This window comes from Centruroides vittatus, unplaced genomic scaffold, assembly GCF_030686945.1.
Source record: "Centruroides vittatus isolate TY-2023 unplaced genomic scaffold, ASM3068694v2 scaffold_3192, whole genome shotgun sequence".
Taxonomy (NCBI): Eukaryota; Metazoa; Arthropoda; class Arachnida; order Scorpiones; family Buthidae; genus Centruroides; species Centruroides vittatus.
Genome location: NW_027122700.1, coordinates 151,263 through 212,210, shown reverse-complemented (window position 1 = coordinate 212,210; position 60,948 = coordinate 151,263). Strand labels below are relative to the sequence as shown.

At 33.8% G+C, this 60,948-nt stretch overlaps 1 protein-coding gene, 1 long non-coding RNA gene and 4 other non-coding genes across 6 annotated transcripts; 5 read left to right on the top strand and 1 right to left on the bottom strand.

Moving 5' to 3' along the window:
• Nucleotides 1-8,841: 8,841 nt before the first annotated feature.
• Nucleotides 8,842-9,355, top strand: LOC136988143 (uncharacterized). Its single transcript, XR_010882723.1, has 3 exons — nt 8,842-8,965; nt 9,057-9,111; nt 9,251-9,355. It is a non-coding gene; the product is annotated as an uncharacterized lncRNA (long non-coding RNA).
• A 3,500-nt stretch (nt 9,356-12,855) lies between these two features.
• Nucleotides 12,856-16,597, top strand: LOC136988142 (pancreatic lipase-related protein 3-like). The gene is made up of 6 exons (XM_067285970.1): nt 12,856-12,937; nt 14,168-14,277; nt 14,428-14,496; nt 14,564-14,672; nt 14,737-14,853; nt 16,575-16,597. Exons 1-6 carry the CDS (start codon nt 12,856-12,858, stop codon nt 16,595-16,597), a joined length of 510 nt encoding a protein of 169 aa, XP_067142071.1.
• Nucleotides 16,598-33,394: 16,797 nt separating this feature from the next.
• TRNAL-UAA (transfer RNA leucine (anticodon UAA)) lies at nt 33,395-33,478 on the bottom strand. Its single transcript has one exon. It is a non-coding gene; the product is annotated as a tRNA-Leu (tRNA).
• Nucleotides 33,479-51,926: 18,448 nt separating this feature from the next.
• On the top strand, nt 51,927-52,010 carry TRNAL-UAA (transfer RNA leucine (anticodon UAA)). Its single transcript has one exon. It is a non-coding gene; the product is annotated as a tRNA-Leu (tRNA).
• Nucleotides 52,011-55,042: 3,032 nt separating this feature from the next.
• Nucleotides 55,043-55,126, top strand: TRNAL-UAA (transfer RNA leucine (anticodon UAA)). Its single transcript has one exon. It is a non-coding gene; the product is annotated as a tRNA-Leu (tRNA).
• Nucleotides 55,127-58,158: 3,032 nt separating this feature from the next.
• Nucleotides 58,159-58,242, top strand: TRNAL-UAA (transfer RNA leucine (anticodon UAA)). Its single transcript has one exon. It is a non-coding gene; the product is annotated as a tRNA-Leu (tRNA).
• Nucleotides 58,243-60,948: the final 2,706 nt, after the last annotated feature.

Here is a 60,948-nt window from a genome sequence, read left to right as displayed (position 1 = left end):
TATTTTATAGTATATTTTATAGTAATTTAATCCAGTTTTCATTGATTTTTATGCTTAGATTAGTATTTATGCAGGTCTTATTTTTATTTTTAATGATTTCTACACTTTCTTTGAATTTTCTGTTGTATGTCTTCTTTTCTCTATGTAAAATGCTTGTTTTAGTATCATCGATTTTACAGTTATTTAACACACAATGGTCATGGAATACTGAGTTTAGTCTGTTGTACTTTAAATCGGCTATATGTTCTTTCACTCTTATTTTGAGTTTTCGTTTTGTTTCTCCTATATAGAAGTTGGTATTTTTGCAAGTGCATGGTATCTTGTAAACTATGTTTTTCATATCTTCTTTTTTTATTGTCTGTTTCTTTTTTCTTTGTTTCGCTTTAAGTCTAGATAACAGGTTTACGTATTTTGGGGCAAGTTTTATATTATTTTTCCTCATATCTATGTCGATTTCTTCATAAAGGTTCCTAATGTATGGGAAGCTGGTATATTTTGGTTTCGATTCGGTTTTTTTATCTTTTATTTTTGTTTGGTTATTAGTAATTTTATTTTCCCATTTATGAATCAGTCTGGTTGGGTACCCGTCTAGGGCAAACTTTTTCTTCAATTCGATGATGTGTTTGGGTTTATTAGTTTCTTTACTAGTTCTATTCTGTATTTTTCGGTATTCCATGTTAAAGATGTTTTGTTTTATATACAATGGTATATTTGAAGTATATTTTATTGTGGTGTTGATTGAACATGGTTTTTTAAAAGGTTCAAAATCTAATTCGTTTTCGTTTCTTGTTATCATGACGTCTAAGTATCGTATACTATTATCGGCCACGTTTTCTTCCTCTATTTTAAATTGGATATCCTTATCTATATTGTTTATTATATGTTTTATCATGTTAGGCTTTACTTCTGCATCATTATATATAATTAGGACATCATCTACGTATCTTTTATAATATTTTATACCTGTTATATTATTAATTTCTTTGTCAACGTCGATCATTATTATTTCAGCTAGTTTCGGGCCTATGACGGACCCCATACTAATACCATTATTCTGTGTGTAGTATTCTTCATCTATCTCGAAATAATTACTCATATATGCAAATTCTATTAATTCTATGATATGTGATTCTACTTCTAATTTTTTAAGTTTATCTTCGATTAATTCCCATTTTATCGACGGGTACATATCAATCACATCCAGACTAGCCATTTTTGATGTTTTTTCTATTTTAACGTTTTTTAGACTGTCCAAAAGTTCCTCTGTATTTTTGATAGAGTGCTTCGAATTTTGATATTTCTTAAGTTTTTGTTTAAGGAATTTTTCCAGATTATATAAGGTAGCGAATTTAAAATCGACTATGGGTCTTACTTTTTCTCCCATTTTGTGGGTTTTAAGTTTCACATTCAGTTTAGGTGTTCTATCATTATCTTGATTAAGGATGAACTCTCGTTCTGCTCTTGTAATTTTGTTAAGTTTTTGCAGTTTTATAACTCTCTTTTTTAGTTCTTCATATAGGGTTTCTTTCGGATTGATTGGTAGTTTTCGGAACTTTTTGCCTTCCACTATTTCTAGCTGTTTTGACTTAACCCATTTTTGGGTTACTATAATAATTTGTTTACTTTTATCGGCTCTAATGAGGTCTAGCTGATTATCACTTAAGAATTTTTGCAATGTTTCTATCTCGTCTTTGTATTTATAGTAATTTTTATCTGTTATAGTTGTTTTATTATGTTTTTTTACAGTATATTTTTTTAATTTTATTACTTAAGGTCGTTTTCAGAATTCTTGATTCTGTATCTTCGAGTTCATTGCACATACGATCCAAATTAGGTATTATATCCAATACTTCCCAAGTGTTAGGGCCGTTAAAGTCTAGTCCTTTTCTTATTGTTTCTAGATAGAACTGTTATATTAATATTAAACTAAAAGCTTAGAGTCGATCGTTTTGTCAAACTTCTAATATTTTTAATGTTGTTAATTATTGACGTTTATATACTGTACGTTTGTACAGTACGTGAAAAGAGATATGCATATAAGAAAATAATTAGAATTAATTTCCTTAAGCTAACATTTTTATGTAAACACACGGATTAATTTTATTGCATTATAATAATTAATGAAGAAAAATTAAAAACTTAATTACGAATTAAATTCTCCGTTTACTCTCCTGGTTCTGTTATGTATAACAGGAGGAAGGTGTGGCGATTGGTCAAAAAATGACCTAACGAAAATTAATGAAGAGTTTACTTATTATTAACATTGACAATTTTTTTATTTATTTATAGAACTCATCTACACACTCAAAATATTTTGCTATTTTATAATACTTAATAATATAAAAGGTTTTGTATAATCGCCGATCAATCACGTCAAAGCGCCCACTACGGATTTCATTACTCGATAACGAAATCCTCGTTCGAGATTATCATAGGAGGAGTTCGAATCACCTCTGATAATCTTGCGACTCCGTTTCGAGGTTACAGGGAACAAGTGTCCACGTCGAACGTAGGGTAGAAAAAAATTTTCCCGTCGCCGTGTAGAATGTAGGGAAAAAGAATTTCCCCATCGCAGTCTAGAATTTCCCCGTCGCCGACTTCGCTACTACTACAGGTAACATTAACCGAAGAGCCGCCATCTTGGACTACCTAGGTGCATTTTAACCGAAATTTTTCCTTGTGAGAACTAGTTTAATAGAAAGACACAAAATCTCACGTAGTGTCTTTCTAATAAGTTTATATTAGAAAGCATTTTGTTGTTTTAGGGGCGGATGGACGAGGTGTTTAATCGTCTACTGTTCCGGGTGTAATGAATTAATGTGAGCACTCACCACGGAATTTTCATGGCCTAGGAGCCCCAAATGCGACATTGCCCCATTGCGACATTGTCCTCGCACATTGTGAGCCTGGCCGAACACATGACAGATATGAAATATAGTATAACTTTCTTACTGCTCAAAGGGTAGAAAGACGATCAAAAATCATATTTTAAGAACTATAATTGATGATTTAATAAAATCATTTACACGCTTGAAAACAGATCATACGTGATTTGATACATTTCAATTTCAATGAAAATTTATTAAACAACGAAAGTTACATTCTAAGAAATGTTTGTTTAACTTCTCAATATTAAATGAAATAGAATTTACACGAGTAGACACGAGGATTTAAATAGCCCATTTTTAAAATCTTTTTAAAATCATAATTACATAAGGATAGCATGACAGTCGTATGCCGTGGATCAAGGTTACATGGCAATTAACTGAGGCGCCACTCTTACTTTTTATTGTATGTAAAACATCGTTTATTACTTTTTTGTACCATCTCTACGATAAATGCTACAAACAAGTGTAGCACGATGAGCCTAAATGTTTTTGTTATGGCTGTAAATTAATAAATAAAAATACACCCATACTGGCGTTAAAAGTACATCATACTGTTTATAAGAATTTGTTATAGCGAAAAGAGACAAATTAATAAAGTAAGTAATGTTCTGCTAGAAAACACGTAATAAAGACCTGTGACCTTTAAAATTAACTAATTAATAATTCATTCATTAATTTGCATATATAAGTTAATTGCACTACAGTAAAAGGACAGAACCTCAGTTAACGAACATGGAAGAGTTTGGCCTTCATTCACGGCAGACGGCTGTCGTGCTATCCTTACGTAATATTACTTTTACAGTTAGATTCTAAAAAAGAGGATGAGCTATAATCTTCTTATAAAACCTTTTACAGAAGCGACTGGAACTTAATTGATGCAAAATATTGATATACTGAAATAGAAATAGTGGAATAACAGCCCAGGGAACATGCCGTAACATCTATCCAGCTATGTCCCTGGCTGGAGACGAAGGTGGGAGGGGAGTTTGGATTGTTAACAACAAGAAGCCCATTGCGGGCAAAGAAGTCTTCCCATCTTCGGCCACGATGGTCTAGGTTGTCGACTCCCCAAGTGGGGGAGTGATCGTTAGTGTCTCCTGCAAGTATGTAGAAGGTATCGTTGAAGGTGTCCATGCAGTTTTGTAGTGAAGACAGATAATCGTTGATGTCATTATTCATCGGACAGTAAAAGTTGATTAGGATGAGCCTGTTGTCGTTGACAATGATCTCAGAGCAGCAGGTGCACTGAGAGCTAATGTTGTTGTGGTGCAGAAGGGACAAGTTGTCATTGGGGGCGATAGAGGCCGCCCAGGGATACTCTGAGGTACCACTAAGGATGGTGCAAGTGGTTGGGAGACAAGCTGGGCAGTTACGCACACAGTAGGGCTCCTGGCAGAAGATGAAGTTGCAGTCATTGATCATGGAGCTGAAGATTAAGGTGAGAGCAATATTTCTTCCGGTATTGTATTGCAAGAGACTAATACTTTTATTACTGAGTTGGTCCATATTCGGTACTGTTAATTACGTTGTTTTTGATACGAGTATAAACCTGACATGTGCTGTCACGTGCGTTGTGTTCAGAGTTAGCTGCTTTCTCATTGGAGCAATTACAGCATTTAGCTGGCTTGTCTGTATGTTTGCAGTCTTTGTAGGAGTGTTCGCCAGAGCAGTGACTACATGTTGGCACTGTCTGGCTACAGGACTTAGTCGAATGGCCAAATCTGCAGCACCTGTAGCACTGCAGTACCGGACAGAAGTCTGAGACCCTGCATTTGGACCATTCCACAGAGATCTTCCCCAGAATCAGAAGCCTTTTCCGCAGGTTGGGCGAGACCTGCACAGCCCAGTTGATAAAGTCTTTCCCTTTCTTGCCCATAGTAAATTTTACTCTGAAGGCCTCGTTGAATTCGTTTTCAGAATATGTTTCGCTCGGGAACTCGATCTGCCGATAGATAAGTAGAGGTAGCACCTCCCGGATCACTTGAACAGGAACTGAATAAAAACCACGTGAAACAAACGCTTCTTTGGCTTTTTAATAGTTATTTGTGGAATTTCTTCGGAGATATGTTTCTCAGGCCGGTCGGCATCGCTGGTGTTTCTTATCTCGATTGCAATTCCCCCACCACCGATGTTGCAGATTCTGTCAACCCCAATCCGGAGCCTAAATGGCTTGATCTTCTCAAAAAGGAGTCTCCTGCGCTTATTACAGCTCGCTTCCTCTCCTTTGTTGTACAGAAGGAGGACCTCCTTACCGGTTTTTGGTCTTTTAGTGTTACCAGAGGATTCAACTATTTTTCCTGATTTAAGCGCCGTACTGTAGGATCTGTCGACGCTGTTCACACAGGGGCCTTGTGTGCAGATCTCTTCAATTTTAGCCTTCGTGATAAGTTGATTTTTCAGTATTTCTTGAATGGGGCCTTCTTCCAGGAGCTTCCCCAATTTACCGGAGAGGCCCTCCATCTGAGATAATGGTGCCTCAAGATCCATTCGATTAACAAGATAGTCTATGTTGTCACCTATTTTATCATTGGTCACTGTGATCCTGTCCAATTTATTGTTGATTTCGTTGAGTTGGATGTTTAGATGTTTGACGTCGCTGGCACTTTGCTGTTTGTCATCATTGGTGGTAGAAGACCGTGGGCTGTGGCTAGAAGCACTGTCCTTTATTTTTCCCATGATAGCAGGGAGGTCTTTGTGGACAAGTTTATTAAGTTTGCCGGTAAAACCCTCAATCTCTGTTCTAGTTATGAAACAAGTGGTGGGAGGGTGCAAGATGGGCATTGGAATAGTGGCTTCAGCATTCAGATTTTTATTGTTTTTCTTGACTGGTGTCCCTCTCCCCAATGTGGGGTCATGGGTCCCAGACAGAACAAACTGTTGCTTTTTCCCAGAGCAAACAGGTTTTACGTTGGGTTTACAGCAATCTCCTATGGTGCTGGCTGCGAGGTCTATTATCTTCTGGATCTGGTCATTTATAAAGTTTTTATTCTGAGTGGAGCACGATCTTTTCCCCTTCTTCTCAGCGCAAAAGCCCTTAACTTCATTGGCGATGCGATATGCCTTTTCCAAAAATTCAGATAGAGCTTTGTTCTCCATGGTGAACAGAAGAGATAACAGTATATGTGAAAAGTGTAATCAACCAACCATGAGAGGGTAGTGTACTGCGTATTGTGTGAGAAAAGATGCCTGGTGGCCAAAAGACTCTGTCCAAGATGGAGTAATCCAGCTAAGACAGAGGGGAAAGCAAAGTTGGTTGGTTGCCAAAATAACAGGAATAGGTAATAAGAAATGCCCTTTATCCTCCAAAATACTATTCTAATAATGATTAAATAAACGAATGTTTAAATTCGTGATGTAATTTTGATCGTTCGCCTTTCGCGCCGTCATCAACTATCGTCCTGCCTCACAACTCCCCTTTGCTCGACACTCTCCCTCGTACACCTCCTCTCCCCCGCAACCTCTCGTAATTTATTATCCTAACGGTTTTGAAATGTAACACGTCTAGACCCCATCTAGATGTGTTGGTGTAAAATAATTATACGCCAATAATATTTAAAACTAACCATTATAATGTCCTATAACATAATAACCTGACAGTAAACACTAAAGAATAAAGATACAACCGTCCTAAAGTTAAAATGTACCAATTAATCCCTATTGCAAAAACCCAAACCCTTATAATTCGATTAATATTAAACCAATTGCTACCCTCTTTTAGGACCTTATTGACTAAGCTAACTTCTAACAAACTCCCTTGTGCCGCCTCAGAGATTAAGCCCCTCCGCTAGACCCGATCGAATTTTACGAAATTAAAAATTAATTATCTATTCCCCGATTAGCATACAGTAACAATATATATATATCAATCGAACCAGGATTCAGAGTAGATTCCAATAGTATCCTCGAAAATGTAATGCGGTTAATACTTCCGGCACAATCACAAAAATTCCACAGAACACAATTTCACACATCTTCCCTACCGATGAATAGGGCCAGCTGTGCACACGATCTTCGGCGCGGACATACCAGGAAGAGCCTAACCCAGCTGCCGTCTCTCCAGCGTCCACCTCACAACTCCTTACTGATCGCGGATAATACGTCGACTAGATCCACGATCGTCTTCCCCACCATCGCATCAACAAAATCCAAAAACATTGAGTTATCGTCACGATGTATTGTACTTAAAATTGTAATTATTGATAGAATTGTACACTCTCTCGGTCCAAGTAGATATAAAGTACGGTATATCTAGATATGTATTGTCTCATCAAGCAGATAATTGTAGTTGTATGTAGATTTAGTAGCTTCTACGTATAGCTTACTTTAGTTTATTAAACCTTTATCGATAACTAACATGTCAAACTGTTTTCGCTCGGAAAATCGTCACCCTGTCGATGTTAGAAAATATCCTTCTACTAAATTCTAATCCGATAACAGCCATCCAGTGACAATTGAACAGAATTTGCCGTCCTGACGTCGAAATAGAATTTAGAGCTTTACTCTTCAACCCCCGGCTTCTCACAAAATTAACTTAATTTAAAATTCACAATTAAATCTCGACGAAACGTACATAAAAATAACAGAAAACATTCTTTACTTTTTAAATCTTAAAACAATCCATTTAATCAAATAGCTCCCTACGGGTGCCTAATGGATAGAATCGTTGGAACCGTTATACGATATTTTGGTGTGTAGCATCCACCAGCAAAACAGTGCGAGTTTTGTGCTCTGTAATCTGACTGCTTTACACTATTCAGATATTTTCGCATTGAAAGCTGTTCCGTATTCCACGATACAGCGCTTCCATTAGGAATATGCATATACGAATTTATATTCGTATATACAATCTTATCGTTATTTTTCACATGTATAGAATTTTGTAATAAAATACAAATGGTTTCACAAACTTTACATTGAAGGTAAGCACACCTCGTGCTTCAATGCTATAAAGACGCCCTCTCAGTAGAGATGTACCCGCCGCCCTCCTATAGCCATATTATAGCCACGACAAACATGTAAATAAAAAAAACTCAAACTTAATTAAAGACAAATTGTTAAAACAATTTTTATTATTTGTTTTCTCCTTTCTTTGGAGAAGGCCAAAACTCCTTGGTCCCTCTCGGATATGCCACTGATACAGTATTTCACTACGACTAGCAATATGTAGAAAGAAATCTTAACTGAAAAATTTATTCCTCGCTTCACAACTGGGCGCATAAGGCATATTTAACACTCTTTATTGAGGAATATCTCGCACACCGAATCTTACTTTATTCCTGGTTAGAGTGATGTTAAAGGTGCCCAGTGTCTTCCTATGCACTCACTTGTGAAGTAAAGAATGATTAAAAGAAGGCACGACTTCGGAATAAGACAAGAAGTATTTTCCATCTTCTGTATCTTCTACTCAGTCAAAATAACTTTATTGATTTAATGATAAAAAAAACAATGTATGTGAAATTAAAATGTAATTTTATAGTTTCTCTTTGTGTTCCTCGTACAATGTTTACCACACACTTCCATAGAAACTTAATTAATTAATGTTATATGTGAAATCTTACGAATGCTCTTGCAATACTTAATAATATAACAAAACAGAAATGAAACGAATAATTAATTTTGTTTTATAAATAAATTTATTTAAAACGATTTAATTTAAACTGTGGACAAACTAAAATCAATTACTTGTGTGCCTATGCACTTATCTACCATAATGTTGTTAAAACTCTTCTCTCTGTGTATAATTCCTAATAATAATGACTTCGTTTCTTAAATAAATCACATTAAATACAACACCGTTTATTATAATTAATATCCCTTATTTTTGATTAATGACAATGCAAGAAAAATGCGAAAACAATGATATTATTTCGTAAAAATTTCTTCAAACAAGTTCATTTTCATACTAGAAATAAATTTCAGATATTTAGTCACGTGATTTCATAACAAAGAACTACAACAATTGCTAACAATACGCCGCATTTGACAATATTCTATTGTTTAAATAGCTTGGCGAAAATTATGCGCTGTGTTCGAAAGTTCGTTTTGCGAATGTGGAGTGAGAGAGAGAAGAGAAAAAAGTAAATTCCGTCGTTAATTACGTTTATAATAACGATTTATTGTCGGAACGTAGTTTAATATCAATTACGAAATAATCAAATTTCTTTACAGGAGAGACGAAGAGGCTGAACCAAATGGTCAGCAGGATAAAAATGATCCCATAAATGTAAGTCGTTACTCTCTCCATACAAAAATCAAACACATTTCTTACTAAAATTCAGTTGATAACGATTTTTTATGTTTTTATAAATATTCTTCCGATAATGCCACAAGCAACAACAGTTTTTGTCTTTCGCTTTTCTTAGATTGACGATAAGTTTCTGGAAACGAAGTGTCACCCTTTTAAGAAAGAGGAGTCGCAATTCCAAGAAACGAAACCCAAGAAGAAGGGAAAATTTACAGAATTCTGCAGAAATGCATTCTGCAAATTCTTTTGTTGCATGTCACACGACATTTGCGATTCTCAGGTAACACGTCGTTCTTTCTGTCGCCCTTCAATTATCAAATTATACAATTGAAAAACTTCATCACTCTAGAAACGTGAATCGGGAAATAATCCGGAAAAAAATTCCGAACTTGAATTTGACAAATATAATCAAACCGTTATCGAGGATTTTGAATTCAGAGAAATCGGAAAAGGCAGTTTCGGAACCGTTCATTTGGCTCTATCTAAAACTTCCAATGAACGAGTGGCCATAAAAGCGATAGAGAAGAAGCGCTCTTGTCTTCAACAAGTACGTTCTTAGCGTTATTTCCGATATTCTTCGTTTTCTCGTGGCGAAAAAATAAATAAACTTGATCCGATTTAATAATGGACCATTTTATGATTTTAGCACAAAATACTTATTTTACGTTTTAAAATCACCTTATTTAAAATGTTATTATTTATTAACCCTTTAAAAAGTGATTGATGTCGCACGAAGAGAACAGAAATCGTTGTTCTATAAACATTAATTAGAAATGTCTAGAGAATATTCTTCATTTATATTTAGTGTATATTAAAAAGAATTTCTTTATTTACAGAGGCGCGAAATAAAGAGAGAAGAAGCAGCGTGGGCATCCTCATCCAGCCATCCCCATGTTGTTACTTTATTTGGTTGCTTCAAAACAAATACGAGGTAAATAAATTTGAACCCTTTCCATTCGAATTATTGCTAATGCATTATGGTTGTATGGACTAATAACTGTCTATTTTAGTTTCTGTTTCGTCTCCGACTACGTGGACGGACAGGACTTGACTAATTATTTAGAAAGTAATGGCTGCCTTGGAGAAATCCAAGCCAAAGTGATCGCTTCGCAAGTGGCTTCGGCCATTATGTTTATTCATAATAAAGGTAAGTTTATAAATCTCATTTCGTCAACTAATGGCAGTGTATGATAAAATTTGTTTCTCTCTTCGACAGGAATAATTCATAGAGACATAAGCTGCAGTAACATCATGCTTGACAAGACCAAAGGAGCTCAATTAATCGATTTCGGTCTCTGCACAGTAAGTAGTGTGTACAGCAATAGCCTAATTTTCGTTAAACTAGATAAATCTTATTGGCTGATTTTCTTTCTGTCAGTTCGAACCAAACCCGACCGAATTTTGCGGCACTTTGTTCTATCTATGTCCAGAAATTCTTCGGGGAAGGCCATATGGTAAGGTGTTCTGTTCCAATTTAATAAGCTCATTTTGTTTGCACTCGTGTAATCAATATATTATTTTTAGACGCTTACTGCGATTGGTGGTCATTTGGCACCGTATTATACGAAATGTTAATCGGAAAGACCCCACTGGACATTTACTTAGACAAAATGCAGGTTGACATCAATTCATTTTCTCTTATCGACATGATTAACAGTAAGCGAGTATAACTTGGAATTTATCCACAATAAAAGAACAATGATAAATATAAAAATGCCTTTTCAGTTGCCCAAAACATGGACTTAGTGTATCCGAGTCATTTGCTACTGTCGACCGATGCAAAACTCATAATCGACGATTTGTTACAGAGAGTAAGTTTATACTTCATTTTACTTAACTCGTTGAGTTTCGTCGTGTGACGTAGTCCTCGTTTACAATACTTATCATTACGCCTCGAGCATTGAATATTACATCGGCCTTTTTACCATGTGTTATGAGAGAATTTCATCAATTTTTATAGTTAACGAGAGAAACGTTCGTTTGTTTATTAACACTAATTATGCTTAACGCATTTTCTACGATAAGTTGTGAATGTATTCGCGATTATTTAATGACGTTGAATAACTTTTTGCTATTGACTTATTACTGCTTATTTTAATGCATTTACTCAGAGATAAAAATATTTCTCGAGTAAAATTACCACAGCTAATTATTCTTTTTGATCATTTTAGGACCCGAATAATCGTCTTTCGGAAACAGACGTCAGTACACACGTGTATTTTGATGGAGTCCCGTGGCCAGAATTGGTCCATTCTTGACTGATCAATGAACATATTCAAAAGCAATTTGTTATTTGATTTTGTTAGTTTTACTTATAAATAATTTACAATTAATTTCATGTTTAATTGGTCTAAACTGATCATTGTAAATAAAGTTTAATTTAATTCGATTGTTTCTTGTAGTTTGTGTGTTGAATTTTTTTCGTTAAGCAAGTATATTAGAAATAATTATGTCGTATTTGTAACGGTTGAATATGTACAAGTAAGGATAAAGTATACAAGAATACGTTATTAAAACTGGCTGACGGTAATTTAGACAGTCAAATTATTTGGAAGAATACAAATTATATATATATTTTTCTCTCTCTCTCTCTCTCTGTTGTTTTAGTTCTTACTGACAATTAAAAAAATACACAAAACTTCACTGACATACACTAATTTTTATTGGACGCTTTTCCTGTATAGAAAAGAAATGTAAATTAGTTTATGAAACGTCTTTTCGCGGCGATACCACAAATTAAAACAAGTGGTTTGTTAAAAAACGGAATTATAAAAAAAAATTCAATCTTTTATTCATTTAAGTAAAATTAATGTAAAATCATTAGGTATGTAAGAGCTCATTCATCGACGTAAAAGTGTATAAGTACAGTACATACGAGGGATTACGACTGAAAAATACATACTGTATTTACGTATATGACCTTGATATTGGTACGTTTCGATTAAGGTTTTTTAAACAAAGAATGGCTCAGTTCTTACCGCGAAACATTTAGAAATAGTTTTTAAATCGTTTTTATAAGAAATTCCGCGGAAATTTTGTATGGATTTTTAACAACTTTTAGAAATTTTCCTGTCGATTGTTTCAGAGAATCTTGTAAATGACGTCTTGATTTTTAATTTTAGTATATGTCAAGTGTAAAATAGAGCATATCAACTTATTGATTTATTTATTATAGGAACTTTTCCTTCCACGAATCTAGTTAACTTTGGATTATGGAGAATTTAATATTTTATATTTCACCTGTCGAATTTTGTGTTTGATAATGTTACGAGCTGTGGGGCTCGGGATATAAATTGACAGTCCAGATTCCGAAATTTACACTTCTTAGGTACACTAACAACAAATTAAGCTTTTAAATATCTCGTCAAAAGAACGAAAACAGAGTTTTCCACCGTTTTCTCTCTTCGAATCGTTCTTCTCCCAACTTTCGAAAAAACGTTCTATCTTCTTTCTTTTTCAAAATCGTTCTTTTTTCTTTTTTTACTCTCCATACCATGGCGCTCGTCTTTATTTTTGGAGCCGCGCGACAATAACATTAATGAATCATTCTTTAGAAATTTAAACTAGGACATTTTCACTTTAAATTAATAAATTAGAGACACTATTTCGATGTAGAGAAATTCAATGTACTTGTCTACATCGTGACGTGGAAAAAATAAGCGAAAAAGTGTTTCATTCTACACATTGAGATCGTAAAATAATGGTAAAACTAATTAGTCAAAGATGAAAGTCGCCAGAATTTTATTCTGTTTGCTTATTGTTAAATGGCCTCACTCCGGAGGAACACCGGGATTTCAAGTTACCGGTTTGTTTATTATTTATCGCTTACTCTTTTAAATATTAATTTAAATTATTTTGATAAATATATGTTAAAATAGCTGAAATAAATATAGAAATATTGAGTTATTCTATTATATTTTTTATTGTTCTCCATAAGGTGTCAAGGATTTAGAGTTATAAAGATTACTTACCCGCATTGTTCCTTTAATTATTTTAATATAATTATGTACTGAATTATTTAAAATGCTTACTTTTAATTGGTGATTTTTATGTTGTATGTGTGTTAAATGGCTATTCTCAAGAGGATCTTTAGGATGGACAATAAGATATATGTTTACTTTACGGTATTGTTTAATATTAGATCAAAAATACTTTATTAATCATCACGGTGATGATTCGAAGGATTAAGTACTCGCTGTTATAAAGCTATAAATTCCCATTGTAGTCTGTCCGTGTGATGGCTGTCTGTCCTTCCGTAGTCTCTAGACCGGATATGGAAATCTTAAGATCAAGAGCCCGATTAACCATAGTTGAACTTCTGATGCAAACCGGAAATGATGTTATTTTAATTCAAAAATAATCTACGAAAAGAGATATATGTGTAATAAGGCTCTGTTTCTAACAGCAAAGTTTGATTTACAGGGGCAAAACATCACTAATTTGAGGTGATGGGCGTATATTTTAAATTAGATAAATTTTAAAAAATTATTAAAAATTGCAGCCCGGCATTGTGACGATGTCACAATAAGTAATTGGTGTTGAATGATTATAAGAAATTTGGATCAATGCATTATTGAAGCACTCTTTTGTTTAACTTTTTTGTATCGTCCCCAAATCTTGAAATTGAAACTTCATCCATTCCTAAATCTTTCAGGAAATTTAAGCTCAATGAGAACGCTGTTTAATGATTTTTTAAGGGGTTAATCCTGCATACCATCTTCCCTATCCCGAAAAAGTAGAATTTAAGCATGTGTGCGAATAAATGTACTGTATTGATTATATGGCAGAATGTCACCCTCACTAAATCTCGGAAAAAACAGCAATAAAAGAAATTTTTATAAATAACCAGAAGATTTATATTTTTATAGTCTCTATTCAGAAAAGAGTTCGATGTCTGAAGAACTTGGGATGCTTTGGAATAAAACCTTTTTTCGCCAAACCTGAAAGACGTCCGATCAGCTACTTACCCAACAGCAGAGAGTTTATCAGAACCAAATTCTTTCTCTATATCCATCTAGATCCTTGGTTTAACGAGCTTTTGATTCTCGATCAAACATGAAACGTTCGAAATTTAACTCCGAATTGCCAACTAAAGTTATAGTTCATGGGTATGTGAATAGTATGCTTCTCATCACTGCGATGAAGGTAAGTTAGTTTCTAGCGTAATTGAATGTGAGTTTTTTCTGTTCAGTTTAACAGGTGACGTTCTTTCAGAGGTTGACACGCCAATTGTTTTCTGTCGGAGATTATAACGTGATTGTTGTGGATTGGTTTATAGGAAGCACCTTCTCATAGTACACCCAAGAAGTGGCTAATGCAAGAGTAGTAGGAGCAGAAATTGCATTTCTCATGGAACGTCTTCAGGTAATACAGTATTTTGACACACCGGCTATAAAAAAAATTGCTCTATTAAGAATGTTCTGTCTTGCAGCTCGTTAAGAGGGCTAAATTACAGAGTTTTCATCTGATCGGTCACAGTTTAGGAGCACACGCTTGTGGATATGCGGGCAAACGACTGAGCAGTCTCGGAAGGATAACGGGTAATTCGAATGTGATTCAGCCAAATATTCCATTAAATGTTAACAATTGGTTTGATATCTTCAGCTTTGGATCCGGCAGGTCCTTATTTTCGTAACGTTTCAAGTAAAGTTCGATTGGATGCTGAGGATGCAACTTTTGTCGATATAATTTATACGAATGCAGCTGAATCAATATTTAAAAGTAAGTGTTTTAAATAGAAGTGTTTCCTGAATACATTTTAAAGAAAAATTTAAAATATGAGCATATTTTAGAATCTTTCCGAGTAAAGTTCATGCACATTCTTTTATAGTAAATGTGACATATTTATTCAAAGGTCTGGATTTCACACTATAAATAGGTTGGCAATGACGTTTATATAGCTCAACACAAAAAGACATATATTTGTAACTTCGTAGATCAAGCATGAAGTACAGAAGGACTATAATTAACTGTTTTTTTCCGGTTACTTGATAACATGTGATTAGGCAGACAAGGTTAGGAGCCTGAAGATGGATTGGAAAATTACCAATCCGAAATGCAACGTCAAATAGACGAAATACAGTAAAGTGAAGTGTTTTAATCTTGGTGTCTGTTAATTGAGGATAATTAAGAAAGACCTGATAATTACCACTAGTCTCACTATTAGAAGAAGAAAACTTTGTTTACTTATTACTTTTTATATTTTTAATTATTATCGAATGGCAAAAAGCTTAATTTTGAAGGTATTGATGAGTTAAAAAAATTTTAAATGTTAATATCATGTCCGACCTCTCTCGAGATATGACTTATGACACCCCTCTAGCTCTCCACTCTTTTAATATTAATGAGCTATAATGCTATTAAAAAATAATAAGCACCATTGATACTATTAAATTAGTAAGGAGCATTAATGCTCTTTATATACAAGCTATCATACCAAATTTCGTTTCTTATACAGGCCAACACACACATACATGGAATTTTCCGATTTTTAAAATGCATTTAACTTATCACTACAGAATGTTTTGTCTCCTTTATAAACATTTAAATAAAATTTTAAATAAAGAAATGTCTTGTTCTATACTATCAAAATAAAATAAAACTAAGTAGGGTCATTATGACTTGCACCATCTCATTTGAAAGTTAAAGCTCTTCGTATCCTTTGCACACATTTACTCAAAACGAGTTAGAATAATTTAGTTCATTGCCTTTACACAACACAAACGGCACGTCTTTTGACTACAAAGAAAATGGCGGACGTGAATTCAGTTTTCTGTCAACATGGCATCGCTACAACCAGTCTATGTAGTATATTCGAGCTCGTTGGTACAAACAATGTTATTTTTAGTGTTTCCACCGTCTATAGGTAATGTAGAAAATGACTAAGAAAATAAACGTGTGTGAGCTACGAGAAACTGTGTTTATTCTTTCTTCGAGTTTGAAGATGTGAGAAAACCATTATTACAGTCCATAAACAGTAAGACCGTCGACATACACTTTGTACTAAAATCATTTTAAAATAAATTGAAAGAAACGAGATGAAAAAAGAATCGTTGAATATTCGGAGTTCAATCTCCAAGCTTATAAACAAAAATCTGTACATTTATTTAAAAAAAGTTCATCAAAAAAATAAGATGAAACGACCCAGTTTTTAAGAAAAATAGTAATTATAAAGAAATTTGTGATATATGTGATAAATGATTTTGGATTTTGTATAATTTCAGAAGATATAAAATCGCAACACACAAGAGTAAATAAGATATTTTAGAAAACGAGAGCAATGCTACAAATTGAAAATAAAGAATTCTATGTCTTGAAAACACTTGTAAATAAACTCGCTCTTCGTAACTTATTAATGGCTTGTCTTACTTCTGAACCTAAATTAAAACTGACTTTCACCAAAAAACGTTTAATAAATTAATTTACATTTCTTTTTTATACAGGAAAAGCGTCCAATAAAAATTAGTGTATGTCAGTGAAGTTTTGTGTATTTTTTTAATTGACAGTAAGAACTAAAACAACAGAGAGAGAGAGAGAGAGAAAAAAATATATATAATTTGTATTCTTCCAAATAATTTGACTGTCTAAATTACCGTCAGCCAGTTTTAATAACGTATTCTTGTATACTTTATCCTTACTTGTACATATTCAACCGTTACAAATACGACATAATTATTTCTAATATACTTGCTTAACGAAAAAAATTCAACAGACGAACTACAAGTAACAATCGAATTAAATTAAACTTTATTTACAATGATCAGTTTAGACCAATTAAACATGAAATTAATTGTAAATTATTTATAAGTAAAACTAACAAAATCAAATAACAAATTGCTTTTGAATATGTTCATTGATCAGTCAAGAATGGACCAATTCTGGCCACGGGACTCCATCAAAATACACGTGTGTACCGACGTCTGTTTCCGAAAGACGATTATTCGGGTCCTAAAATGATCAAAAAGAATAATTAGCTGTGGTAATTTTACTCGAGAAATATTTTTATCTCTGAGTAAATGCATTAAAATAAGCAGTAATAAGTCAATAGCAAAAAGTTATTCAACGTGATTAAATAATCGCGAATACATTCACAACTTATCGTAGAAAATGCGTTAAGCATAATTAGTGTTAATAAACAAACGAACGTTTCTCTCGTTAACTATAAAAATTGATGAAATTCTCTCATAACACATGGTAAAAAGGCCGATGTAATATTCAATGCTCGAGGCGTAATGATAAGTATTGTAAACGAGGACTACGTCACACGACGAAACTCAATGAGTTAAGTAAAATGAAGTATAAACTTACTCTCTGTAACAAATCGTCGATTATGAGTTTTGCATCGGTCGACAGTAGCAAATGACTGGGATACACTAAGTCCATGTTTTGGGCAACTGAAAAGGCATTTTTATATTTATCATTGTTCTTTTATTGTGGATAAATTCCAAGTTATACTCGCTTACTGTTAATCATGTCGATAAGAGAAAATGAATTGATGTCAACCTGCATTTTGTCTAAGTAAATGTCCAGTGGGGTCTTTCCGATTAACATTTCGTATAATACGGTGCCAAATGACCACCAATCGCAGTAAGCGTCTAAAAATAATATATTGATTACACGAGTGCAAACAAAATGAGCTTATTAAATTGGAACAGAACACCTTACCATATGGCCTTCCCCGAAGAATTTCTGGACATAGATAGAACAAAGTGCCGCAAAATTCGGTCGGGTTTGGTTCGAACTGACAGAAAGAAAATCAGCCAATAAGATTTATCTAGTTTAACGAAAATTAGGCTATTGCTGTACACACTACTTACTGTGCAGAGACCGAAATCGATTAATTGGGCTCCTTTGGTCTTGTCAAGCACGATGTTACTGCAGCTTATGTCTCTATGAATTATTCCTGTCGAAGAGAGAAACAAACTTTATCATACACTGCCATTAGTTGACGAAATGAGATTTATAAAGTTACCTTTATTATGAATAAACATAATGGCCGAAGCCACTTGCGAAGCGATCACTTTGGCTTGGATTTCTCCAAGGCGGCCATTACTTTCTAAATAATTAGTCAAGTCCTGTCCGTCCACGTAGTCGGAGACGAAACAGAAACTAAAATAGACAGTTATTAGTCCATACAACCATAATGCATTAGCAATAATTCAAATGGAAAGGGTTCAAATTTATTTACCTCGTATTTGTTTTGAAGCAACCAAATAAAGTAACGACATGGGGATGGCTGGATGAGGATGCCCACGCTGCTTCTTCTCTCTTTATTTCGCGCCTCTGTAAATAAAGAAATTCTTTTTAATATACACTAAATACAAATGAAGAATATTCTCTAGACATTTCTAATTAATGTTTATAGAACAACGATTTCTGTTCTCTTCGTGCGACATCAATCACTTTTTAAAGGGTTAATAAATAATAACATTTTAAATAAGGTGATTTTAAAACGTAAAATAAGTATTTTGTGCTAAAATCATAAAATGGTCCATTATTAAATCGGATCAAGTTTATTTATTTTTTCGCCACGAGAAAACGAAGAATATCGGAAATAACGCTAAGAACTTCTCTATCGCTTTTATGGCCACTCGTTCATTGGAAGTTTTAGATAGAGCCAAATGAACGGTTCCGAAACTGCCTTTTCCGATTTCTCTGAATTCAAAATCCTCGATAACGGTTTGATTATATTTGTCAAATTCAAGTTCGGAATTTTTTTCCGGATTATTTCCCGATTCACGTTTCTAGAGTGATGAAGTTTTTCAATTGTATAATTTGATAATTGAAGGGCGACAGAAAGAACGACGTGTTACCTGAGAATCGCAAATGTCGTGTGACATGCAACAAAAGAATTTGCAGAATGCATTTCTGCAGAATTCTGTAAATTTTCCCTTCTTCTTGGGTTTCGTTTCTTGGAATTGCGACTCCTCTTTCTTAAAAGGGTGACACTTCGTTTCCAGAAACTTATCGTCAATCTAAGAAAAGCGAAAGACAAAAACTGTTGTTGCTTGTGGCATTATCGGAAGAATATTTATAAAAACATAAAACATCGTTATCAACTGAATTTTAGTAAGAAATGTGTTTGATTTTTGTATGGAGAGAGTAACGACTTACATTTATGGGATCATTTTTATCCTCCTGACCATTTGGTTCAGCCTCGTCGTCTCTCCTGTAAAGAAATTTGATTATTTCGTAATTGATATTAAACTACGTTCCGACAATAAATCGTAATTATAAATGTAATTAACGACGGAATTTACTTTTTTCTCTTCTCTCTCTCACTCCACATTCGCAAAACGAACTTTCGAACACAGCGCATAATTTTCGCCAAGCTATTTAAACAATAGAATATTGTCAAATGCGGCGTATTGTTAGCAATTGTTGTAGTTCTTTGTTATGAAATCACGTGACTAAATATCTGAAATTTATTTCTAGTATGAAAATGAACTTTTTTGAAGAAATTTTTACGAAATAATATCATTGTTTTCGCATTTTTCTTGCATTGTCATTAATCAAAAATAAGGGATATTAATTATAATAAACGGTGTTGTATTTAATGTTATTTATTTAAGAAACGAAGTCATTATTATTAGGAATTATACACAGAGAGAAGAGTTTTAACAACATTATGGTAGATAAGTGCATAGGCACACAAGTAATTGATTTTAGTTTGTCCACAGTTTAAATTAAATCGTTTTAAATAAATTTATTTATAAAACAAAATTAATTATTCGTTTCATTTCTGTTTTGTTATATTATTAAGTATTGCAAGAGCATTCGTAAGATTTCACATATAACATTAATTAAGTTTCTATGGAAGTGTCTGGTAAACATTGTACGAGGAACACAAAGAGAAACTATAAAATGACATTTTAATTTCACATACATTGTTTTTTTTATCATTAAATCAATAAAGTTATTTTGACTGAGTAGAAGATACAGAAGATGGAAAATACTTCTTGTCTTATTCCGAAGTCGTGCCTTCTTTTAATCATTCTTTACTTCACAAGTGAGTGCATAGGAAGACACTGGGCACCTTTAACATCACTCTAACCAGGAATAAAGTAAGATTCGGTGTGCGAGATATTCCTCAATAAAGAGTGGTGTTAAATATGCCTTATGCGCCCAGTTGTGAAGCGAGGAATAAATTTTTCAGTTAAGATTTCTTTCTACATATTGCTAGTCGTAGTGAAATACTGTATCAGTGGCATATCCGAGAGGGACCAAGGAGTTTTGGCCTTCTCCAAAGAAAGGAGAAAACAAATAATAAAAATTGTTTTAACAATTTGTCTTTAATTAAGTTTGAGTTTTTTTTATTTACATGTTTGTCGTGGCTATAATATGGCTATAGGAGGGCGGCGGGTACATCTCTACTGAGAGGGCGTCTTTATAGCATTGAAGCACGAGGTGTGCTTACCTTCAATGTAAAGTTTGTGAAACCATTTGTATTTTATTACAAAATTCTATACATGTGAAAAATAACGATAAGATTGTATATACGAATATAAATTCGTATATGCATATTCCTAATGGAAGCGCTGTATCGTGGAATACGGAACAGCTTTCAATGCGAAAATATCTGAATAGTGTAAAGCAGTCAGATTACAGAGCACAAAACTCGCACTGTTTTGCTGGTGGATGCTACACACCAAAATATCGTATAACGGTTCCAACGATTCTATCCATTAGGCACCCGTAGGGAGCTATTTGATTAAATGGATTGTTTTAAGATTTAAAAAGTAAAGAATGTTTTCTGTTATTTTTATGTACGTTTCGTCGAGATTTAATTGTGAATTTTAAATTAAGTTAATTTTGTGAGAAGCCGGGGGTTGAAGACTAAAGCTCTAAATTCTATTTCGACGTCAGGACGGCAAATTCTGTTCAATTGTCACTGGATGGCTGTTATCGGATTAGAATTTAGTAGAAGGATATTTTCTAACATCGACAGGGTGACGATTTTCCGAGCGAAAACAGTTTGACATGTTAGTTATCGATAAAGGTTTAATAAACTAAAGTAAGCTATACGTAGAAGCTACTAAATCTACATACAACTACAATTATCTGCTTGATGAGACAATACATATCTAGATATACCGTACTTTATATCTACTTGGACCGAGAGAGTGTACAATTCTATCAATAATTACAATTTTAAGTACAATACATCGTGACGATAACTCAATGTTTTTGGATTTTGTTGATGCGATGGTGGGGAAGACGATCGTGGATCTAGTCGACGTATTATCCGCGATCAGTAAGGAGTTGTGAGGTGGACGCTGGAGAGACGGCAGCTGGGTTAGGCTCTTCCTGGTATGTCCGCGCCGAAGATCGTGTGCACGGCTGGCCCTATTCATCGGTAGGGAAGATGTGTCAAATTGTGTTCTGTGGAATTTTTGTGATTGTGCCGGAAGTATTAACCGCATTACATTTTCGAGGATACTATTGGAATCTACTCTGAATCCTGGTTCGATTGATATATATATATTGTTACTGTATGCTAATCGGGGAATAGATAATTAATTTTTAATTTCGTAAAATTCGATCGGGTCTAGCGGAGGGGCTTAATCTCTGAGGCGGCACAAGGGAGTTTGTTAGAAGTTAGCTTAGTCAATAAGGTCCTAAAAGAGGGTAGCAATTGGTTTAATATTAATCGAATTATAAGGGTTTGGGTTTTTGCAATAGGGATTAATTGGTACATTTTAACTTTAGGACGGTTGTATCTTTATTCTTTAGTGTTTACTGTCAGGTTATTATGTTATAGGACATTATAATGGTTAGTTTTAAATATTATTGGCGTATAATTATTTTACACCAACACATCTAGATGGGGTCTAGACGTGTTACATTTCAAAACCGTTAGGATAATAAATTACGAGAGGTTGCAGGGGAGAGGAGGTGTACGAGGGAGAGTGTCGAGCAAAGGGGAGTTGTGAGGCAGGACGATAGTTCATGACGGCGCGAAAGGCGAACGATCAAAATTACATCACGAATTTAAACATTCGTTTATTTAATCATTATTAGAATAGTATTTTGGAGGATAAAGGGCATTTCTTATTACCTATTCCTGTTATTTTGGCAACCAACCAACTTTGCTTTCCCCTCTGTCTTAGCTGGATTACTCCATCTTGGACAGAGTCTTTTGGCCACCAGGCATCTTTTCTCACACAATACGCAGTACACTACCCTCTCATGGTTGGTTGATTACACTTTTCACATATACTGTTATCTCTTCTGTTCACCATGGAGAACAAAGCTCTATCTGAATTTTTGGAAAAGGCATATCGCATCGCCAATGAAGTTAAGGGCTTTTGCGCTGAGAAGAAGGGGAAAAGATCATGCTCCACTCAAAATAAAAACTTTATAAATGACCAGATCCAGAAGATAATAGACCTCGCAGCCAGCACCATAGGAGATTGCTGTAAACCCAACGTAAAACCTGTTTGCTCTGGGAAAAAGCAACAGTTTGTTCTGTCTGGGACCCATGACCCCACATTGGGGAGAGGGACACCAGTCAAGAAAAACAATAAAAATCTGAATGCTGAAGCCACTATTCCAATGCCCATCTTGCACCCTCCCACCACTTGTTTCATAACTAGAACAGAGATTGAGGGTTTTACCGGCAAACTTAATAAACTTGTCCACAAAGACCTCCCTGCTATCATGGGAAAAATAAAGGACAGTGCTTCTAGCCACAGCCCACGGTCTTCTACCACCAATGATGACAAACAGCAAAGTGCCAGCGACGTCAAACATTTAAACATCCAACTCAACGAAATCAACAATAAATTGGACAGGATCACAGTGACCAATGATAAAATAGGTGACAACATAGACTATCTTGTTAATCGAATGGATCTTGAGGCACCATTATCTCAGATGGAGGGCCTCTCCGGTAAATTGGGGAAGCTCCTGGAAGAAGGCCCCATTCAAGAAATACTGAAAAATCAACTTATCACGAAGGCTAAAATTGAAGAGATCTGCACACAAGGCCCCTGTGTGAACAGCGTCGACAGATCCTACAGTACGGCGCTTAAATCAGGAAAAATAGTTGAATCCTCTGGTAACACTAAAAGACCAAAAACCGGTAAGGAGGTCCTCCTTCTGTACAACAAAGGAGAGGAAGCGAGCTGTAATAAGCGCAGGAGACTTTTTTTTGAGAAGATCAAGCCATTTAGGCTCCGGATTGGGGTTGACAGAATCTGCAACATTGGTGGTGGGGGAATTGCAATCGAGATAAGAAACACCAGCGATGCCGACCGGCCTGAGAAACATATCTCCGAAGAAATTCCACAAATAACTATTAAAAAGCCAAAGAAGCGTTTGTTTCACGTGGTTTTTATTCAGTTCCTGTTCAAGTGATCCGGGAGATGCTACCTCTACTTATCTATCGGCAGATCGAGTTCCCGAGCGAAACATATTCTGAAAACGAATTCAACGAGGCCTTCAGAGTAAAATTTACTATGGGCAAGAAAGGGAAAGACTTTATCAACTGGGCTGTGCAGGTCTCGCCCAACCTGCGGAAAAGGCTTCTGATTCTGGGGAAGATCTCTGTGGAATGGTCCAAATGCAGGGTCTCAGACTTCTGTCCGGTACTGCAGTGCTACAGGTGCTGCAGATTTGGCCATTCGACTAAGTCCTGTAGCCAGACAGTGCCAACATGTAGTCACTGCTCTGGCGAACACTCCTACAAAGACTGCAAACATACAGACAAGCCAGCTAAATGCTGTAATTGCTCCAATGAGAAAGCAGCTAACTCTGAACACAACGCACGTGTCAGCACATGTCAGGTTTATACTCGTATCAAAAACAACGTAATTAACAGTACCGAATATAAACCAACTCAGTAATAAAAGTATTAGTCTCTTGCAATACAATACCGGAAGAAGTATTGCTCTCACCTTAATCTTCAGCTCCATGATCAATGACTGCAACTTCATCTTCTGCCAGGAGCCCTACTGTGTGCGTAACTGCCCAGCTTGTCTCCCAACCACTTGCACCATCCTTAGTGGTACCTCAGAGTATCCCTGGGCGGCCTCTATCGCTCCCAATGACAACTTGTCCCTTCTGCACCACAACAACATTAGCTCTCAGTGCACCTGCTGCTCTGAGATCATTGTCAACGACAACAGGCTCATCCTAATCAACTTTTACTGTCCGATGAATAATGACATCAACGATTATCTGTCTTCACTACAAAACTGCATGGACACCTTCAACAATGCCTTCTACATAATAAAACCAGTGTTCGATTATGGCGACATAGTCAAGATAGAAAGATCAATCATAAAGTCTGTCATAAAGAAAAAAGGTAAACAGATGTATTTATTATCTAAAAAAATTAAATTAATGAAGAAAACTGATAACAGTAAAAATGACAATAACAAAAATAGTGATAATAAGAATACTAATGATCAGTATAAAGTAAAAAAGAGTATTAAACTAACACAAAAATTTGATTACCCCTCAACAGCAGATAAGGAAGAATGGCTAAATAAATTAATTATAAATTTGACAAACGTTGATGTTCCGAATGATTACTTACGACTATTGTCGTATGGAGATAATATGAACTTCCCCATTTTTTCAAAGTCAATTGAAGTTGTAGCAGAAATTGAGAGTGCTATTCGGCGAATCTCGGGAAAATCAAAAGAAAAAGAACAGTTGAGAATACACTTAAGTAAAGATCTTCAAAAGTTCAAAGGTAAAGGTGCATATAACCAATATATAGTAGACAAAAAAGCAATTAATATAACTAATAAGATGAATAGATTAACGAAATACTTTAAACATAAACAATTATCTATCATAAAAGCAGATAAATCTCATGCACTCATAATTATTACGAATTCAGATCTACAATCAAAGAAAAAAGAAATAGTATCTACTGATGAATATGAACAACTGCATAATAACCCAACCGAAGATATCAAAAAAGGATTAATGAAGTTGATGAAGAAATATAAAAAAGAATTTGCAAATCAAGAATATAAAAAGATAATAGATTTTAACAAGATACGTATACCGCAACTTAATATCAGACTTAAAACCCATAAAATAGGAAATGTTTATAGACCTCTTGTGGATTTTAAATATTCTATATTGTATAATTTAGAACATTATATAAAAAATTATTTACAATGTATACCAGATTCTAGCTACAGTATAAAAAATACAGACCAACTAATTTCGCATTTGTTATATGGTCAAAATAAGGAATCCTTTAGACTTATGAGTCTAGATGTAAAATCAATGTACCCATCAATTAAGTGGAACTTTATTTTAGAATGTTTAAGTAATTATAGTTTACCTAATTACGTTTTAGAATTTATACAATTTGCTTTTAAAAATAACTATTTTTCGGTTTCTACAGACTTTTATCGACAAAAAGATGGGATAGCAATGGGGTCCGTTATAGGCCCGAAGATTGCAGATATATGCATGACATCATTAGATCAAAAGATTTTCCAGTTCCAAGGTATTTCCTTCTACGCCAGGTATGTAGACGACATATTAATCCTATATGATTCCAATATTACCACAGCCCAAAACATCGAAACTTATGCGAACAGTTTAAACAATGATATTAGATTCACCTACGAAGAAGAGAAAAATAATGAAATTAACTATTTAGATGTTACAATCACACGAAACGAAAAAACACTACTGTTTCGTAAGTATACAAAAATCTGTAATAATAATAAAGTAATCAACTATAAATCATACTGTCCTTTAGGTATAAAGAGAAACGTTTTTATAATGGAACTAAGAAAAATCCTCAACAGAACGACATTGCAGAAGTATATAGAACTTGAAACTGAAAATCTGTTTAAAAAATATCTGCTTAACGATTACCCTCAACAAGTAATACGTAAGTGGTATAATTGTTATACAATAAGTAGATATAATGTAAAAGAAGAAAAAAGTAAAAACCTATACATTAAAATACCATATATTAAAAAGTTCTATGAAAAATATAAAAATAACTTTAATAATTGTTCTGTCAACTTAGTGGGCGAACAGAAAAATAGATTAAGCAAAAGTATTCATGTGGTAAACAGAGGAATAGTAGGACATGCACAAGACCCTTTGAAAACAGCAGGAGTCGTCTACAAACTAATATGTACATGCCCAGAAAGTAAGATCTATGTTGGAGAAACGGGAAGACAGCTTGAACAACGTGTTAAAGAGCATGAAGCGGCAATTCGCCTGAAGCGAAGTGAATCCCCATGGTATCAACATTGTAAAAATAATAATTGTATCATAAATAGAAATAGTATCAAAATATTGTATAAATTTGAAAATATTGTAACAAGACGTATCGCGGAACATTATTGTATAAAAAATTATGCAAATGTCATCAACCTGAATACCGGATTATCTGTAGATGCATGCTGGGAAAATTTGATAGAATATAAATGTAACACTGTCGTAAAGGTGTAATATCCACTGAAGAGGCAAAGAAAATTTTGCGAAATGCATTTGGATATTTTGAATGATAACGCATGGATGGTGAATAATAAAGTAAGAAGTATTTATTAATTTCCACGGTGTCCATCTCAGTTCTTAGCTCTTTCGAAGTCGGATAGAAAAGAGTTAATTTTAGAAACTCGTTTATTTTTAAGAAATTTTACAATTTTTTAAAGATTATTGTTTTTTAAATGCCTTCTACATACTTGCAGGAGACACTAACGATCACTCCCCCACTTGGGGAGTCGACAACCTAGACCATCGTGGCCGAAGATGGGAAGACTTCTTTGCCCGCAATGGGCTTCTTGTTGTTAACAATCCAAACTCCCCTCCCACCTTGTCTCCAGCCAGGGACATAGCTGGATAGATGTTACGGCATGTTCCCTGGGCTGTTATTCCACTATTTCTATTTCAGTATATCAATATTTTCCATCAATTAAGTTCCAGTCGCTTCTGTAAAAGGTTTTATAAGAAGATTACAGCTCATCCTCTTTTTTAGAATCTAACTGTAAAAGTAATATTACATAAGGATAGCATGACAGCTGTCTGCCGTGAATGAAGGCCAAACTCTTCCATGTGCGTTAACTGAGGTTCTGTCCTTTTACTGTAGTGCAATTAACTTATATATGCAAATTAATGAATGAATTATTAATTAGTTAATTTCAAAGGTCACAGGTCTTTATTACGTGTTTTCTAGCAGAACATTACTTACTTTATTAATTTGTCTCTTTTCGCTATAACAAATTCTTATAAACAGTATGATGTACTTTTAACGCCAGTATGGGTGTATTTTTATTTATTAATTTACAGCCATAACAAAAACATTTAGGCTCATCGTGCTACACTCGTTTGTAGCATTTATCGTAGAGATGGTACAAAAAAGTAATAAACGATGTTTTACATACAATAAAAAGTAAGAGTGGCGCCTCAGTTAATTGCCATGTAACCTTGATCCACGGCATACGACTGTCATGCTATCCTTATGTAATTATGATTTTAAAAAGATTTTAAAAATGGGCTATTTAAATCCTCGTGTCTACTCGTGTAAATTCTATTTCATTTAATATTGAGAAGTTAAACAAACATTTCTTAGAATGTAACTTTCGTTGTTTAATAAATTTTCATTGAAATTGAAATGTATCAAATCACGTATGATCTGTTTTCAAGCGTGTAAATGATTTTATTAAATCATCAATTATAGTTCTTAAAATATGATTTTTGATCGTCTTTCTACCCTTTGAGCAGTAAGAAAGTTATACTATATTTCATATCTGTCATGTGTTCGGCCAGGCTCACAATGTGCGAGGACAATGTCGCAATGGGGCAATGTCGCATTTGGGGCTCCTAGGCCATGAAAATTCCGTGGTGAGTGCTCACATTAATTCATTACACCCGGAACAGTAGACGATTAAACACCTCGTCCATCCGCCCCTAAAACAACAAAATGCTTTCTAATATAAACTTATTAGAAAGACACTACGTGAGATTTTGTGTCTTTCTATTAAACTAGTTCTCACAAGGAAAAATTTCGGTTAAAATGCACCTAGGTAGTCCAAGATGGCGGCTCTTCGGTTAATGTTACCTGTAGTAGTAGCGAAGTCGGCGACGGGGAAATTCTAGACTGCGATGGGGAAATTCTTTTTCCCTACATTCTACACGGCGACGGGAAAATTTTTTTCTACCCTACGTTCGACGTGGACACTTGTTCCCTGTAACCTCGAAACGGAGTCGCAAGATTATCAGAGGTGATTCGAACTCCTCCTATGATAATCTCGAACGAGGATTTCGTTATCGAGTAATGAAATCCGTAGTGGGCGCTTTGACGTGATTGATCGGCGATTATACAAAACCTTTTATATTATTAAGTATTATAAAATAGCAAAATATTTTGAGTGTGTAGATGAGTTCTATAAATAAATAAAAAAATTGTCAATGTTAATAATAAGTAAACTCTTCATTAATTTTCGTTAGGTCATTTTTTGACCAATCGCCACACCTTCCTCCTGTTATACATAACAGAACCAGGAGAGTAAACGGAGAATTTAATTCGTAATTAAGTTTTTAATTTTTCTTTATTAATTATTATAATGCAATAAAATTAATCCGTGTGTTTACATAAAAATGTTAGCTTAAGGAAATTAATTCTAATTATTTTCTTATATGCATATCTCTTTTCACGTACTGTACAAACGTACAGTATATAAACGTCAATAATTAACAACATTAAAAATATTAGAAGTTTGACAAAACGATCGACTCTAAGCTTTTAGTTTAATATTAATATAACACGCAAAATTTCCTTTAAAAATACAAAAAGATGTGTCCTTTCACGTCTTATGCAATATTACTGTACTTCTATCTTGAGGAAACCGTGTTTTGTATTTTCGTTTCTTTTCTTTTCTTTCGAAGACACAATGTAGTGACGTAAACTTAAACACTGGGCGAATTTTTCATCCTTTTTATTCGGTTGGAACGCTTTTTTATTACATAACGCGTTTCGGGCCGATGCCCCTCTTCAGCCAACTAAACATTAAAAAGTGAGAGATGACTATATACAAATATTTAAAATAAATATCGTGACAGTATACATAATTAGTTTTTAGAGGTTGTTACCTTCTAAATCCTGGTAAGAGCTTGTATACCGTTAAAAGCTGGTCCGTACCTCATTCGGTAGTTTATACGGATGTAAACTACCGAATCCGTTATTTGAAAGTAATACAATCGTTGTATTACTTTCAAATAACGTACTTAATAAGCAATATATGAGTTATTTGCTTTAATAACCCTTTAAATAATTAATATAAACTAGGGTGGTCCGAAGTCTATAGTCGCATTTGTATAATGTAGCTGTAAATACACAGGAACAGTACATCTCTATCACTATCTCTCCCAACGCTTGTGTGGTATAGTTGCATCTAGCTTTATATATGTATATATATAAAGAGTTTATACTTAAATAATATAAACTAACAACATAAAACCGTAAAAAAACTGAATGCTAAAAAATAACTTCTATTATTTTTTTAAAATAATAAAATATAATGTTTTTATACATATTTTTGCCTCGTGAAGAAATTATCCTGTAAAGCAGACATTAAGAAATATTAAGCATGTGTGTCTGCATATTAATGTTAATCAATAACAAAGCATGTTATGTATGACGTCAGAAACATAAAATAGTTTCTAATGTCGACTCAAAACTATTCGTTAATAAAACTTTAAAATTAGGCAAACTCCCTCCAATTAAAATAGCAACGGTTTAATGGATTCAATTAACCAAGAATTTTATAATTCTTCGTTAAACAAATTAATGAGAAGCAAACTTAAAATATTTAATATAACAGTTAAAATGCGGTTAGAGCAGAACAGACTGAATGCATTAATAATAAGTAGAATGGGCAATTACGTTTATGTAATAAGAAAAGTGATCGTCGTTAATTACTTGAAATAAGATGAGACGTGAATTTAGAGCTCTTAGCTATGTTCTATTAGTAGAAATGTAAACATAAGAACACGACTAATGAAAATACTCATCGATCACTCGATAGGAATGAGCATATCGATTGAGACGAAAAACAATCGATATTTTCTCATACCTAACTTCACGTTTATAGACCACGAGCCGCACAAACAAGCGAATTTATCTTAATAATTTTATTTTAAAAATATTTCTGAGTAATAAATCGATTAATAAACTAGAATTGAATTTTAAAAATCAAATAAAAATGCCTTCTGATGATATTTTACCAGAAGTTTTATTTTCTCCAATTTTAATAATGTTGAAATTTACCGGTGCCAATGCGTTTAAAATCGTGGGGAAGAAAAGCCAATTTATTCATCTGTATACTTTGTTATTGAAATTGTTTTTGTTCGTCAAGTTTATAACTTCTGTTATAATTATGATTACTGATGATGAAGAAGTTGCTATGGATTTATGCGATTACTCGATAGTCCATAAAGAAAATACTAAAAGTATAAGATTTATAAACTTTGCCTTGATAACATTTAATGTAAATTATATTTATTTTTGGAATTCTAAAAAATGTAGAAATCACTTTCAGAAAAGTTTAAGTGTTTGGAAGGAAGCCATAAACGAGCCGATATTCAGAAGAGTTTTCATTAGAAAACTGTTGAAAATTCAAGATAAATTCGTTATTTTGTGCATCGTAGTAGTGGGATTGATAAGTGTAATTCAACTCGTTTCAAATTCCTTAATTATTCTCGAAATTAGTGATTACAATTGGACAATTAAAGAAACAATTTGTTTGTTGCAGTGCACAATATGCTATATATACGTCATAATGAGTATTTTTGTTTACATCTTCTTTCTTATTCTGTTATGCGAGTTTCAAAAAATGCAATACCTCGTCATTATTCGCATGATAAGCGAAGAGAAATACAAATGCCGCACATATTCAATATGGCAAAGGTTACAAAACGTTAAAGATTGCTTGAAAATTTGTAATTTTGTTCAGAACGAATTTAGTTTATTGGGATTTACCATTGTATTCTGTTTCGAATTTACTTTGGGGCAATTGTTATTGACTAATGACAGCATAAGTGCAGAAATGAAAGTGTCGTTCGGACTTATTTTGGTATTTGTAATCTTGGTGGCATTGACTTATTTATATTATATATCGAGCATTGCATATTACGTAAGTAAATTTTATATAAGTCTTTTATACTATTATTGCATAATTATATCTATTGGTTCTCGAAATATTTATCCTCTTCCGGTCCTTCTTCGCGTGCCTGTCTCTGCACCGACCATTCCGGAACTTCCGGATACCTCTTTTCCAGGTAATCGATGACAGACGAGGTGCTCTCATTGGGAGAGACGACAATGACCCGTTTCTTGTCGGGTTGACCAGATTTCTCCGCACACTCCACCACTTCTTTCGGACGCACGCGAATCACTCGAAATGAAGAGGAAGTCGATTCCGATGTCGAGGTGCTCTCCTCTTGACTGTCTCCTCCAGAGGCATTCCATTTCTTTAACGCTTTGAAATCATCCATTCTGCAAGCAAAAACAAACTAGTATTAAATATTGTATAACATGTCTATGGTTTATAAAAGTTATGCTATTCTGTTGATTGTCATTAAAACTAATGAAAATATTCTAAATGAAATTAAATTAACTCATTTATTCTAATTCATTAAAGGTTAGATTGATAATAATAATGTCATATCGAATGTAATGTGTATGCATATGTAATATCACACACAAAATTATAACTCGAAATGACAGAATTCATTATTCGAGTTTGCTTTAACAATTCGACTCGATTGACGAAAATTAACAAAGAAAAGATTGAATGCATTTCCCCAAAAGGCTCGATTTTTCACTTTGAAGAAACCACACGACGATTGTTATCGAAATATTCGTTGTGGGAAAATTATCGCTGCTAATTGTGATTTAGCGCCTAACAATGTTAAAAAATACCTAAATCTAGAAAAATCTGGGACTAAACTTACCCAAAATAATCGCTTTAATTACAGCAAAACTCAGAAAACGCACTGAACAATTCAATAATCGCATTCCAACAAAGCAAAAGACAATTGTCGAAATTCTATTGTTGCGTCGCGACTCAGTTTCATGCTAAAAATTTCCAATTTTTGACAGAATGTCGGGATTATCGCGTCTGTCTTTCTATAGAGACGGATCTCGACGGACCATTCTGCTATTTGCCTGTAGTCTCTCGCTCATCACCACAGAGACGAGGTAGAATCAATTTTGTTAGAGTTTGGATGTTCGAAGACTTTCATAAACTAAGTAGATTTGAGTAGGATTCGACTTAAATGGAGCAATGGTAGTCTCTCCTGCAACTGTTGTTTCTGTATTGTTGTTGAGCTGCAATTTAAAAAAAAATTGTAGATGTAGGAATGCCAAATGTCTGGCCTTTTTTAATCTCGAAAACGCAGTTAGGTAGATGAAAGTTGAGATCAGATATGAAAAGATTAGAGGCGGGATGTTCCGATTAACTATGCATGGACTTCCGATGCAAGCCGGAAGTCACTTTATTTCAATTTAAAACTCTTTTTTTGAAAGGAGTTAAATAGATGACAGGCACGAATCTATTGTTAAAGGAACAGTATGATGTACAGAGACAAGACACTACAGTACTAATCTGAGATTGAGTTCATCTATTTTAAATTAAATAAATTTAAGATATGTAAATTTACATCTTTATTTTTAGTTGCTAAATATTATAAATATTATAAAGATTTTAGAACTTAGTAACAATTTTAAAAAGTTGTTAAAAATTTGTATTGTGTTTTGTGTTTCTTTTTGTTGTTTCTTTGTAATAGTTTATGTTTCATATATTTATTTTTTTTACATAAATAAATAAAGTACAGAAAAACGATGTAATGTTGTGCTGCCTACGAAAATCACATGAGTTATCAATAACCAACTTTTAAGGTAAAGTACTGACTTCAGTGGGATTTCGGTAAAAACATTTATACATCATAGTGTTTGCGTATGTAAATCATAAATGCGCAAAATTCAGAATAATATTTTCTGCAACTTGAACACTAACTATATGGTGTATTTACTCGGACACATGGCAAACTTCATCACAAATTTTTCTTCAGTTGATACGTGTATTAAGTTTTTTACAATAGTTTTACAAAAGTTTTAAATAATATTTTCTTCAAGAGTTGGAATTTCACATCATTAAAGAAAAATGTAATTAAAAAAGTGGCACGTACAGAACATTTTTTAAAGTATCAAAAACATAGAACATTCCAGATGCAAACTGAACCCCCGATAAAAGTTCACTCGTGCAAAACAACATGTCAGAAGTGGGGTTCGAACCCACGCCCTCATACGAGGACCAGATCTTAAGTCTGGCGCCTTAGACCACTCGGCCATTCTGACACGACGTAACAACTTCCTAACCGCCTGATTATCAAATCGAAAAGCAATCGTCGTTATCGATCCTGTCTACGAGTTTCGCAGTTTCGTCGCACTTATCCGCTTTCGGAGGAACCATCATCGGCTGGACATTTTACAACCAACTTTTCACGTTTTATCGCATGTTATTCGTCGATAGCAACGAATTGTTCGGTTTCGCATCGAACGTGCGTGTGTTTCACTTCGAGTTGAGAATTGCTAAGCGGACGGTTTCTGAAATTCGTCTGCAATTTCGCTTCTTATAAATTTTTTTACAGAAGCGACGGGAATAAGCTTCTGTGTGACGATTATCCGAAACTATCATTCTCTCTAGAATGTACTTAAAAAAACACAACTCGTTTTTCTTCTACAGCTGAAATCATCAGCCATTACAGGTGTGCAAAAATAAAATTTCAAAATATTTCCAATGAGTGTAAAGTTGTCTGTCGATGAACAAATTGTTTTATTTCAAGGAAAATACAGCATAAAAATAATATCAAAACAAATATAGGAAATTGTTTTAGAAAAATTTGTGTTATTTAATTATAAGGAATTGCATATAAAGTGAAATTGCACTCGGAAAAAGCGGTACATGATACCAGCTGTTCAGGTATTAAAGTATTAGGATTTTACAGCCAATTAAAATTTTTTTTTTATTAAGTTTTCTACTAATTAGTTTTAGGTCGGCAGGTTATATCAAAGTAGAAATGTCACAAAAATCTGTCCTTAAATTAATCCGAGAGCAGTTTATGTTTCTTTCATGCCCTATGCGCAATTTCGTTACTAGTTACATTTATGTAAAAGTACTTTTAATGTTAAAAATAACATCGATTATCCGACCCCCAATTAACCGTCACATCGGTTAACCGACCGCGTTCTAGTCGGCAAATTCAAATGTCCGCTAGTGATGTGGGGCTACAATATTTGGCTATGTCTTGGCTACTTTAATATTATTTTTGTTATATGTTTGCGTGTTTTAGCTGGCAACACTGGCTCGACCATGAAAGGGAGGCCAGTATTTAAACCACGCTTAATTTTTTATTTTATGTTTATTTTGTGGAAAATAAAGAAACCATTTTTAACGATACAATAGCGACGATTATTATTTTAAAAAAATTTTGTTAGGCTTAACATCGATGAAAATTCAACGCGAAGTAGGTTAATAGCGATATACTAATATACATATTACATGGGATATACTAATATACTAATAATGTATATTTTCATACTTTTCGGTTATCCGTTTTTTCAGTTAATCCGACCAACCCCAGTCCCCAATTGAGTCGGATAATTGATGCTCTACTGTATATTTTGAAAAATGGTCATTATTTTACATTTCTAGATAATATGCGCATTGTTACACTTTTACTCAAAAAAACATTTTTTAAACTCCGACCATTTACATTTCTATCCACTAAGGGGCGCTTCGAACGATTTTCATTTACACGCGCGAATCTTTACCGATAATATCGATCGCGCGTTGATCCGATCGATCTGCTAATATTTTATGCAGATTATAAAACATGACAAATATTTATAAACATAGAAGAAAGAATCCGAGTATCGTTTACTAGATCACGTGATGGCTTATTTGTTGTTTTCTATTTTTGGCACGTGGAAAAGTTTCGTACCTTTAAAGATCCCGAGGCCGAATTTTACTAGTGTATAACCTTTGAATACAGCACGTACTCACATAACAACGAACTAGATGATACTGTTCAGGAACTTGTTTGTTTGTTTAGTTATGGCAACGCAACACTTGGGCGATCTGCCTAGGGGGGGATGCCTTCCGGGAGCTCTTTTTAAAAGAAACTGGCCCCTATTTACAGACGTGGAGAAAACTCGGAAAACTCCACGTGGCCAGACTTCCACGTCCGCTGATACGGACAAGTTTAGTTCTATTAGATGTTGTCGGGCCGTTTTAAAAGGATTTTTCTCACTATTTTGTTTTAATGTCTCATCCTCCTCTTCCGTAGTGAGGCGGGGACGACCCGATGACTTTTTTAACAGAAACGCTGCCGGTTTCCTGGTGGCGTTTAGAAATATTCACAACCGTGAGCGAGGTATCTTTAAACATTTCGGCTATTTCGCCTTCCTCTCTGTGTTGAATTATTAGATTCCGAATGTCTTTCGATACTGAACGTGGCATCCTAAAGAACTGACGATATAGAAGTCGCAATTATGGTCTTTCTCTTTTTCTCCGTTGAGTGTCGCCTCTTAGTTTTCTTACAACTATAAAATCTTCGATTTTCGAAGACTATTTTGAAAAAAAAAAATTCTTGTGCGAAGTATATATTAAGTTATGTATCGTTAATTTTTCTGAAAATCAGTAAAACAAGATAGGTATTAAAAAATTTTGCCAAGAGCTTCGCCATATTGCGAATGCCGGTTAGCACGCGCTCGTTTACGTTTACGAAAAACTTCTCCATTGACTTAACACGAGGATTACCTCTGACACCCGCTATTTCCAGTTCTAGGTCAAACTTTAAAATTCGTTATTACAGGCCATTTTATTGTAGAAAATCCTCCGTTCGTTCGAAATTGAACGGGCGAAATTAACGCGACTTCGAATTCTCCGAGATTTACATATTTCTGTACAATATGCCAAATGCCAGTTAATTGATGTAATTTGTGAAGGAAACTGTATACGGTACTTATTCAGAATGCTATTTTTACTAATTAGTAATTAATAATAATAATAATAATTTAAACAAACTGCAGGTAAATGCAGATTTCTAAAGCTAACTCGCTTGTTTTACTGTGGGCCAGAGTCGGTAGATTAACTGGTCTTTCGACTTCCTATCTTCGCTAGTAGCTAAAATCAACTAGAGACAAATGTTACCACCAGGGGCATTGCAATCACTACAAGAGCGCTAGATCGAATCTCAGTGAGGTCGAATATTTTTTTTTTATTGAAAGTTATATATAACCTTCGAGTTCGATTTCATAATTTTCTATGAATTTTATTATAAGAATGAAAAGGCTTTTATTTAAACCCAAAACCAGGTTTATGGATAAATAAATGACACTTAATAAAACATTAAACACCTTCCATCGCTGAGAAATGTTTATTTAATAAAGATTGATATTCAGTTAAATGAATGACAAGGAACAAAACTGACATAATAGTACAATTATTATACGTTAAAAATTTATTATACATACAAACAAATTATATTACACATAATTATAATTATAATAGTAATTATTATTATTTGCGCTATTAAAATTTACTTTAAGTGAGAAATTTTTCTATGTTTTTTACTTTCAATTGATGAAATAAATGATTGATTAATCGTTCGCGTGAAAAAATGCAATCGACAGGTAACAAAAAAGTGCAAAAATCTGGAGGTCAAGTAGGACTTGTGACCAGCATTGTGGCATCCTATCATCAATGTAACAGAACACTGATTTAATATAATATCCATTATTGAAAAATAAACATTCATGTTTGGGTTTGTTAATTGTTCACATACTTTGCTTTCTGCCCAGTACATCAATTGGCAAAGCTTATAGCTTGGATATAACAAACCTCCTCGAGATTTGATGAATGTAAATGTCTTCTCTGGTGCAGCATCTTCAGGTTTTGCTGTTAATATATTTTTGCATTCATCACAACCAAGTGATGGCAGCAGATGACGAACAATGTAACCTCCTAAATAATGTAAAATAAACTTAAATGTTTCTGGTGCACAATAATCGTGATCTAATAATTCATTATCAGTAGGATCTCCACAGGGCAGGCTTGGATTACAAAGCAAATTTTGTAAATGTTCTTCCAATTGTTCTTGAACTTCCTTAAATGGTTTTTTATGACTCTGAAGAAGATTTTTTAAAGTAACAAGGGAAGATCCAGGATCAGTTTGAACTGATGCTCGTTTGGGAGGACGAACCAAACTGTACACAGTCATCAGTCTATACAGGTATAAGAACTGTACTGTTGTGGGATGAGAATTGCTTCCACTTCCTTGTCTTATCATTCCAAAGAAACGCTAATTGAAAAGAAAACATAAGTTAAGAGTTTAATACAAGATTATATAATCATTACACTAAGTCAGTTTTACCTCTAATGGGTCCTGATTAAAGTGAGCTGTCAAGATATAATATGAGTTTGGAAGCAATTGTTTAATGAGTGCTGAGATACTAGTTAGCGTCAAGCGTAGATTTTCTGCTGTCTGGTGGCTCAAAAATCCCTTTTGATCACTGCTTTCAATCTGTAATCTGAATGTTTCCCATCTATTTAACCATTCTAGAGATTCTTCAATAACCTATTTTAAAAAAGTTGTTTATTAAAACATTTATAGTTTTTCCTAGTGAATCATTACTATTACCTTGAGATCATTTGAATCATGTCTGATTCCATCCTGTGGCAATCTGCGATTTAAAGCATCAAAAAGAGCATTGATGCGACGTATGAAACTTATTGTAACATCTGCATTCTTTAGGCTAGCAACCTCACGCTGTTTATAAAACAGCATAGCATCAGCAAAAGTATTACTAAATATCTATAAAGAAATGAGATAAATAAAAGTATTCTTATCAAATCAGATTATATAAGTAAAAAAAAAAAAAAAGTGTTACTTGAGCTGCCAGCAATACACTCATTCTCTGGAAGTTATTCGGATTAACATGTATTTCAGTTACTTTGGGACATGCCTTTAATCCCTTTGGTAATTTGGAATCTTCATCAACAACTGCTTTAAAATGCTGTAATTCAACCCTTCCTTCAGGAAACTAAAAGTAAAAATGAAGAATAATGCAATGGCTTATATTATAAATTAGGTGAAAACACTTTATTTTCTTAGTTTTACCTGAAAGTATCTACTTTTCAAAAGATTGTTTCGCATACATTTTAAAATATGTGGTACATCAATAATTGCCAGTACTTGTCTATCTGCAGCAGGATTTGTAAATGAGCATTGTACATTATTTGTGTCTGCACAAATTCCTAAAGTTTTTAAAGCTGCTTTGTTTGTGCTGGCACCATCACAAACTATTGCATTGACTATTATGCCACACTGCTCTAAATGAATAATTGCTTGCAAAATAAGTTTTGCAACAGTAGTACCTGGGACAGAGCTTTTTGAACAGAATGTGCCAATACATTGTACCCAACTAGCAAAGTGAGGTCTGAACATAAACACTAGGCCATGATCACCTGCTGTAAATTCACTCTGTGGCAACACAGAATTATCACCACAATCAACAAGTCCAATCATTTCACCAGTAGCTTTTGAAAGTTCTATATGTTTTTGAAGTGTAATTTCATCAAAAATTAAAACTCCCTGGCATTCTGTTTGTGGAATAGTCTCCAATTTTGACTTTAAAATAACAAAAAGATCTTCATCAAATCCAAATTTGGCATTAATGCCTCTGATATATTGATGCAGTGTAGACTGACAAGGTAAAGGCAAGTAATCATTATTTCTCAAAAATTCATAGACAGATGGTGACCTAATTTTTAAAAGCAAACAGTCAAGTAACCAATTAATGTCATATCTCATACCCTTTTTGCTTTTTATATGGCATGCTTTCAGCATGTGCTCTATTACAAGTTTCTGTCTCGGTGGTAAGGAATCAAGTTTATCAGCTGACAACTGTTTTATTTTAAGTTCAGCATTTTCTTGATGAAGCTTGAGATTTTCTGTTTGAAGAGTTTTCAGTTTCTTCTTATAGATCATCTTTTGCTTTCTGCACCGATACAAATCCTCTTTGACTTTTAACAATTCAGACTGCAAAGCAGAGATTTTATTGACATATAACAGCTCAGGATGCTGTGTAGTTGCTGCTTCAGATGTGGAGGGTTCTTCTATTTCATTTTCTACAGTTGTTACTTGAGAGTGTGTATCATGCAAATCTAATGATTGATAAAAAAATATTAAAAAAATCAGACAATTAATCTTAAAGTATTTATAAGAAAAGTTAGGCCACAGAGAGATAGCCCTCAGTGAATCACAGTGGGTCTCACAAACCCAGCTCAATCTTTAGTTAGCATTTTTTAAATATAAAATGTTCCTTAAAAATACTGAAAAAATTTATATTTTTTCAACTTTTCGGCCCGATCAACATGAGATTAGAACGTTTTTTTTTATTTGATTTTACTTAGACTAGATGTCTTAAGCTTCCAATCGAAAAATTTATATTAAAACACAGGGTCCGAGAGACCCACTGCAACTCAGGCAAGGGCAAAAAGTTACATGGCTCACTAAGGATTAAGATTACATAAAAAACATATAAATATTTACCTTTGGTATTGACTTTTCGGTATCTCTTCGTAGATGGTTCTTCATTTCTTGTGAGACATCGCGTTGATCGTTTTTGAGGTACAGACTTACTAATGTACTTAGGACAATTAGGGAAGTTTGATGGATATGCATCTGACGTTAATGCCCAGCGATCTCGTGGAATTTCTACTTTCTCTCCATTTATAACATGGGAGTAGGTTTTTAAAATAAATCTACTCGCAAAATGTACGTCACAAACATAACATTTACTTGTTAGCATCTTGTCGTCTCGTGGAATGCATCGCATCCACTTCTCAATCTTATCGCTAGGAACACGGAAGAAATGTCTCTTCTCGTTCGATGACTTATATCCTGCCTTGCATCCTGGCACAAAGCACGTTGGCATTTTTATGTAGCTAAAAAAAACAATTATTATAGGTCGAAATCACTGAGTTCCGTATATCCAAAGCAAGAACAACGCTCTTCTGCGAACAGTGGCGCCAACTAGCGGCAAATATTGTCTCTAGCTAAGTTTGAACTATTAGTCGAAAGACCAGTTAATCTACCGACTCTGCTGTGGGCTTAACAGTGCTTCCTGGTGTCGATAGATGGCAGTGAGTGTGATCGTAAGTAATTTTTATATTATTAATTAAGTAAAGAGTAGTGCTTAATGTTCAGTTATTGGCAGATAATTCTAATACAGATTTAATTAATACTCGATAGTAAAATTAAAGAATTGTTTATTTTTATGAGCTAATGTGCAAAAGTTACAAGTTAAAAAGCAGAATATTACTGAAACGTAATTTAAAAAACACAATGTTAGGCTTGCCGACTGTGTGCGATTGTCGGGACGGTCTAGCAGTCGAGACTATCGTGTGTGATCATGAAATTAACACTCAGACAAACTTACCATGTTTTCGCGTTTAATAAAAGTTTAAAGAGTTTCTTACAATGTTTCTCAATCTCTGTCGACACAAATTTCAAGGAGAGAGTTGAGTAAAGTCCCAAATTCCGAAGAGAGTCGTCCTCGTTTTCTTGGGGGTGTCTACAGACTCGTCCGCTACAGGGCACGAAAGAGGTCAATTTTGTGACTAAACCTGATTCCCTTTTATCTAAAATTTCTTCGACTTTGATATTCTTATCGCAATTCAAACCTTTTGTTTTCCGTTTTAATGGAAAGAACTTTTATTATTTATGCTAGACTTTAAGTCTGCTGTGTTTAATTTTCAATGATTAACTAACTCGCCGGATTTTCTTCATTCGAAACATATCACTTTGATTTTCAACCGGTACCTTACATTTATATTTTCCTGGCTATTATACTAGTACCTAACAGAGGAAAAGTATGGCGATCGGTCAAAAAAATAGCTCCTCCAAGATTTTTACATTTTGGATTCGGGACCTTGAAGTGTCGACAAATGAAAAAAAAACCTGGGTTTTTTTCTTATATGTATTAACGTTAATCTGTATGTGGGAGCACGATTTTGTTCACCCAATTTGAAGCTTAATACAGTAGTAAATCCTGTACTTTTAGTCGAAAATTTCTGAAATTTTGCAAAGCGGTTTGGGTATTAGGGGAATTGTGATGCTGCTAAATTTTGGTGGTTAAAGGTCGATTCGGTAGGTAGACAAAATGATTCGTGTACGGTAAGATTTCTTGACGATTTTACTCGTTATTAGTATTTACAGTCTTTTAAAACCCATTTTACCTCATCAAAATTAAAGTTTTTATGTTTTTAATTATCATAGAATGAGGAAAAAATTTTTAAAAATAAGATATCATAACGGGTGTCGCCACACACACAGTGTTAACAGTTGCCGGGAAAGTTAAGTAACTCGTTGCTGGATTTTTAGTGAGTAGTAGAAAAGACCGAAAGGTGTTACTACTATTCCTAGACGATAAAATCGCCCATAAAGATCGAGGTGCCTGTTATGTGTCCATAATTAGTACAGTACAGCAACGGACATACTAATTGTAACATACATTCATATTGCGTGATAATAGAAAGCTATACTGATAGTAAATGGCAAATTGTTCGTTCAATAAAAAATTTGCTATTTACAAAATTGCGTTGTGATCTCCCATATTATATTTATTATTACATTTACTCTAGAATTCAGTATTCTTGAAATGTGCAAATATTGTACATGTATTCATGTAACATTTTAAAAGGAGAAAGTTAGGAACAGCATTAAAATGCAAATTTTAGTAATTTTAATTGAAGCATTTTCTTTTTGTTTTATTATAAATTGTGTATTAATTTCAAAATATATCCTGCTATTTAATCATAGACACATAACAATATTTCATAACCGATAAAGTATATCATCACTAAGGAACTGTGTTCACTAAATTATGTAGCTACAGTACTTATTCGACTGGAAAGAATCGACCGATCAGTTGATAGTCCTTCACTATCATCGACTTTTCAGTCGACTTAACTCCCAGTCGACTAACTCCCAGTGTTTCATAAAACACTGGGAGTTAGTCGTGGGTTCGCGCCTCGCCAACAAGTTGACCACGTGGAGTTTATTGGGTTTTCTTATCTTAGTAACACCTAAATAGGGGCCCAATTTCTGGTAATACACCTCCTGGGAGGCACTTCCTCTGTTCAGATAGCTCATGCCATACACCAATAAAACAAATCCAGAAGCCAGAGTTGTGTAACTTTCCCGGCTGTTATGAATTTTTATTTAAAAAAACCTTTATATTATTAAAGAAAATAGAGTGTGGCGCTATACTATATAAGACTTTGTTATAAAAACTTTATATATTTTTAAATATTATGAAATAGCAAAAGATTTAATTTTCAGGGTAGAAATTTAATAGCATGAATGCCATTTATATACAAAACTCCGATGTTAAATTTGACACGATTCCAATACTTACGTATACGTAACAGCCGGGAAAATAAAACCAGACAAACAGACTGGTCACGCGAAGTTTCTCGCATTAAAACGATTTATTTCAATATTAAACGATTTTCTATTAATAAAATTTATTGTTGTGTATAAATTATATTTGGCCCACCAGTGGCCACGCGGTTCCGTTCCCTGAACACTGGCTGCCGATTGCAGAGACAGAGTTTACGTTAAACGACGTTTAACAACAGAACGGCCTATAGACGTTGGCTGGCTGAACCGCGGTCTAAAATGCGTTGCAAAGATGACGAGCGTCTATTTCTGAACGCGTTCTAAAGGAACTTCGGCAAAACACTGGCTCTTACTTTCTTCGCTATTACTCCCCTGTTTTAGGAGTCGTTCGGCCAATCGGGTTATTCGTTTGTGACGTCAGAAAAGGTCGCCAGCTATATTCCGAAAGCTTCAGGAAATAAAATCTTAAGGCCGTTAACAACCATGCTGGAATAAATAATGTGCTTTTTAGACTGAACTCTGAGTTGGAAAGAGATATTGGAGGCATAGGACGTCCAGCACACGTTTTACACAACACACTATTAATAGTCGTCAAGATATTTAAGTACAGTAGAGAACCGAAAATCGGAATCAATTGGGGACTGGGGTTGTTCAGATTAGTGATTTGTTCCGATTACCGATTATGTACGAATAAATATATTAACCTGTCCGATGTTAAAATTTTTCTCCGTTGCGTGTCGCTTCGTGTTGAATTTTAGAATTTTCGCTGGATGATAATTTTTTTTTTGTAAAAATAAAAAGGCGTAGTAGCTTCCAAAATTTGGTTAATCACCATTTATTTCTTTAAAATGTTCTAGAATAAAAATTCGGACGATCCGACCTTCCTTTTTAGGCTACATGATCGCCCAGGAAACAATTCCTTTAAAACATAGAAATAATCCAATTAAAAATATAAAATTTTTGTAAATTTTGGAAGCGACTACGTTCTTTTATTTTTACAATCTTGATTTGTCATTATAATTTTATAATGACTTGCGCCCAATTTTATAAATATGTGAAAGAAGAAAATGGTATAATTAAGAAAGTAAAATCAACTTCAAAATACGACCGGGCTAAAAGAAATTGGCCTTGAATCTTTCTTATTATTCCACCTGTTCATTTTACTAGATTAAACTTTATTAATTTTTTATCAGAGTAAAATATATCATTACCTATTCACTTTTTTCACGTTTTATTTATTCAGACATAAAAAGGACGAGGAGAGACAATCGTTTGATAGTGAAACAATTTCGAACAGCTGTAATGGCGTCTTTGTTTACTATCCGCAACGGATGGAAGCTTCGCTACAGAACCTGTCTTTCTCATACCATCAACACCCTAAGAAAGTCGGCTCGGTTTTGCTTAGTTCCATGACAGAGAAAGATGGGCTGCTACGAATTGACAGCACGTATTTTTTATCTTTAGCGATGAATCCAGGTTCTGTTTGGCAACGAACGATAACCGTGTTAGAGTATGGAGGCCTGCGGTAAGCGCTGCGATCTTGTTTTTAGATCCATTGTTGGGCAACACACTGCTCTCACTGCTGGCCTGCTGGTTTAGGGAACCCTTTCGTGTGACAATTGTTCACTCCTAGATTGATGCGAGGGATTGACGGCATAGCGTTCAGGAAATTTTGCGCCTGAAGTTGACTTTCCTGGCAGGACTGAAAACAGCCGTCTTTGATCAAGATAATACGCAGCCGCAAATAGCTAAGCTTTCTCAAACACGTTTCTACACTTCGGTCTCCAGATTTGTCTTGTATTTCGGAAGCGCCACTTTTGGCCACCTACAAATGGAATTTGCAACATCTGTAGAATAATCTGCCGCAGGATAACATACAATCCCTGTATGTCTCTATGTCCAACCGTATTACACTCAATCAAAAATGTTCATTGTGATATTTATTGTGTTACAATAGCCAAGTATTTTTGACCAATAAATATCTACCCTACCTGTTGAACTCGCTGTCAGAATAGTAAAAACATTTTATACTTTATCTTTTTTCATGTACAAATCAAATAAATTTTTAAATCGTGGTAATTTTAATGTAGCAAATTTACTAAATTCTGATGCTAATGATGTTTCGTGATTTCAATTGAAGTTTGCTTGTTTGCATGTTAAGCAAAAAGACCAAAAATCTGTAAGTTTTGTTCGTGTGAAAGACGAATATCGCAAGTTCTTGTGGAAGAAATATTTAAATCACAAGCACAGAAACAAAAAAAAACGATATTATTTATTTATAAGCCATTTATATTCAAAATTCTTAAAGTTGCAATTAAAAAAATAATTAGCAATCATTGATGGTGAAATAGTCACAATGCCGGGCAGAAATTTTTAATCATATTTTTAATTTATTTAATTTAAAATACATGCTCTCCACCTCATAATAGTACTGTAGTGTCTCGCCCCTATACATAATACTTTTCCTGTTAGCAATAGAGTCGTGCATGTCATCTATTTAACGCCTCTCAGAAGAGACGATTTAAATTGAAATAAAATGGCTTCTTTCTTGCATCAGAAGTTCATGTATAGCTAATCGGGACCTCCTGCCCCTAATCTTTCCATTTCGACTTTCATCTACTTAACAACGTTCTCTAGATTAAAAAAATCAAACAGGTGGACGACATTTGTGGGCATTTATACAGCTACAATTTTTTCAAAGTGCAGCCCAACAACAGTATAAAAACAAAACTTCCAGAAGATTCTACTATTGCTCCATTTAAATCGAATCCTACTCTATGAAATACATCGAACATCGAAACTCTAACAAAATTGATTCTACCTTGTCTCTGTGGTGGCGAGCGAAAGACTACAGACAAATAGCAGAATGGTCCGTCGAGATCCGTCTCTATAGAAAGACAGACGCGATAATCCCGAAATTCTGTCAAAAATCTAAATTTTTAGCATTAAACTGAGTCGCGACGCAACAATAGAATTTCGACAATTGTCTTTTGCTTTGTTGGAATGCGATTATTGAATTGTTCAGTGCGTTTTCTGAGTTTTGCTGTAATTAAAGCGATTATTTTGGGTAAGTTTAGTCCCAGATTTTTCTAGATTTAGGTATTTTTTAACATTGTTAGGCGCTAAATCACAATTAGCAGCGATAATTTTCCCACAACGAATATTTCGATAACAATCGTCGTGTGGTTTCTTCAAAGTGAAAAATCGAGCCTTTTGGGGAAATGCATTCAATCTTTTCATTGTTCATTTTCGTCAATCGAGTCGAATTGTTAAAGCAAACTCGAATAATGAATTCTGTCATTTCGAGTTATAATTTTGTGTGTATATTACATATGCATACACATTACATTCGATATGACATTATTATAATCAATCTAACCTTTAATGAATTAGAATAAATGAGTTAATTTAATTTCATTTAGAATATTTTCATTAGTTTTAATGACAATCAACAGAATAGCATAACTTTTATAAACCATAGACATGTTATACAATATTTAATACTAGTTTGTTTTTGCTTGCAGAATGGATGATTTCAAAGCGTTAAAGAAATGGAATGCCTCTGGAGGAGACAGTCAAGAGGAGAGCACCTCGACATCGGAATCGACTTCCTCTTCATTTCGAGTGATTCGCGTGCGTCCGAAAGAAGTGGTGGAGGGTGCGGAGAAATCTGGTCAACCCGACAAGAAACGGGTCATTGTCGTCTCTCCCAATGAGAGCACCTCGTCTGTCATCGATTACCTGGAAAAGAGGTATCCGGAAGTTCCGGAATGGTCGGTGCAGAGACAGGCACGCGAAGTAGGACCGGAAGAGGAGTGTAAATCGATTCTGAAAAAGAGGAAAAAGAAGCCTTGGTGGAAGAAGATCTTCTTCTTTTGGAAGAAATAAATCTTCGAGGACTTCTCACCAAATGTGACTTTGCCCCCGATTGTGACTTTTTTACCCGGATATGGACTATTACCTGGCTGTGACCTAATGACCGGATGCAACTTCATTTATCGGATGTGACTTTTCGTGGCGGTTTGGCGTCTTCTCTTTCCTGCTGACGGTACTTGGAATGATACATGTCCTTTTGTCATCGCTAACGAGGGACGTGTTCTTCCACTTCAGTTAATTAAAGTCGACGGCGACAACTTAGCACAGTCTTCGGTCGTGAGGATGTTGGATTGGTGAAATTCTGAGCGGAAAATAATGTATTTCCGCCAGCAACGTGCGTGTCACCACTGGACAACCTAATAAAAACAAAAGGGAAATACCGCAGTTAGCATATGTTTAAGCCACAATTATAATCATGTGGAACAATTAAACGTGTATATAAACTTTTACTTAATGAAACTTTTTAACATTATATTAATTGATTACGTGTATCAGTTTAAATATTATATCCGCACATTTTATTTTTGGACTAATTTGTGATTAAACTTTAAAGTAATCTTTCTAACAATTAAATTCAAAGTCAAAGCAGAAGAAAATGTACACGATTCATAACGAAAGGAAAATATAAAAATAAAACGAGTAAAAGTAAATTTAAAAACCCATCGAAATTGTATTAATACAAAGGCAAGAAATAAAATGTTAGATAACAGAAATTATTAAACTGAATGAAGTCGGTTGTTTCCGCGAGTACTTTGTTAAGTTTAATATTAACTTAATTTGAACTTAATATAACAATACCGTTTATTTACTGGCCATTTTATTCTAGTTGTAAAGTACAGGGTGATAGAAATTTTTAAAAATTAATAACTTACAAACTATTTATAGTAAGATGTTGCGGTTTTCACAGAAATGCTTAGAAAGAAGCGGAACTTTTTTAGTTTTAATAAAAGTTTCAGTACCAAAATAGTTTCATTTCTTGCCATAGATGGCGCTGTATCATTTGTAAGTTTCTTAAAATAAGAATAATATATATATATTATTAGTGTAAGCTCTAGTAACAACTACACAGATTATGTAATTTTATCAAGCGCCCATTCATGGCAAGAAATGTAACTATTTTCTCGCTTTTTCACTATTTTTGTGTTTTGAAGGAACATTCGGGGAGTACAAGAATCTCCCTCCCCAACTTTACCACGAAGAGGACGAAGTGGCCATTTATCGTACAAGTGAATATTTTTCGAAATCTTCGATAATAAGAGCTCTTTCGTCTCATTTTTCTACGTATCTTATACTTGTATCGTAATTTACTGTTTTTCTGTTTTTAGACATGCCGAAAGATGTTTTAGAAACAAACATACATACATACATACACACTCTCACGGACACGACATCGCTGTACACGAAGTCATAGTTTTAAGTATATTAACAACTTTAATTAATACCAATTGAAATGCGTTTTCGGTTGTTTGTTTCTGTACTTTTGTAGTCAATTTCACTATACACCCCGTTCTTTTGTTTTTATTAAATGTTTCTACTTTAACTCCTGAGCGTTTGTGCTCATTATTACTAGTGTGATAAGTCCTTACTATTATATGCCTCACGTTTTGAGATATTTTATATACTTTAAGAGATACACCGTTTAACCGTCATTCGAATTTTCGCACTCACGTACTTACACGTCAAACACCTCGTTCTGTGTGATTCGGCACAATGAAACAACACGAACACTCGCTTTCCACAAATCCGACCTCTGGGTCCCCGTCACGAGAAGTGGAAACGCCAATTTTAAAGATTAACAGACTTCAAATTGGCGGCCGAAAGGGCTCTGGTAATAACAATTTCCACTTATTAGGCAGAATTTCAGGTATTTTATCGATTTGTGAAGACTGCCAAATCCGCATTTTCGACACTTTACTGTAATTAAAACAAATATGAAAACTATTAAGAAACAGGGCCGGATTAATCCACTTTGGGACCCTAGACATTTTCTTCTTACCGGGCCCTCTCCCTCTCCCACAAGAAATAAAGCGCACAAAAAATATAAAATAATAAATGAAACAAAACTAAATAACGTGAAAAACTAAAACAAATTTTAAATTTTTATTAATAAAAAATATTTAATATACAACAACAAATTTTAGTTTTTCTAGAAAAGTTTAAACAGTTTGTTTATAAATTTTAAAAAATTGAAATTTATTTTATTAAATGTCTAACAAAAGTTGTTATACAATAACAATATTACCTTAAAACAGGCATGTCAAACACGCGGCCCACCAACACCTGAGTTGCGGCCCGCCGAGACTTTAAAAAAATTTTTAAATATCAAGCTTTGACGTTCGAAGTTGGAAAGTTTGAACTTTTTTGAACTGTACGATTCCCGCCGTTTTGTGTTTGTCCGTTCCGTATTTCGTCCAACCAATTCAAATTGGTCGACGCTAGGAAAGACGGTTGGATAACGGCCGCGGCTTTGAATCTACGAACGATGATTGGCCGGCGAACATCGTGGAAGACTGCTACGTGCCGATTTGTCCATCGGTGATTGCTACAATCCGTATAAAAGGAAAGGTTTTGGCGCGAAAGTCAAGTGTTTGCTGGAACGTCAAGGCGGACGTTTGCGCGCTCAGCCGTAAGGTGAAACACCTTACGGCAGAGCAGTTTCGTCTACTATTGTTGTGACGAGTGACTGTATCCGAAGTATACGTCGCAAGGTGTCTTTTCGACGGATCTGTTCAGGAATAGTGACTTTCGGAACTTTGACTGTTTGTGTGAATCTACTTTGTAAACCTTACTTGTAAACCTTACCTTAAAAGTTGGTTATTGATAACTCATGTGATTTTCGTAGGCAGCACAACATTACATCGTTTTTCTGTACTTTATTTATTTATGTAAAAAAAATAAATATATGAAACATAAACTATTACAAAGAAACAACAAAAAGAAACACAAAACACAATACAAATTTTTAACAACTTTTTAAAATTGTTACTAAGTTCTAAAATCTTTATAATATTTATAATATTTAGCAACTAAAAATAAAGATGTAAATTTACATATCTTAAATTTATTTAATTTAAAATAGATGAACTGAATCTCAGATTAGTACTGTAGTGTCTTGTCTCTGTACATCATACTGTTCCTTTAACAATAGATTCGTGCCTGTCATCTATTTAACTCCTTTCAAAAAAAGAGTTTTAAATTGAAATAAAGTGACTTCCGGCTTGCATCGGAAGTCCATGCATAGTTAATCGGAACATCCCGCCTCTAATCTTTTCATATCTGATCTCAACTTTCATCTACCTAACTGCGTTTTCGAGATTAAAAAAGGCCAGACATTTGGCATTCCTACATCTACAATTTTTTTTTAAATTGCAGCTCAACAACAATACAGAAACAACAGTTGCAGGAGAGACTACCATTGCTCCATTTAAGTCGAATCCTACTCAAATCTACTTAGTTTATGAAAGTCTTCGAACATCCAAACTCTAACAAAATTGATTCTACCTCGTCTCTGTGGTGATGAGCGAGAGACTACAGGCAAATAGCAGAATGGTCCGTCGAGATCCGTCTCTATAGAAAGACAGACGCGATAATCCCGACATTCTGTCAAAAATTGGAAATTTTTAGCATGAAACTGAGTCGCGACGCAACAATAGAATTTCGACAATTGTCTTTTGCTTTGTTGGAATGCGATTATTGAATTGTTCAGTGCGTTTTCTGAGTTTTGCTGTAATTAAAGCGATTATTTTGGGTAAGTTTAGTCCCAGATTTTTCTAGATTTAGGTATTTTTTAACATTGTTAGGCGCTAAATCACAATTAGCAGCGATAATTTTCCCACAACGAATATTTCGATAACAATCGTCGTGTGGTTTCTTCAAAGTGAAAAATCGAGCCTTTTGGGGAAATGCATTCAATCTTTTCTTTGTTAATTTTCGTCAATCGAGTCGAATTGTTAAAGCAAACTCGAATAATGAATTCTGTCATTTCGAGTTATAATTTTGTGTGTAATTTTTTGAACATTGAAAATGTGCGGCCCCGGACATATACAAAATAGATCATATGGCTCGTAATATCGCATGAGTTTGACATGCCTGCCTTAAAATATTAATTGTTTAATTTAATCTTTTTGGTCAATATTTGAATAATATAATATTTTACCCGTGAAAGGTGAATTGAATAATGAAAAAGATCATTTAAATAAAAGCCAAGATAGTTTTAAAAAAGTAAGTGTATAAATATGAATAAATTTTAGTTTACTTTTCTGAATTTTTAAATATCTTATTTACAAATCTTTTCAAAATAGACAGTTTGACGGGCCCTTCAAAAATCCGGGCCCTAGACATTTGTCTCATTTGTCTACGCGATGATCCGGCCTTGTTAAGAAATTACATTTGTATGTAACAAAATAAGAAATGGTTTGATAAATTATTATAAGTGTCGATCTACTTTTTATTTTGTACAAAATATAAAATTAAGTGAAATTCTGATTAAGTCGGTGGCAGAGACGCTCACCTTTGGCCCGGTCGTCTCGCGAGAGCCACAAAAATTACTTATTAAAAAATAATATTTAGTGAAGGTGTGTTAGAAATAAAAGAACTTGTTTTTATTTTAAAATTTTAATGTCTTTTTAACATTAAAAATACTTTTACATAAATGTAACTAGTAACGAAATTGCGCATAGGGCATGAAAGAAACATAAACTGCTCTCGGATTAATTTAAGGACAGATTTTTGTGACATTTCTACTTTGATATAACCTGCCGACCTAAAACTAATTAGTAGAAAACTTAATAAAAAAAAAATTTTAATTGGCTGTAAAATCCTAATACTTTAATACCTGAACAGCTGGTATCATGTACCGCTTTTTCCGAGTGCAATTTCACTTTATATGCAATTCCTTATAATTAAATAACACAAATTTTTCTAAAACAATTTCCTATATTTGTTTTGATATTATTTTTATGCTGTATTTTCCTTGAAATAAAACAATTTGTTCATCGACAGACAACTTTACACTCATTGGAAATATTTTGAAATTTTATTTTTGCACACCTGTAATGGCTGATGATTTCAGCTGTAGAAGAAAAACGAGTTGTGTTTTTTTAAGTACATTCTAGAGAGAATGATAGTTTCGGATAATCGTCACACAGAAGCTTATTCCCGTCGCTTCTGTAAAAAAATTTATAAGAAGCGAAATTGCAGACGAATTTCAGAAACCGTCCGCTTAGCAATTCTCAACTCGAAGTGAAACACACGCACGTTCGATGCGAAACCGAACAATTCGTTGCTATCGACGAATAACATGCGATAAAACGTGAAAAGTTGGTTGTAAAATGTCCAGCCGATGATGGTTCCTCCGAAAGCGGATAAGTGCGACGAAACTGCGAAACTCGTAGACAGGATCGATAACGACGATTGCTTTTCGATTTGATAATCAGGCGGTTAGGAAGTTGTTACGTCGTGTCAGAATGGCCGAGTGGTCTAAGGCGCCAGACTTAAGATCTGGTCCTCGTATGAGGGCGTGGGTTCGAACCCCACTTCTGACATGTTGTTTTGCACGAGTGAACTTTTATCGGGGGTTCAGTTTGCATCTGGAATGTTCTATGTTTTTGATACTTTAAAAAATGTTCTGTACGTGCCACTTTTTTAATTACATTTTTCTTTAATGATGTGAAATTCCAACTCTTGAAGAAAATATTATTTAAAACTTTTGTAAAACTATTGTAAAAAACTTAATACACGTATCAACTGAAGAAAAATTTGTGATGAAGTTTGCCATGTGTCCGAGTAAATACACCATATAGTTAGTGTTCAAGTTGCAGAAAATATTATTCTGAATTTTGCGCATTTATGATTTACATACGCAAACACTATGATGTATAAATGTTTTTACCGAAATCCCACTGAAGTCAGTACTTTACCTTAAAAGTTGGTTATTGATAACTCATGTGATTTTCGTAGGCAGCACAACATTACATCGTTTTTCTGTACTTTATTTATTTATGTAAAAAAAATAAATATATGAAACATAAACTATTACAAAGAAACAACAAAAAGAAACACAAAACACAATACAAATTTTTAACAACTTTTTAAAATTGTTACTAAGTTCTAAAATCTTTATAATATTTATAATATTTAGCAACTAAAAATAAAGATGTAAATTTACATATCTTAAATTTATTTAATTTAAAATAGATGAACTCAATCTCAGATTAGTACTGTAGTGTCTTGTCTCTGTACATCATACTGTTCCTTTAACAATAGATTCGTGCCTGTCATCTATTTAACTCCTTTCAAAAAAAGAGTTTTAAATTGAAATAAAGTGACTTCCGGCTTGCATCGGAAGTCCATGCATAGTTAATCGGAACATCCCGCCTCTAATCTTTTCATATCTGATCTCAACTTTCATCTACCTAACTGCGTTTTCGAGATTAAAAAAGGCCAGACATTTGGCATTCCTACATCTACAATTTTTTTTTAAATTGCAGCTCAACAACAATACAGAAACAACAGTTGCAGGAGAGACTACCATTGCTCCATTTAAGTCGAATCCTACTCAAATCTACTTAGTTTATGAAAGTCTTCGAACATCCAAACTCTAACAAAATTGATTCTACCTCGTCTCTGTGGTGATGAGCGAGAGACTACAGGCAAATAGCAGAATGGTCCGTCGAGATCCGTCTCTATAGAAAGACAGACGCGATAATCCCGACATTCTGTCAAAAATTGGAAATTTTTAGCATGAAACTGAGTCGCGACGCAACAATAGAATTTCGACAATTGTCTTTTGCTTTGTTGGAATGCGATTATTGAATTGTTCAGTGCGTTTTCTGAGTTTTGCTGTAATTAAAGCGATTATTTTGGGTAAGTTTAGTCCCAGATTTTTCTAGATTTAGGTATTTTTTAACATTGTTAGGCGCTAAATCACAATTAGCAGCGATAATTTTCCCACAACGAATATTTCGATAACAATCGTCGTGTGGTTTCTTCAAAGTGAAAAATCGAGCCTTTTGGGGAAATGCATTCAATCTTTTCTTTGTTAATTTTCGTCAATCGAGTCGAATTGTTAAAGCAAACTCGAATAATGAATTCTGTCATTTCGAGTTATAATTTTGTGTGTAATTTTTTGAACATTGAAAATGTGCGGCCCCGGACATATACAAAATAGATCATATGGCTCGTAATATCGCATGAGTTTGACATGCCTGCCTTAAAATATTAATTGTTTAATTTAATCTTTTTGGTCAATATTTGAATAATATAATATTTTACCCGTGAAAGGTGAATTGAATAATGAAAAAGATCATTTAAATAAAAGCCAAGATAGTTTTAAAAAAGTAAGTGTATAAATATGAATAAATTTTAGTTTACTTTTCTGAATTTTTAAATATCTTATTTACAAATCTTTTCAAAATAGACAGTTTGACGGGCCCTTCAAAAATCCGGGCCCTAGACATTTGTCTCATTTGTCTACGCGATGATCCGGCCTTGTTAAGAAATTACATTTGTATGTAACAAAATAAGAAATGGTTTGATAAATTATTATAAGTGTCGATCTACTTTTTATTTTGTACAAAATATAAAATTAAGTGAAATTCTGATTAAGTCGGTGGCAGAGACGCTCACCTTTGGCCCGGTCGTCTCGCGAGAGCCACAAAAATTACTTATTAAAAAATAATATTTAGTGAAGGTGTGTTAGAAATAAAAGAACTTGTTTTTATTTTAAAATTTTAATGTCTTTTTAACATTAAAAATACTTTTACATAAATGTAACTAGTAACGAAATTGCGCATAGGGCATGAAAGAAACATAAACTGCTCTCGGATTAATTTAAGGACAGATTTTTGTGACATTTCTACTTTGATATAACCTGCCGACCTAAAACTAATTAGTAGAAAACTTAATAAAAAAAAAATTTTAATTGGCTGTAAAATCCTAATACTTTAATACCTGAACAGCTGGTATCATGTACCGCTTTTTCCGAGTGCAATTTCACTTTATATGCAATTCCTTATAATTAAATAACACAAATTTTTCTAAAACAATTTCCTATATTTGTTTTGATATTATTTTTATGCTGTATTTTCCTTGAAATAAAACAATTTGTTCATCGACAGACAACTTTACACTCATTGGAAATATTTTGAAATTTTATTTTTGCACACCTGTAATGGCTGATGATTTCAGCTGTAGAAGAAAAACGAGTTGTGTTTTTTTAAGTACATTCTAGAGAGAATGATAGTTTCGGATAATCGTCACACAGAAGCTTATTCCCGTCGCTTCTGTAAAAAAATTTATAAGAAGCGAAATTGCAGACGAATTTCAGAAACCGTCCGCTTAGCAATTCTCAACTCGAAGTGAAACACACGCACGTTCGATGCGAAACCGAACAATTCGTTGCTATCGACGAATAACATGCGATAAAACGTGAAAAGTTGGTTGTAAAATGTCCAGCCGATGATGGTTCCTCCGAAAGCGGATAAGTGCGACGAAACTGCGAAACTCGTAGACAGGATCGATAACGACGATTGCTTTTCGATTTGATAATCAGGCGGTTAGGAAGTTGTTACGTCGTGTCAGAATGGCCGAGTGGTCTAAGGCGCCAGACTTAAGATCTGGTCCTCGTATGAGGGCGTGGGTTCGAACCCCACTTCTGACATGTTGTTTTGCACGAGTGAACTTTTATCGGGGGTTCAGTTTGCATCTGGAATGTTCTATGTTTTTGATACTTTAAAAAATGTTCTGTACGTGCCACTTTTTTAATTACATTTTTCTTTAATGATGTGAAATTCCAACTCTTGAAGAAAATATTATTTAAAACTTTTGTAAAACTATTGTAAAAAACTTAATACACGTATCAACTGAAGAAAAATTTGTGATGAAGTTTGCCATGTGTCCGAGTAAATACACCATATAGTTAGTGTTCAAGTTGCAGAAAATATTATTCTGAATTTTGCGCATTTATGATTTACATACGCAAACACTATGATGTATAAATGTTTTTACCGAAATCCCACTGAAGTCAGTACTTTACCTTAAAAGTTGGTTATTGATAACTCATGTGATTTTCGTAGGCAGCACAACATTACATCGTTTTTCTGTACTTTATTTATTTATGTAAAAAAAATAAATATATGAAACATAAACTATTACAAAGAAACAACAAAAAGAAACACAAAACACAATACAAATTTTTAACAACTTTTTAAAATTGTTACTAAGTTCTAAAATCTTTATAATATTTATAATATTTAGCAACTAAAAATAAAGATGTAAATTTACATATCTTAAATTTATTTAATTTAAAATAGATGAACTCAATCTCAGATTAGTACTGTAGTGTCTTGTCTCTGTACATCATACTGTTCCTTTAACAATAGATTCGTGCCTGTCATCTATTTAACTCCTTTCAAAAAAAGAGTTTTAAATTGAAATAAAGTGACTTCCGGCTTGCATCGGAAGTCCATGCATAGTTAATCGGAACATCCCGCCTCTAATCTTTTCATATCTGATCTCAACTTTCATCTACCTAACTGCGTTTTCGAGATTAAAAAAGGCCAGACATTTGGCATTCCTACATCTACAATTTTTTTTTAAATTGCAGCTCAACAACAATACAGAAACAACAGTTGCAGGAGAGACTACCATTGCTCCATTTAAGTCGAATCCTACTCAAATCTACTTAGTTTATGAAAGTCTTCGAACATCCAAACTCTAACAAAATTGATTCTACCTCGTCTCTGTGGTGATGAGCGAGAGACTACAGGCAAATAGCAGAATGGTCCGTCGAGATCCGTCTCTATAGAAAGACAGACGCGATAATCCCGACATTCTGTCAAAAATTGGAAATTTTTAGCATGAAACTGAGTCGCGACGCAACAATAGAATTTCGACAATTGTCTTTTGCTTTGTTGGAATGCGATTATTGAATTGTTCAGTGCGTTTTCTGAGTTTTGCTGTAATTAAAGCGATTATTTTGGGTAAGTTTAGTCCCAGATTTTTCTAGATTTAGGTATTTTTTAACATTGTTAGGCGCTAAATCACAATTAGCAGCGATAATTTTCCCACAACGAATATTTCGATAACAATCGTCGTGTGGTTTCTTCAAAGTGAAAAATCGAGCCTTTTGGGGAAATGCATTCAATCTTTTCTTTGTTAATTTTCGTCAATCGAGTCGAATTGTTAAAGCAAACTCGAATAATGAATTCTGTCATTTCGAGTTATAATTTTGTGTGTAATTTTTTGAACATTGAAAATGTGCGGCCCCGGACATATACAAAATAGATCATATGGCTCGTAATATCGCATGAGTTTGACATGCCTGCCTTAAAATATTAATTGTTTAATTTAATCTTTTTGGTCAATATTTGAATAATATAATATTTTACCCGTGAAAGGTGAATTGAATAATGAAAAAGATCATTTAAATAAAAGCCAAGATAGTTTTAAAAAAGTAAGTGTATAAATATGAATAAATTTTAGTTTACTTTTCTGAATTTTTAAATATCTTATTTACAAATCTTTTCAAAATAGACAGTTTGACGGGCCCTTCAAAAATCCGGGCCCTAGACATTTGTCTCATTTGTCTACGCGATGATCCGGCCTTGTTAAGAAATTACATTTGTATGTAACAAAATAAGAAATGGTTTGATAAATTATTATAAGTGTCGATCTACTTTTTATTTTGTACAAAATATAAAATTAAGTGAAATTCTGATTAAGTCGGTGGCAGAGACGCTCACCTTTGGCCCGGTCGTCTCGCGAGAGCCACAAAAATTACTTATTAAAAAATAATATTTAGTGAAGGTGTGTTAGAAATAAAAGAACTTGTTTTTATTTTAAAATTTTAATGTCTTTTTAACATTAAAAATACTTTTACATAAATGTAACTAGTAACGAAATTGCGCATAGGGCATGAAAGAAACATAAACTGCTCTCGGATTAATTTAAGGACAGATTTTTGTGACATTTCTACTTTGATATAACCTGCCGACCTAAAACTAATTAGTAGAAAACTTAATAAAAAAAAAATTTTAATTGGCTGTAAAATCCTAATACTTTAATACCTGAACAGCTGGTATCATGTACCGCTTTTTCCGAGTGCAATTTCACTTTATATGCAATTCCTTATAATTAAATAACACAAATTTTTCTAAAACAATTTCCTATATTTGTTTTGATATTATTTTTATGCTGTATTTTCCTTGAAATAAAACAATTTGTTCATCGACAGACAACTTTACACTCATTGGAAATATTTTGAAATTTTATTTTTGCACACCTGTAATGGCTGATGATTTCAGCTGTAGAAGAAAAACGAGTTGTGTTTTTTTAAGTACATTCTAGAGAGAATGATAGTTTCGGATAATCGTCACACAGAAGCTTATTCCCGTCGCTTCTGTAAAAAAATTTATAAGAAGCGAAATTGCAGACGAATTTCAGAAACCGTCCGCTTAGCAATTCTCAACTCGAAGTGAAACACACGCACGTTCGATGCGAAACCGAACAATTCGTTGCTATCGACGAATAACATGCGATAAAACGTGAAAAGTTGGTTGTAAAATGTCCAGCCGATGATGGTTCCTCCGAAAGCGGATAAGTGCGACGAAACTGCGAAACTCGTAGACAGGATCGATAACGACGATTGCTTTTCGATTTGATAATCAGGCGGTTAGGAAGTTGTTACGTCGTGTCAGAATGGCCGAGTGGTCTAAGGCGCCAGACTTAAGATCTGGTCCTCGTATGAGGGCGTGGGTTCGAACCCCACTTCTGACATGTTGTTTTGCACGAGTGAACTTTTATCGGGGGTTCAGTTTGCATCTGGAATGTTCTATGTTTTTGATACTTTAAAAAATGTTCTGTACGTGCCACTTTTTTAATTACATTTTTCTTTAATGATGTGAAATTCCAACTCTTGAAGAAAATATTATTTAAAACTTTTGTAAAACTATTGTAAAAAACTTAATACACGTATCAACTGAAGAAAAATTTGTGATGAAGTTTGCCATGTGTCCGAGTAAATACACCATATAGTTAGTGTTCAAGTTGCAGAAAATATTATTCTGAATTTTGCGCATTTATGATTTACATACGCAAACACTATGATGTATAAATGTTTTTACCGAAATCCCACTGAAGTCAGTACTTTACCTTAAAAGTTGGTTATTGATAACTCATGTGATTTTCGTAGGCAGCACAACATTACATCGTTTTTCTGTACTTTATTTATTTATGTAAAAAAAATAAATATATGAAACATAAACTATTACAAAGAAACAACAAAAAGAAACACAAAACACAATACAAATTTTTAACAACTTTTTAAAATTGTTACTAAGTTCTAAAATCTTTATAATATTTATAATATTTAGCAACTAAAAATAAAGATGTAAATTTACATATCTTAAATTTATTTAATTTAAAATAGATGAACTCAATCTCAGATTAGTACTGTAGTGTCTTGTCTCTGTACATCATACTGTTCCTTTAACAATAGATTCGTGCCTGTCATCTATTTAACTCCTTTCAAAAAAAGAGTTTTAAATTGAAATAAAGTGACTTCCGGCTTGCATCGGAAGTCCATGCATAGTTAATCGGAACATCCCGCCTCTAATCTTTTCATATCTGATCTCAACTTTCATCTACCTAACTGCGTTTTCGAGATTAAAAAAGGCCAGACATTTGGCATTCCTACATCTACAATTTTTTTTTAAATTGCAGCTCAACAACAATACAGAAACAACAGTTGCAGGAGAGACTACCATTGCTCCATTTAAGTCGAATCCTACTCAAATCTACTTAGTTTATGAAAGTCTTCGAACATCCAAACTCTAACAAAATTGATTCTACCTCGTCTCTGTGGTGATGAGCGAGAGACTACAGGCAAATAGCAGAATGGTCCGTCGAGATCCGTCTCTATAGAAAGACAGACGCGATAATCCCGACATTCTGTCAAAAATTGGAAATTTTTAGCATGAAACTGAGTCGCGACGCAACAATAGAATTTCGACAATTGTCTTTTGCTTTGTTGGAATGCGATTATTGAATTGTTCAGTGCGTTTTCTGAGTTTTGCTGTAATTAAAGCGATTATTTTGGGTAAGTTTAGTCCCAGATTTTTCTAGATTTAGGTATTTTTTAACATTGTTAGGCGCTAAATCACAATTAGCAGCGATAATTTTCCCACAACGAATATTTCGATAACAATCGTCGTGTGGTTTCTTCAAAGTGAAAAATCGAGCCTTTTGGGGAAATGCATTCAATCTTTTCTTTGTTAATTTTCGTCAATCGAGTCGAATTGTTAAAGCAAACTCGAATAATGAATTCTGTCATTTCGAGTTATAATTTTGTGTGTAATTTTTTGAACATTGAAAATGTGCGGCCCCGGACATATACAAAATAGATCATATGGCTCGTAATATCGCATGAGTTTGACATGCCTGCCTTAAAATATTAATTGTTTAATTTAATCTTTTTGGTCAATATTTGAATAATATAATATTTTACCCGTGAAAGGTGAATTGAATAATGAAAAAGATCATTTAAATAAAAGCCAAGATAGTTTTAAAAAAGTAAGTGTATAAATATGAATAAATTTTAGTTTACTTTTCTGAATTTTTAAATATCTTATTTACAAATCTTTTCAAAATAGACAGTTTGACGGGCCCTTCAAAAATCCGGGCCCTAGACATTTGTCTCATTTGTCTACGCGATGATCCGGCCTTGTTAAGAAATTACATTTGTATGTAACAAAATAAGAAATGGTTTGATAAATTATTATAAGTGTCGATCTACTTTTTATTTTGTACAAAATATAAAATTAAGTGAAATTCTGATTAAGTCGGTGGCAGAGACGCTCACCTTTGGCCCGGTCGTCTCGCGAGAGCCACAAAAATTACTTATTAAAAAATAATATTTAGTGAAGGTGTGTTAGAAATAAAAGAACTTGTTTTTATTTTAAAATTTTAATGTCTTTTTAACATTAAAAATACTTTTACATAAATGTAACTAGTAACGAAATTGCGCATAGGGCATGAAAGAAACATAAACTGCTCTCGGATTAATTTAAGGACAGATTTTTGTGACATTTCTACTTTGATATAACCTGCCGACCTAAAACTAATTAGTAGAAAACTTAATAAAAAAAAAATTTTAATTGGCTGTAAAATCCTAATACTTTAATACCTGAACAGCTGGTATCATGTACCGCTTTTTCCGAGTGCAATTTCACTTTATATGCAATTCCTTATAATTAAATAACACAAATTTTTCTAAAACAATTTCCTATATTTGTTTTGATATTATTTTTATGCTGTATTTTCCTTGAAATAAAACAATTTGTTCATCGACAGACAACTTTACACTCATTGGAAATATTTTGAAATTTTATTTTTGCACACCTGTAATGGCTGATGATTTCAGCTGTAGAAGAAAAACGAGTTGTGTTTTTTTAAGTACATTCTAGAGAGAATGATAGTTTCGGA

Bases quoted from the DNA above. Each gene is read 5' to 3' on its own strand.
- LOC136988142 (XM_067285970.1), top strand. From the start codon at position 12,856: ATGAAAGTCGCCAGAATTTTATTCTGTTTGCTTATTGTTAAATGGCCT. The intron at 12,938-14,167 runs GTTTGTTTATTA...TGGTTTAACGAG, and splicing joins ACCGGGATTTCAAGTTACCG to CTTTTGATTCTCGATCAAAC. The intron at 14,278-14,427 runs GTAAGTTAGTTT...ACCTTCTCATAG, and splicing joins TTCTCATCACTGCGATGAAG to TACACCCAAGAAGTGGCTAA.